Below are 69077 nucleotides of genomic sequence, written 5' to 3' on the forward strand. Positions count from 1 at the left end.
TTACTCCATCCACCATACAGTCGACGTGCACCAATCACTTCATCTACTTCTTCTGCGTAAACTTCATGCGCAACCCCAAAAATAGCCCCCTTGAGAGGGGCTTTGCTTCGGAAATCCATACACAAAATATTCCAATCGCAAAGCATGCTCTTCTGTTCCGCGGACACGCAAAAAAATCTGAATAAGATCACCTCTTGTGACTCTCACCCAAGCCACCTTACCCAACGCCTCCATGATACTCTTTGAGACTTCAAACATTTACCAATATCTGAACAAGAGAGCCTCATCGAAATTGCAACGTGGTTCTGTGAAAATGTAATTTAATCAAAAGCCACTGACAGATTTCTAGATAGGGCTGCACTCAGAGTTTCTTGCCTTGGCAAATCACGCTGTTAAGACACTGATGCCCTTTGCAACCTCGTACCTATGTGAACTCGGCCCTCACTAGCATGCAAACTAAATGCAGGCACAGACTGTGTGTGGAACATGATTTAAGACTGAGACTCTCTCCAATACAATCCAACATTGCAGAGTTATGAGCATCCTTTCAAGCACACCCTTCTCATTAACATGTGGTGAGTAATTCACAATTTTTGATGAACAATACGGTTTTATATGTAAGATGGCTAAATAAAGAGAAAAAATATTGATTATTATTATATTATTTGTGCCCTGGTCCTATAAGAGCTCTTTGTCACTTCCCACCAGCCGGGATGTGACAAAAACTCACACTCATTCTTATTTTTAATAAATGTATCATATAGTGTGTGTGTTGCAGGCTTACAATGATGGCTAAAAACAACATTTGAGAGTGCACTGACCCTGGTGCAGCTGGAGGTTGAATGATTGAAGGGGTACGGGACTATAAAAAGTTTAGGAACCACTGTATTAAGGTATCTATACTTTTACTGATGTATGACAATTGGGTACTTTTGACCCATTGATTCGACTACGTAGTGTACCACCCCCGACCATACTGGACCAAACACGTGGGACAGTACAAAGGATTTCTCATTGGGCACACCTCCTCCCAGTCAGTTCCAGTTATGGCTCTTTCTGCCCTCCTCCTGAAATCGTCGCGCAATCCGATTGGTCCTCCGCTGCAGCGTGAGGCCAAAAGTAACCCATCTTCGCATCACACCATTCGTTGCTGTCAAAAACGTTAGGTCATCATAGTGTGATTTTTGTTTGGAAATGCATGTTTGAACCAGAGTGAATAAATAATCACCCATCCTTTGGGATAAAATATCCAGGATTGCTTGTCGGTTTATTTCACACGGTGAGTATCTTAAGCTCATTACGAGTACACTGACTGTCTGTACAGTATAACGCTAAGTAGCTAGCTGCCTGTATATAACTACACCTTGCCTGCCATTGTGCTAGCTAGTAAGATGCCGGTCTGACTAGATAGCTAGCTGCAAATGTCAGTAACCAACACGTTCTTATATGATACGCAATTCACATCCACCAGATTTGTATTGCGACGGAGTTTTGATTGATTTGATTATCGTAGTTAAACCATAACGCGACACAATTAGTAGTTACTAGCATGATTTGATGTAGCTACTCTAGCTAGCTAGCTAACGTTTGTTACTTTGCTCGACATAGGATTCCCATCCATAAGATTCACCAGTTTTGGGCCGGTGCGGGGGAGACATTTATTTCCCCATCATTAGAATCAACATGGACTCGAGGGTAGACGTAACATAGTAAACGTAAATCCGGAATACTCTATTTAGTTTTCTATGTTTCGTTTAGTTCGTATGGTATGTATTAATATGTGGGTAATCATCCAATTCGTATGCTATGCTGCAAATGTCAGTTTGTGTCTAGAGTTCACCTCTTGAATGAATGATGGGAAACTCGGCTACTTTTCGATTCGCAAGTCAGAAAGTTGTCAGCTGAGCCATCTCTCTTTAGGATGAACGATATGAATCTTCTAGCGATCTATTGATGCATATCACGAAGTGAGCGATGACATAGAAACACTACTGGTTTGACAGTGCTGTCTGTCACGCTTCACTATACCTGGGTGTGTGTTGTGTACGCTGTGGATGCAGTCAAATTTCTTTACATGGATGGAGAGGGCATGATGTTCTTTCAATGTCTGTGAGTCCTGTATAATGTATTAACAATGAGTCCAATTCCACTTAGCCTATTGTTTTTTTGGCACATTCATTTATTTTCTTTTGCGTGTTTCATATGCAGCCACGAAATGCTGGTGCGTAGGCTTACTGTGATTTGATTTACGAACTGCAAACTTGACTAGTTTATAAATGGGCTCGAACTGACTAAATACAATCTCATATCCTTGCCATTCATACATAATACAATGTAGTTATGTCTATGGTATCGTAACAGGACAAGTAAATGAAAGATCTTGTTAGTGTTTTTGATATGAAGTCCATCAGGACTTTCCAGACAGACGTTAAAGTGAGTGACTCGTCAGTAGCCTACCAAATCGCATTGGTAAGAGCCATTAATTAGACTCTCTAATTTGTAGCCTTTTTGGTGATTATCTCCAGATAAATTATGAAAACATTAGATGAAGATGAGTCCTCCTCACTGCAGGAACAAAAGGTAGGTTAGTGGAGCAATAGCCTCACTCTGGTCCAAAATATGATAAAATAAAATGGATTGAATTGTTTTTAAAGCTAATGACACTTGCGGTATTTTCAGAGATTGGTATAGGTCTACTGATTTAGTCAGTGTTGACAATGGACTGCTGTTTTCAGTGTAGGAAGGCCCATGATTAACACCTGCTTCATTCTTCAGTCATACCTGTATTGCAGATAGCTGAGAATTCCTCTTAAAAGGAAGTTTAAAGCCTGTGGAAGTCAGCAGAATCGTAAAATTATTTAATAAGAAATCTGTGGGTCAGTTGTTAAACAAGTACTTTTCTTGAATAATTGACATACAGCAGTTCACTTTTTGAAATTCTTTCAATAATTTAACTGATGTTCAATCTTTTCTCAACATTTATGGACCCAGAACTTAATTGAGCATCTCTTGTTTATTTTAGAGACCAATTTTTCTGTTGGTGAAAAATCAGGTCCTATTAAAAACATACTTTATGTAAAGTTGTTGGTGCTATAGCTTGCAAAATAAACACATGTGACTTTTGGTGACAAAATACTGTTTGTTTCTAACATTATAACTGTTTTCCTCAAGAAATTAATCTGCTTCATGTTTTATTTCCTTGCCACGATACTTCAGAGTATTGTGATACTGATATTGTGACAACACTGCAAGAGTGTTCAATAATTTCACTGTGTATTTAGGATGGAATCAAGCTAAAACACTGAAGTTGTCCGTGATGAGATTTGAACACGCAACTTCCTATCCACCCCGAACAATCGCCCTACTTTAGGTTTTGTCTTAAGTAAACTTCTTTCTTATGTAACCATATCAAACGTAAGATATCATACTAATTTGAGTGTCCCGGATTTACATTTACTATGTTATGTCTTGTCTATGATACCAGGCTGTTAGAGCCCTGTTGTAAAACATAATGTATTATCATGCTGGGTAGCTATGTCTTTGATCAGTGCTGTTCACTCACCTTCACTTAAATTATGTCTGCGGTGCTGGGCTTGCTTTTCAGGTCCAGCAGCTTAAACTGCTGCTGATAAGGTGTGTCTGCCTTCTGGTTGCTCTGCTCATGTGCAGTTGCAGTTTCGAGAAATTATACCCCCTCAAAGACTAATATCAAGGCAGACCATGCCTCTCAAACCAGTCAACTAGCAGTAGTTGACTACGTGGTTTTGGATTGGAGTTTGTTGTAGCTATGAGATATATTACAGTAAACACTTTATTTATGAAGGATTGGGAGGTATTGCAATCTACCATTCTTTTTGCAATATGAATGCAGTGTCAGCATAATTGTTGTGCAACTCAACTCACTGAAGTCTGACTAACAGCAGCCCTTGACAGGATGACCCTGTCATCATGCTGTGGCCTGACTTGAGTACTCCGTCTTTCTCCTGCTTTATATATATACATGTGGTTTTGATTCCCCTCCTCTCCCTCCAGTGTTCACAGCCTGCCAGGGTGGTGACAGTCCAGCCATGGCACAGCAGGATGCGCCTGCCAATAAGGCTGCTGCCCCGAACCTGGCCGTGCTGCACTCCAATTTTATCATCGGCTCTGTGTCAGAGGAGAACTCTGAGGATGAGTTTTTGGGGAAGCCAGACCTGACGCTGGGCCTGGAGGAGAAGGAGCGCTCCATATCCCCCACCTCTAGCCTCAGTTCAGAGAACAGCAGCTACGAGATGGGCTTTGACAACATTGACGGACCCCACATGAGGTCAGAACCCGGGCTTTTCTTTCTTGTTTGTTTTACCTGAGTCTCTCTGTTTGGTTTGTATTGTGTATCCAGGCATGGCATCCACACAAGTATTTAATCATAGCATGGTCTTTACGGTGGTTACCGTTATCTCAATAGATTATACAAGATGGTACTGCACTAGCTTTGATTGCAGCAACAATCTTCCCCCAGTCATATGGGAGGAAGAAACCTCCAATACAGACCTGTCTCTATCAGATGAGTCTGGAGGGGAGTATTCTGAAATGGCAGCAGGAGGAGAACACTGGGTTCAGTTCAGTGCTAACCCCCTGGCTGGCTCCCTCTTCTCTGCTGTGTGTGTGTTTAAAAACGTGGCCAGGCCAGCTTCACACCCTGCCTGCCTGCTATAGAGGAGCTGTGTGTTCTGGGAGGACTGGCCTCCCTGCTGCTGCTGTCCTTCTGCCAGCAGCCTCAGCCCATAGCTCTCCCTGGAGCCTGGTTTCACCAGCTCTCCTTTGTATTCAGCGGCTCTTTTTACAGCTACTGGGACTAGGCTGTAGAGAATGGAAGTTGTGAATGAGTGTGGTATACATCAGACTTGATTTGTATGGTTAAGTGGCAAATATGGTGCTGGCAGGAAGAATATGGCTACATTTGTACATATAGTAAGTTTTGGCTGTTTTGTTTCTCACTGTTTTTCTTGTTGCAAACTCTGTTTTTTTGTGTAGGTTATTTGGTCTAGTGAGGTTAAGCTAGAGTATATGCCTGTCTCAGCCCTGGCTTGTTGGAATTGAAGCATTGTAATGGAGACTAAGGCTGTGACAGTCATGGAATTTTGGATGATGGTTATTGGTCAGCCAAATGATCGCTGTCACCGTTATAACCCTTTGAATAAAAACAATGATATATACACTTCTATATTACACATTTTCTTATCATCTGCGCCTGACTGCATGTGCTCCTGCTGCAGGGAGGGGCGCGTTGCCTAGGCAACCGAAAACTTGTCAACCACAACACCTTGCTTGTTTCAATAAGGAGCAACAAAGTTTCATCACGTTGTAGAGCAGAGATCATCAACTAGATTCAGCTGTGGGTGGACTTTTTTCTTCTCTTGAGTGGATTGTCAGGGGGGCAGGAACATCGTTGCAAATAATTTGTATACTGCAAATTGACCGCAAGAAGCCCAAATATATTAATGTATTTATTTAGGCTTCTTGCGGTCAATTTGCAGTATACAAATTATTTGCAACGATGTTCCGGCCCCCCTGACAATCCACTAAAGAAAACAAATCGGCCTGTGGCAAAATCTAGTTGATCCCTGCTCTACAATGTGATGAAATATTATATTTGACTCGAACATATTCATTTCAAACCTTGCTTATGTTTGTGTACGGTCACATACACTGTACAAAACATTAGAACATGCTCTTTCTGTGACAGCTTTCACCTGGTCAGTCTATGATCCCTTATTGATGTCACTTGTTAAATCCACTTCGATCAGTGTAGATGAAGGGGAGGAGACAGGTTAAAGAATGATTTTTAAGCCTTGAGACAATCAAGGCATGGATTGTGTGTGTGTGCCATTCAGAGGGTGAATGGGCAAGACAAAGATTTAAGTGCCTTTGAACAGGGTATGGTAGTAGGTGCCAGACACACTGGTTTGTGTCAATAACTGTAATGCTGCTGGTTTCTTTTTACGCTAAAGTTTCCTGTGTAAAATCACTGAATTTGGCCAGCAGGCCACCAGTTGGGGGACCCTTTTTTAGATTCCATGTTAAAGCAGAAACTGACTCAACCGCACAAATGCCCGGCTGTCCAGTCTTCAGTCAGCTTTTTTAGAATATGTAAATGGTGTCATGGTTATTTTATTTTAATGCTGGTTTTCATCCATAATCATCGGTTACAGTTATACGGTGATTGTGCCAGCCCTAATAGAGACTGGTTAGAGTCAGGCCTACAGTCACTCTAGCAGTAAGGTTTTAGTGTTCTAGTGGTCCAATACCCTGAAGAAGTAAATATTCACACTGCTGTTCACCTGTCAGCTAGGCCTAACTCTTTCATACACCTCTGGCTACATGCCATAGCCATGGTTGGACAATAGCAGTGTACACACTCCTATATTAGCCTATTGGCAGTCATTTGGTGGGAGGATGGAAAGAAAACAATTAAAATGTACAGTGGGGGGAAAAAGTATTTAGTCAGCAACCAATTGTGTAAGTTCTCCCACTTAACTATGACAGACAAAATGAGAAATCCAGAAAATCACACTGTAGGATTTAATTAATGTATTTGCAAATGATGGTGGAAAATAAGTATTTGGTCAATAACAAAAGTTTATCTCAATACTTTGTTATATACCCTTTGTTGGCAATGACAAATGTTTTCTGTAAGTCTTCACAAGGTTTTCACACACTGTTGCTGGTATTTTGGCCCATTCCTCCATGCAGATCTCCTCTAGAGCAGTGATGTTTTGGGGCTGTTGCTGGGCAACACAGACTTTCAACTCCCTCCAAAGATTTTCTATGGGGTTGAGATCTGGAGAATGGCTAGGCCACTCCAGGACCTTGAAATGCTTCTTACGAAGCTAATCCTTCGTTTCCCGGGCGGTGTGTTTGGGATCATTGTCATGCTGAAAGACCCAGCCACATTTCATCTTCAATGCCCTTGCTGATGGAAGGAGGTTTTCACTCAAAATCTCACGATACATGGCCCCATTCATTCTTTCCTTTACACGGATCAGTCGTCCTGGTCCCTTTGCAGAAAAACAGCCCCAAAGCATGATGTTTCCACCCCCATGCTTCACAGTAGGTATGGTGTTCTTTGGATGCAACTCAGCATTCTTTGTCCTCCAAACACGACGAGTTGAGTTTTTACCAAAAAGTTGTTATATTTTGGTTTCATCTGACCATATGACATTCTCCCAATCTTCTTCTGGATCATCCAAATGCTCTCTAGCAAACTTCAGACGGGCCTGGACATGTACTGGCTTAAGCAGGGGGACACGTCTGGCCCTGCAGGATTTGAGTCCCTGGCGGCGTAGTGTGTTACTGATGGTAGGCTTTGTTACTTTGGTCCCAGCTCTCTGCAGGTCATTCACTAGGTCCCCCCGTGTGGTTCAGGGGTTTTTGCTCACCGTTCTTGTGATCATTTTGACCCCACGGGGGTGAGATCTTGCGTGGAGCTCCAAATCGAGGGAGATTCAGTGGTCTTGTATGTCTTCCATTTCCTAATAATTGCTCCCACAGTTCATTTCTTCAAACCAAGCTGCTTACCTATTGCAGATTCAGTCTTCCCAGCCTGGTGCAGGACTACAATTTTGTTTCTGGTGTCCTTTGACAGCTCTTTGGTCTTGGCCATAGTGGAGTTTGGAGTGTGACTGTGTGAGGTTGTGGACAGGTGTCTTTTATACTGATAACAGGTGCCATTAATACAGGTAATGAGTGGAGGAGAGGAGCCTCTTAAAGAAGAAGTTACAGGTCTGTGAGAGTCAGAAATCTTGCTTGTTTGTAGGTGACCAAATACTTATTTTCCACCATAATTTGCAAATTCAAAAAAAATCCTACAATGTGATTTTCTGGATTTTTTTTTCTTCTAATTTTGTCTGTCATAGTTGAAGTGTACCTATGATGAAAATTACAGGCCTCATCTTAAGTGGGAGAATTTACACAATTGGTGGCTGACTAAATACTTTTTTGCCCCACTGTATATCAGATATCAAGTTAGGTTTAACTAAACATGCCAAAGTATTTACCTACAGTCTATTTGGTGTTGACTGAGCTTTCAGACTGTTATGATGTGCCAGTTTGACAAAGGAGGCATGTTATTTTTGTTCCTTTTTTAGTGATCAGTTGTAGTCTCACAGCTCTCCACAGCTGCCCTCAAGTCTGGTTGGGCTTCAGGGGACAGGGGAGTATGTGATGAGGGAATGTGAGCGTTGATGGTGAAACTGGAATTACTGGACAGTGGGAGGGGAGACTCTTCTCCCCCACCCCTCTCTCCTATAGGGCAAGGGGGAGCTCAGCTTAGCTCTAACGGGAAGTGCCATTCTCTGGGGGGCTTCATTCAGAAGCCTCTGTCTGAATGTAGCATGCCTGCTGAGGAGAGCACAGATCTCCCCAATATCCTCATGATGCAACAGTGCAGTGTCAGGCCACAGCAGCAAGCCAAACGCAGACTGGGGGTGCTGCCACACCCTCCTGGGTGAATGGATGCCTGCTCCTCCTCCCCATCCTCCCACTGGCTCTCTCTGTGGGTGGAGCCTAGTTTATTTTTCCCTCAGTGGAAACGCAAGTGTGTGCAAAGCTGTCATCAAGGCAAAGGGTGGCTGCTTTGAAGAATCTCAAATATAAAATATAGATTTTTGATGTGTTTAACACTTTGGTTACTACATGATTCCATGTGTAATTTCATAATTTTGATGTCTTCACTGTTATTCTACAATGTAGAGAAACTTTGTACTGAGTAGGTGTGTCCAAACTTTTGATTGGTACTGTGCATTTTTATGATAGATTGTGTTATGTTTATGCTGGGAAATGGTGAACCTCATCAACTGTACACTCTTAATGCGGAAATAATGTTAGTTGTTCACACAGACCAAGCATGTCTGGGCTGCACCTGGTCAAGCAGGGGCGAGACCGCCGTCGCATCGACCTGCAGAGAGATTTCACTGTGGCCTCCCCCGCCGAGTTCGTCACCCGCTTCGGAGGCAATAAGGTCATCGAGAAGGTAAGACCAGGGCTTCTTTAGCTTCTGTTGCCTAGTTTTACCACATTGACAGAGTATTTCAGAGACTAGTCCCCCACTCACATCTCTTCCTGTCTCAGGTCCTCATTGCCAACAATGGCATCGCGGCGGTTAAGTGCATGCGCTCCATCCGCCGCTGGGCTTACGAGATGTTCCGCAACGAGCGCGCCATCCGTTTTGTCGTCATGGTAACCCCCGAGGACCTGAAGGCCAATGCAGGTGTGCTTTACATTACGGAAGCATCACCACTAGTAACAGCAGAGTGACTAATCTCTACCCATCCTCTCCTAACTCTGCTTAATAAACAAGCAGACCCTCAAGGCTCCCAGGGATGGACCAGAGCAGGCTGTCTGTTGGTTTTGTCCTGCAATGCACTGAACAGCCAAGCATGACCTAGTTCAGAAGAAAATGCTCTGTCTGGTGTAGAAAGGCAGTGCATTCTGAAAGTGCTGTCATGTGTAAATAGTTTGACACTGATGGTTTAGATGAGATGATATTGAGAGACAAAAGGTCAGATTAAATGTTGGACTGTTATACATGCTATCTTATGTGCAGAGCGAAATGGTTTTCACTCCACTATCTTCTACAGAGTACATAAAGATGGCCGACCACTATGTGCCGGTGCCAGGAGGGACCAATAACAACAACTATGCCAACGTGGAGCTCATTCTGGACATTGCCAAGCGAATACCTGTGCAGGTACTGCTAGACATTCATTTATTTAGGCCTTGAGTAGACCTTCTTTTAAATAATGATTGAACTTTCTTGAAATCTGTATTTGAACTTGTTGTGTTTATAATTCTTGTCTTGTGTCTCCAGGCTGTATGGGCTGGGTGGGGCCACGCCTCAGAGAATCCCAAACTCCCAGAGCTGCTCATGAAGAATGGCATTGCCTTCATGGGTAAGACTGTTTTCTACTGAGTCTAGATCTTTCTTCACACAGAGCCATGGATACTGCTTTTAGCCCCCCTGTCCTGTGCATGAGTTGGCCTGTAAGATGTGTTCTGCTCCCACTTCCAGGTCCTCCTAGCCAGGCCATGTGGGCACTAGGGGACAAGATCGCCTCATCCATTGTGGCTCAGACAGCTGGCATCCCTACCCTGCCATGGAGTGGAGCAGGTATGTCCGTGCACTGTTTAAAAAATATATTTTTTCATTAACCTTTTATTTAACCAGTTAAGTCAGTTAAGAATTAAGAACAAATTCTTATTTACTTATTTGTCCTATAAATATAGGACAAAACACACATCACAACAAGAGACAACACAACACTACATAAAGAGAGACCTAAGACAACATAGCAAGGCAGCAACACATGACAACACAGCATGGTATCAACATAACAACAACATGGTAGCAGCATAAAACATGTTACAAACATTATTGGGCATAGACAACAGCACAAAGGGCAAGAAGGTAGAGACAACATTACACAAAGCAGCCACAACTGTCAGATTGTCCATGATTGAGTCTTTGAATGAAGAGATTGAGATAAAACTGTAGAGTTTGAGTGTTTGTTATAGCTCCTCCCAGTCGCTAGCTGCAGCGAACTGAAAAGAGGAGCGACCCAGGGATGTGTGTGCTTTGGGGACCTTTAACACAATGTGACTGGCAGAACGGATGTTGGGTGTGAAGGATGAGGGCTGCAGTAGATATCTCAGATAGGGGGGAGCGAGGCCTAAGAGGGTTTTATAAATAAGCATGAATATTTCTGATGTCTTAAGTAAGTCGGTTGTCAGACGGCTCCCATAGTGTGTGTGTGTTAGACTTGGGCGGTATACCGGGGTATTTTGAAATGCACACAGTGCATATATTTTTGTTGAATAATTATTTTCACAAAAATCTAATTGAGCCAGTCACATGGTGATTGTCTCAAAGAGCACACATAGCAAACAGAAGTTTTGTGATGTGATGAACCAGTGTGAGAAAGGTGATCAAGTTATACTTGAAATTCACTAGCTACTAATTTTTGGCAGCTGAGTATCTTAAGTTAACTATCTAAGATGTGCCAAATAAATGTTTTCCAGCTCAGGGCTTCAGCTATGCATTTGGTTTGCTAACTTGCTAGCTATATGTGGCTAACTTGCTAGCTATATGTGGCTAACTTGCAAGATCAACCTTCTTGTTTACAGCAGAGACGGTCAATCCCCTCCTGGATGAAGTGCAAGTAGCCCCTTGAGTTAGTTGTATAACTTCATGAGCTGGGTTTTCTGTGCTTGCAATTAGTTTATGTTCGCTTGCATTTGTTAGCATTTAGCTAGCGTCCACTATGGGAATTCGCTAGTACTTTGTTTGCATTTCTTTGCATTTGTGAGGGGTGAAAGAAATAGAGCCCCTTGTGTACGCTGCCGGTAATACCAAACACACAGGTATGGTACAGGAATGGTATGGAACTCTGGATACCGCCCAACCCATGTGTGTGTCTCAGGACTCACAGTGGATTGGACAGAGAGTGACCAGAAGAAGAGGATCATCAACGTTCCCCCTGATCTGTATGAGCTGGGCTGCATCCATGATGTGGAGGCAGGACTGAAGGCTGCGGAGGTGGTGGGCTACCCCGTGATGGTGAAGGCCTCCGAGGGAGGTGGAGGAAAGGGCATCCGCAAAGTCAACTGTGCTGATGACTTCCCCAACCTCTTCAGACAGGTGAGAAGTACAGTCTAATTCCAGTATCACTAGAAGGTTAAGAGCTGAAATACATGATCAGTATGTGTATAATTATCTATACTACGTGATCAGTATGATTATGATGCCTTCTCTCCTTGGCTCCTCAGGTCCAGACTGAGGTTCCAGGCTCACCCATCTTTGTGATGCAGCTGGCCAAACACGCTCGTCACCTGGAGGTCCAGCTCCTGGCTGACCAGTACGGCAACGCCATCTCCCTGTTCGGCAGGGACTGCTCCGTACAGCGGCGACACCAGAAGATCATAGAAGAGGCTCCCGCCACCATCTCCACCTCAGCCGTTTTTGAGGACATGGAGAGGGTATGGCACAATTTGTGCTATTGGATGGGAAGAGCTATTCCAATATGTTTCATTTGAGAGAGACTATGACCAGAGGGACTTGTTGACCTGTGGTTAAGTTGCCGGGTTGTGACTGAGTGTCTATTCCTCACTCCTCAGTGTGCAGTGAAGCTGGCTAAGATGGTGGGCTACGTCAGTGCTGGCACAGTGGAGTATCTCTACAGCCAAGATGGCAGCTTCTACTTCCTAGAACTCAACCCTCGTCTGCAGGTGGAACACCCCTGTACTGAGATGGTGGCCGACGTCAACCTGCCTGCTGCACAGCTACAGGTCTGTGTCTTTTTGGTTTTACTATCCTTATCGGTACCAGAAGTCTTCACAAAGATAGTAATACAAGGACAGTTTGGGTATTTTAGGCTTAGGTGTTAGGTTTAGAGTTAGGGAAGCTAGGATTGTGAATGGGAATCAATTGTTTGGTCCCTACAAGGATAGTAAAAGAAATGCGTGTGTGATGTCCTGCCCTGCTCATGTTCAGTCTGTTGTACGTCTCTGTTGATGACACACTTCACTGTTCTCAAAGGTGTTTTATCCCAGGCCTCTGTCTCCATGGTAACTGGCTAGATTAGAGCGAGCTAAACTAAGCTACTCCGCAGCATCTAGACAGTGCTGTGGTGGAGGGATCTGCTCTCTGTCAACCTCTCTGCAGCATAGACACAAACTAATCTCACTAGGCAGGAAGGTACAGACCACAATGGGATACAACAGCGCTTTGACTCCTGAGTTACACGAAAGTCCAGGCAGGAAGAGTCCATAGGAGAAAGTTCATAACCGTGTTCTAAGTGAGAGAAAAATATCTGTTTCATTCAAGATACAATGTTCCTCTTGTCAGCCAAATAAAACCCTAGCTACCATTTAGGAAATAAAAGGGACATTTTCTTTTGATAAAATTGTTAATAATGATCATGCCATTTCTAAACATTGGACTTTTCAATTAGTTTGACAGAATATTCTTAGTTCTATAGACTATAATGGTCTTCCTCCTCAGATTGCCATGGGGATCCCCCTGCACCGTATTAAGGACATCAGAATGATGTATGGGGTCCAGCCCTGGGGAGACTCTATGATTGACTTTGAGGGTCTGTCCACGGCCCCCTCCCCACGTGGACATGTCATCGCTGCCCGCATCACCAGTGAGAACCCGGATGAGGGTTTCAAGCCGAGCTCGGGCACAGTGCAGGAGCTGAACTTCCGCAGTAACAAGAATGTGTGGGGATACTTCAGTGTGGCCGCGGCCGGAGGCCTGCATGAGTTTGCAGACTCCCAGTTTGGCCACTGCTTCTCCTGGGGTGAGAACCGAGAGGAGGCCATCTCGTGAGTACACACGCGTGCGCACACACACACACACACACACACACACACACACACACACACACATATTAGAAATACTAATGTAAAGTTTGTTGTGTTGTCAGTAACACCCAATGATGTATGGTAACACCTCTCCTGTGTGTGTAGTAACATGGTGGTGGCCCTGAAGGAGCTGTCTATCAGAGGAGACTTTAGGACCACAGTGGAGTACCTCATCAAGCTTCTGGAGACTGAGAGCTTCCAGCACAACACCATTGACACAGGCTGGCTGGACAGGCTCATCTCAGAGAAGATGCAGGCAGAGCGTCCTGACACCATGCTGGGCATAGTGAGCGGGGCTCTCCATGTGGCTGACGTCAACCTGAGGAACAGTGTCTCCAACTTCCTGCACTCTCTAGAAAGGTCAACACTATTTTAAGCATACAAGAATGTTACAACTTTAGTCCAGAGAGAAGCTGCAGTGCTCTGGTCATTTTGGGATTGCTATTGATTGTGACCCTACACATACACACACACACACACACACACACACACCATATCTCTCCCTCCTCTCTCCCCCTCTGCAGAGGCCAGGTACTGCCCGCACACACCCTTCTCAACACCGTGGATGTGGAGTTGATCTATGAGGGTACTAAGTATTGTCTGAAGGTGACGCGTCAGTCCCCCAACTCCTATGTGGTCATCATGAACAGCACCGCTGCCGAGGTGGACGTCCATCGCCTCAGCGACGGGGGCCTGTTGCTCTCCTACGACGGCAGCAGCTACACCACCTACATGAAGGAGGAGGTGGACCGGTAGGCTGGATGGAAAGAATGAATAAATGCGTTCTTTTATTAAAAGGAATATTGAGGCGTTTGCTTGGGGTTGATTTTAGAATTGGGCAATAGACTGAAAGAGAATTTCTCCCAGGTACCGCATCACCATTGGGAACAAGACGTGTGTGTTTGAGAAGGAGAACGACCCGTCCCTGCTTCGCTCGCCCTCAGCAGGGAAACTCATCCAGTACACCGTGGAGGACGGGGGGCACGTGTTCTCTGGCCAGTGTTACGCTGAGATAGAGGTGTGTGTGACATATGGTTGAGGTTTGGTTATATAGGCGAGATGTGGTTTGGCCATGGTCACACACTCCATTAGCAGAGTGAACAGGCATGTAAACCGTGTGTTTGTGTCTCTGTCTCAGGTGATGAAGATGGTGATGACTCTGACGGCGCTGGTGTCCGGCTGTATCCACTATGTGAAGAGACCCGGTGCCGTGCTGGAGCCTGGCTGCGTCATCGCCAAGCTGCAGTTGGATGATCCTGGCAGGGTACAACAGGTCAGTGTGGCAGGGCATGTCTGACACTGGGGGGATTTAGAAATATTTGACTAAATATGCTCTTTTTGTATTTTGTACCTGAAATATGGAGAAGGTGTACAGAACGTTCCATGTGAGACTTTAGAAGCATTTTGTAACGTGCGTGTCTCTCAGGCGGAGCTGCACCACGGGGCCCTGCCCGTCATCCAGGCGGCGGCGTTGAGAGGAGAGAAGCTCCACAGGGTCTTCCACAGCACCCTGGACCACCTGGTGCACATCATGAGTGGCTTCTGCCTGCCTGAACCATTTTTCAGTGGAAAGGCAAGTTGTGCACTACTACTGTACACACACAGACACACACTAGTATACGCCCAAAGATGTAAAAACAAAAGACGCCAATATTCTGTGTTCATACATGAATCTGTTTTAAATTGGTAATATTGTGTGTTTCCCCAGCTAAAGGAATGGGTGGAAAGGCTGATGAAGACTTTTCGGGACCCCTCCCTGCCACTGTTGGAGCTGCAGGACATTATGACCAGTGTGTCAGGCCGGATCCCCCTCGCTGTAGAGAAATGCATCAAGAAGGAGATGGCCCAGTACGCCAGCAACATTACCTCTGTGCTCTGCCAGTTCCCCAGTCAGCAGGTACAGACATACACACGTTATATTATTCAGGCTGGTTATTACATTATTTATGATTATATGGAGAGTGCATTGGGAATACACCAGACTGATTGTACATGTTCTTTGGTCCAGATTGCCAACATCCTGGACAGTCATGCTGCCACTCTGAACAGGAAGTCGGAGAGAGAGGTGTTCTTCATGAACACTCAGAGCATTGTACAGCTGGTGCAGAAGTGAGTCCTGCTCTCAGCTTCAGGGATTTAAATTGTTGATGATAAATACACATACTGTGTTCACACTGATTGTCTCTGTGCCAGACCATGTCCATATTGTCTCTGTGTCCAGGTACCGCAGTGGCATCCGTGGTCACATGAAGGCTGTGGTGATGGACCTGCTCAGACAGTACCTCAAAGTAGAGGTCCAGTTCCAGCATGGTGAGGAACATTACACTCTACTGCAAGAATCTGCAGGCTGTTAAGCAATGGGTATCCTGGGTTGGTATAGGGGGGAAAGGAAAGGATGAGCCTTTTTTTTTTAGTCCTGTTGGTCTTTGATTTTTAAATACGATTCAAAGGTCTTCTCTCAGGACTGCAGTTGCTCTATTTGTCCATGTGAGGGCACTGTTAGACAACACACATTTCAGTTGCGCCTTACTTTGAGCTCCGGTTGATTTTAATTTTCCTCTGAATCCTGTGTGTGTGTGATTCCAGGACACTACGACAAGTGTGTGTTCACACTGCGTGAGGAGAACAAGAGCGACATGGCCAACGTGTTAAACTACATCTTCTCGCACGCCCAGGTCACCAAGAAGAACCTCCTGGTCACCATGCTTATTGTAAGTTCTTCCCTCCTTTAGAAATACATTGGTCATGATTAATTCCTAAGTGTTTGTGTGACACAGTTGACTGTGTGTGTTTTCCTCTTTGTCTAAGACCAGAGTTTGTGTGTGTGTTGTAGGACCAGCTGTGTGGTCGTGACCCCACCCTGACTGACGAGCTGATGGCCATTTTGACAGAGCTCACCCAGCTCAGCAAGACAACCAACGCCAAGGTGGCACTGCGCGCCCGCCAGGTCAGCACTCGTCACTTCCTGTCTCTCTGAAGCGTCTCTTCCTGTTATTGTGATTGACCAGGGTATGAGTTGTCATATTCTCACTCCCCTCTGTCTCCTCCTCAGGTGCTGATCGCCTCCCACCTCCCGTCCTACGAGCTCCGCCACAACCAGGTGGAGTCCATCTTCCTCTCTGCCATCGACATGTATGGACACCAGTTCTGCATCGAGAACCTGCAGGTAGGGACCATGGCCGTTGACTTTTTATTGGCATTGCTGAAGGCAGTATATTGAGGATCTTTGTTACTTTTTCACAGCCTTTTCAAGATTCTGAATTCTCTCTCGTTCTTTGTAGAAACTGATCTTGTCTGAGACGTCCATCTTTGATGTGCTGCCCAACTTCTTCTACCACAGTAACCAGGTGGTCCGGATGGCTGCCCTGGAGGTGAGAGGAAGCAGATCGTGGTTTTTGGATTCAAAGCCACCGTAGCTGGTTGCCCAGAGAATTTAACCGTATTTGCCGATGAACTAAGAGGGCCATTTCAGGGGATTAAAGGAGACAATCCTCCACTGTAGCCAGATCTCTACTGTGTTAACTCTCGTGTCTGTGTTTCCCACCCCAGGTGTACGTACGTAGAGCCTACATTGCCTATGAGCTCAACAGCGTCCAGCACAGACAGCTGAAGGACAACACCTGCATTGTAGAGTTCCAGTTCATGCTGCCTACTTCCCACCCCAACCGGTACGTACACACACACACACACACACAGGAGATGGTTCTATATGGGAGGTGGTTCTACGGTGCTTTCGGAAAGTATTCAGATCCCTTCACTTTTTTACATTAGACTTTTTCTAAAATTGATTAAGTGAACTGTTTACCTCATCAATCTACTACACACAATACCCCATAATGACAAAGCGAAAACAGGTTTTTAGACTTTTGCAGATTTATTAAAAACAGAAACCTTATTTACATAAGTATTCCTACACTTTGCTAAGATATTTGAAATTAAGCTCAGGTATATCCTGTTTCCATTGACCATCCTTGATGTTTCTACAACTTGATTGGAGTTCACCTGTGGTAAATTCAATTGATTGGATTTGGAAAGGCACAGGCCTGAATGCCAAGCGTCAAGTCTGGAGGAAACCTATGGTGAAGAATGGTGGCAGCATCGTGCTGTGGGGATGTTTTTTGGCAGGGACTGGGAGGCATGATCGAGGGAAAGATAAACAGAACAAAGTACTTGGTGAAAACCTGCTCCAGAGCTCTCCGGACCTCAGGCTGCGGTGAAGGTTCACCTTCCAAAAGGACCCTAAGCACACAGCCAAGAAAACACAGGAGTGGCTTCGCGACAAGTCTCTGAATGTCCTAATTAAGTGGCCCAGCCAGAGCCTGGACTTGAATCCAATCGAACATCCCTGGAGAGACCTGAAAATATCTGTGCTGCAACGCTCCCAATTCAACCTGAGACGATCTGCAGAGAAGAATGGGAGAAACTCTTCAAATACAGGTGTGCCAAGCTTGTAGCACAATACCCAAGAAGACTTGAGGCTGTAATTACTGCCGAAGGTGCTTCAACAAAGTACTGAATAAATGGTCTGAATACTTATGTAAATGTGATATTTCAGTTTTTGTAGTTTTTATAAATCTGCAAAAAATGTCAACCTTTTTTTACTTTGTTATTGTGTGATTGATGTAAGAAAACCAATTTAAATCATTTAGAATAAGGGTGTAACGTAACAAAATGTGAAAATAGTGAAAGGGTCTGAATACTTTCCTAATGCCCTTTATATGGGAGGTGGTTTTACATGGGAGATGAGCACTAACAGAGACCAGAGTTTTCAGGAGAGTACTGTCTTTCACCATCTCCAGAAGGGTTCCTGTTCTCATCCGTGGTGCCACGCTTCTTTTACCCACATTCCACTGTGTTCAACCCCTGAAAAACGCTCCTCATGTGCAAAAGCAGGTGTTCTGTGAGAGCTCAAATACTTTCTCTGGTTTACAAAACAATGTGTGAGTGGAAACGAACTATTTTCCTGTCAGCATAAGAGTCCACTTTTGTCGATCTGTCCACTGGATGACTACAAGATTAACGTATTCTGAAGATCTGTCTCATCTGTTTCAGTAACACACAACCAGAGAGTGACTCAGAACTTGTACTGTACATGTTCAGCGTTTGTGTCGACTGCCCGTTACTGATCCCAGATACATAGATGTTCTGTGTGTAATGTTGTGGATGATCATGTCTTTGCTTCTTGCTGTTGTGCCCATGTACAATTTTTGATATGGCTGATAAATAACTGTGATCCAGTGTGTTGACCCCCTCAGACATGAGGGGTCGTCTCCCATTGACTGCTATGCTCAGATTGTTGCAGGCACCTGCTTTAACCTATTTTAAAATGTTTAACCCAGTTGCATTAACCAACCATGATTGGCTTCCTCATTGGAACTAAGCTAGCTGCGTGCATGTCTCCCACCTCAGGAATGAACCAAAACCCTGACCAAAGAATAGGCTTCTAGGGAGGTTTAGGACTATTGTTGCATTTCTGGAGGATCAATCCTAGAGTGCAATGTGTATGTTTATGAGACAATACATTTGTTGTAATGATCCTTAGTCTGACACCACTGAGCATCCAGCCCATGTGCTGCCTGCCATTTGTAATACATTGTTAGTTCATGAAGCCCTTGAAGTCAACCATAAGGCCTATGTCATGTGTTACTCCTGACAACCTAACAAATTCTAACAATGTTCAAAATGTACCATATGAGACGCCAACCATATCCATAATACATAGTCTCACACTTGTATGATTCACACACACACTTCTCTGAGCCCTGACTGCTTCCTTAAACTGATGCCTGCCTAACTAATCAATCAGTGTTGTTTGATTGCAGAGGGAACATCCCAACTCTAAACAGGTATAGTACACATTCTTCTTATTGCAACCAATATGTAGACTTCAGTGGAGGCTGGTGGGAGGAGCTCTAGGAGGACGGGCTCGTTGGAATGGGTGGAACGGTGTCAAACATATGGAAACCACGTTTGACTCCGTTCCATTTATTATATTCCAGCCATTACAATGAGCCTGTCCTCCTATAGCGCCTCCCACCAGCCTCATCTGGTAGACCTGAGACGCTCTAGACTAGAAAGCAGCATGGTCAACAATCTGCAGAGAAACGTTACTGAAAGCCTTAATGCCTGCAACATTTAGAATGTAATCGAATTGTAATTCTACCATTTACACTTAACAAAAATGTAAACGCAACATGTAAAGTGTTCTTTTTTTTTTTTTTCATGAGCTGTAATTAAAGAACACAGAAATGTTCCACATAAAAGCTTATTTTTCTCATTGTGTGCACAAATTAGTTTACATCCCTGTATGAACTAACTCAGTAAAATATTTTAAATTGTTGCGTATATATTTCTGTTCAGTGTGGGTGTAGATTATATATAGATGGATTGCATCTTGTGGCAAGACAAGATAACGTTGGGCGTTATTGAAATGCTTGGCTATACTGCTTGTTCTGTAAAGTGTTACAAGTTATTCCAAAAATGAATCCGATTTTTACAATTGGAGCTGAATATGTTTGATCACGGATCATTTACTAAATCAATGGTAACAGCATGGCATGATGCAGCATACTGAGATTCTGTCTTTCTGTGGGTGTATTGTCGGTGTATGTACGCTACATTGTGTGTATGCAAATCATGGATCTTGTGCTGTTTTCCGGTGAGAAATGGGGAGTCAAAAGATGTTGACTACATGTACATTAACTTTGTAATATTCTGGGGCAAAATGTTATCAAATAGTGCTCTGTGAGATCGGATGTCCTGTTTTGCTTTGTTAGCTGTGTTCTGAATGAGCTGCCTGCTACTGTCCTCTCAGGAGACTGTCTGCCCTGCCTCTTCTACTTAAGCCTGTGTCTGTGGACAGTAAAATACAGGACACAAAAGCACAGGATGATAAAACAAAGGATGACTCTAAAACGGAGGACAATAAACCTCCAGATACGGATGACTCTGTGGACAGGTTGGGCCCTATAGCAGCCTCTAGGCTATATATCATTCTGTGGGCTAATATACTTCTGGGCTTAACCTCTCTAAAAGGGGACTTGGCCTCTGTGTGGAGGGGAGAGGAGGACCTCTGAATACTGAAAACACCTGGGGGAACTTTTGGGTCTTCTATGTTTGGCTGAGGGGAAAATCTACAATGCTTCCATGTCCACTAACATTATACAGATGTGCTCCTCCACATAATCTACAGTACCACTTAGCGTTTGAACACTGCTGCTGGGCTGCTCCATGAGTATTACATCCAGATCTATGAGGCACATTTAGTTATATTCTGATCGTCATTCACTGATCTCTGTGAGAACATGGTGCTATATTACTGTAGGTTTGGAAGTGAATGAGGAGTCAATGTTCCTTCTGTCCCAGCAGCTTATCACAGAGATGGTAAATACTGGTGTGTGATAGAAGTGGCTGGTGGGGGGCTCTTAAAGGTGACTCTCCTTTGGGCCAGAAATGGGCTCTGTCCTACTCTGGGTGGGTGAGTGAATGTGTTTGCTGCAGGACCCCTGTCTAATGGCTGTCTGTATTGTGATCCCAGGATGTCGTTCTCGTCCAACCTGAACCACTACGGCATGGTGCACATGGGCAGCGTGAGTGACGTCCTCCTGGACACATCTTTCACCCCACCTTGCCAGCGCATGGGAGCCATGGTCTCCTTCCGCTCCTTCCAGGAGTTCACCAGGTGAGGGCTCTTTTGACCTTTTCAAAATCATTACATTATAACTTTATTATTATCCCACATTGGGAAATGGCATTATTGAATTAGAGCTGTAATACTTATATTTTACCTTAAGTGTCTGTTTGTGTGGTGTCTAACCGTGGTCCTTTCCACTCCCTCAGGGACATTAAAGACGTGATGAGCTGTTTCTCTGACTCTCCTCCTCACAGCCCCACCTTCCCAGAGGGAGGGAACCCTGTGCTCTATGGAGAGGAGGACACCAAGGTCAGAACGTTCTGCTAGTACTGATTCTGAGGTGTATTGCAACACTAGAGTATTGTGACTGAGAGCCCTTTGTTCACTGCTACAAAGTAGAATGACCTTGCTTTTCTTCACATAGTTGCAATATTCACGACTGAAATGATTGGCACCCTTGATAAAGATGCGCAACAAGGACTGTGTTAAATAAATAGAAATACTGAGCTATGTTGGATGCAATATATTTTAAAGAGATTAATACAATTGCTCAGAGAAAGAGTTTGTAGAACAAGTAATATTTTATCTTCTCAAAGGTAGTGGTCAAAATGATTGGCACCTCCTGTTTTCAGTACCTGTGGTTTGAATTAAAGGGGGGGAAAGAGGGATGCATAATGAGTTGTCCAACTGAATGTATTCAACTGAAATGTGTCTTCCGCATTTAACCCAACCATTGATTGCGTGCCACGTCAGCGACAGTGTCATCAGCTGACGGATTGCTGTAACGTATATGTGGTTAGCTGATACATAAAATACCTATCCAGGCTTTGTAAATCTGGCAGGTGTCCGCAACACCCAGGCAGAGGAACGCGCCCAATATCAAGGGTGCCAATAATTTTGGTTGTGACTACTTTCTCTTTGAATTGTATGACTGAGGTTTGCCTGCATGTGTTTGTGTCCCAGAGTATCCAAGATGAGCCCGTTCACATCCTCAACGTGGCCATTAAGACTGACAGTGACATCGACGATGACGGCCTGGCCGCCATGTTCCGGGAGTTCACCCAGTCAGAGGTCAGATGAGCCTTTCAGGAAATACAACTGGACACATTGGCATTTTAGTCATTTAGCAGACACACTTATCCGGGGTGACTTACAGGAGCAATTGGGGTTAAGTGCCTTGCTCAACGGCACATCAACAAAAAATAATTGCCTGGTCTGCTCGGTGACTCAAACCAGCAACTTTTTGGTTACTGGCCCAACGCTCTTAACCGCTATGCTACCTCCCTCCCAGTTGCTCATACTTTCTCTTCCTCTGTCTTCGTTCCCCAGAAATCCCTGCTGTTTGAACATGGCATCCGCAGGCTGACCTTCCTGGTAGCTCAGAAGGTGAGGACTAAGATTCCCACTCCCCTACTCTACCCTCGGTTTTCTAAGCAACTCTCTGCCAATCACCATCAACTATCTTATCTTAATCTCAGTGATACTGGTTGAATCTCCAGACATCCAGACAGCATGAGAGTCACTTTTCATTTGGAATGGCCTATCATTTGACTAATTTGTATCTCAAATTTGGCTGTTTTGATTGCTTGCCATATTGTCCCTCTGTATCCATGTCTTGCCTTTGCTGTGGTGTTTGTGCTGACAGGATTTCAGGAAGGCAGTCAACTGTGAGGTGGACCAGAGGTTTCATGTGAGTAGCCTGGGAGGATGTGGATGATGACTGTGAAACAGTACACTTTGTCTTCCTGTATTGTCAACTCTTTCCTTTAAGCACTCAAAGTAGCTTTTAGATTCTGGGATAAAATGAAAGCGTTTGAGAATAAAGACATTTGGGTAAATGCCAGGTTCCCTTCTCTCTCTCCCCGCATCGTGACTTCAGCCCTTTGACTCTGTCGTCACTAGTTAAAACAACCACAAAGTCATCATAATGGCTAAACCATGCTCATTTATACATTTTATTTTCTTAAAATCTGATTTTTAAACCTAACCTTAACCTTATTTTTTTTGTCCTTAAATTAAGACCAAAAAGCCAATTTGGACTGTCGCTGTGGAATCCGACTTTGTGGCTGTGTTATCTACTGGGTCGGCGTGGCCGCCCTCGTTATCTACTGGGTCGGCGTGGCCGCCCTCGTTATCTACTGGGTCGGCGTGGCCGCCCTCGTTATCTACTGGGTCGGCGTGGCCGCCCTCGTTATCTACTGGGTCGGCGTGGCCGCCCTCGTTATCTACTGGGTCGGCGTGGCCGCCCTCGTTATCTACTGGGTCGGCGTGGCCGCCCTCGTTATCTACTGGGTCGGCGTGGCCGCCCTCGTTATCTACTGGGTCGGCGTGGCCGCCCTCGTTATCTACTGGGTCGGCGTGGCCGCCCTCGTTATCTACTGGGTCGGCGTGGCCGCCCTCGTTATCTACTGGGTCGGCGTGGCCGCCCTCGTTATCTACTGGGTCGGCGTGGCCGCCCTCGTTATCTACTGGGTCGGCGTGGCCGCCCTCGTTATCTACTGGGTCGGCGTGGCCGCCCTCGTTATCTACTGGGTCGGCGTGGCCGCCCTCGTTATCTACTGGGTCGGCGTGGCCGCCCTCGTTATCTACTGGGTCGGCGTGGCCGCCCTCGTTATGTGGGTCGGCGTCTCGTATCCTCCGAATATTTTTATTTATTTAACTAGGCAAGTCAGTTAAGAACAAATTCTTATTTACGACAACCTACACCAGCAAAACCCGGACGACGCTGGGCCAATTGTGCGCCGCCCTATGGGACTCCCAATGACAACTAGTTGTGATACAGCTTGGATTCGAACCAGGGTGTCTGTAGTGAAGCCTCTAGCACTGAGATGAAGTGCCTGCCAACACACTGACACTGACTCAACTCCAGCCACTTTAATAATGGGAATTGATGGGAAATGATGTAAATATATCACTAGCCACTTTAAACAATGCTACCTTATATAATGTTACTTACCCTACATTATTCATCTCATAGGCATACGTATATACTGTACTCTATATCATCGACTGTATCCTTATGTAATACATGTATCACTAGCCACTTTAACTATGCCACTTTGTTTACATACTCATCTCATATGTATATACTGTACTCGATACAATCTACTGTATCTGCCTATGCTGCTCTGTACCATCACTCATTCATATATCCTTATGTACATATTCTTTATCCCCTCACACTGTGTACAAGACAGTAGTTTTGGAATTGTTAGTTAGATTACTTGTTGGTTATTACTGCATTGTCGGAACTAGAAGCACAAGCATTTCGCTACACTCGCATTAACATCTGCTAACCATGTGTATGTGACAAATAAAATTTGATTTGATTTAGACCACTGCGCCACTCGGGAGCCCGAGTAGCCAACCCTCTTCACAGACTACACTGACCAGTGTATTCACGCATATTAAATAGTGTATTCTTTGTTATTGAGAGAATAGGGGATGTGATGTACTAACACCATTGTGTTGACAGCTCTCTTGTGATCATGTACACATCCAGTTGATGAGTGTTTGCAATTAGGCCAGTATTCTTTGTCCAAGTGGGGTACGATCATCAAAGACAAACCTGCCAACCAGGCTTCTAGCTTGAGCATTCAGAAATACAAAGCACTCCCTGTTGGAAAGATAATGTTTTATTCATTGGTTCAGATGTGACTGCTGCCTGTTGCAGTCTGTCATTATGTAAAAAGGCAGTTTTGGGAAAATACACTGTAATTTCACCCTCGGACACCAGGCCAAATAGGAGGAGATCAGGGCTGTTGAATGTTAAACAGGCTGTTGCTGATCAGACTGATGCCATAGTGTTCCTCTTCAAGCTCACAGCAATTCACATGATAGCGCTCATCACAGCTTATTGAGGGAGAAATGTAGACCCTTAGAAGGAAATGTAGCCGCTTAGTCTTGTTAGAATGTCGCTGTCATTTTCACCTGCAGTCATTGGGTTCTCTAGATGTCATGTCTATTTTTAGTCTAGATGGTTCTGTAACTTTAGGTTATTTTCACACTTGGTCCCTTTCAGACAAAACATTTTTTAACCCAGTGCGGTAGGCTTAATTTTTTGGTGGAGTGTACAATCCAAAGGAACTCCAACGCCTCAAGAGCCCCCATAGCGAACCGAACTGAGAGTGAAGGTTTTTTTCACATAGTCCTCTTTTTGAAGTGATATCAGGGGGAAAAAACAGCAAAATAACTCTTATCTTTGTATTCACACTGCCCTTGCCTTTTTTGTGGTCCGAGTCCTCTTTACATTCTCATTGCTGTCTAGAAAGATCTTTTCCCAACATTGACTCAATGCACTCTGGGTTTTTACAATGTGCAGGAAAAACCATTCCATCAGAACGTGTTATCAGACAGCTAGATATACCTACTTACATTTTGGAAGCTTTTAACTGCGTTTAGTTCGAATATGAGACTAAATACTTTTAATCAGAAGATGCTATTAACAGGTTTGAATAGTGTGAACATATTTTCTAAAATAAATTCTAGCTCTTAAAGGGACAGTAGCCTACATTGGGTGTGCAATTGTCAATTAGAGCATTATGAAGCTCTCTTAGCCTATAGATCACATATTGCAAACAAATCATCTGAACCTGCAAGTTATCATCTCTTTTGTGGCACCAATGTGAGGGGTTATGGCAGGGGAAGTGGTGTCGCAGTAGCCTAGTGTGAGGGGGTTATGGCAGGGGAAGTGGTGTTGCAGTAGTCTAGTGTGAGGGGTTATGGCAGGGGTCTAGTGTGAGGGGTTATGGCAGGAGAAGCGGTGTCGCAGTAGTCTAGTGTGAGGGGGTTATGGCAGGGGAAGTGGTGTCCCAGTAGTCTAGTGTGAGGGGTTATGGCAGGGGAAGCGGTGTCGCAGTAGTCTAGTGTGAGGGGTTATGGCAGGGGAAGCGGTGTCGCAGTAGTCTAGTGTGAGGGTTTATGGCAGGGGAAGCGGTGTCGCAGTAGTCTAGTGTGAGGGTTTATGGCAGGGGCAGTGGTGTCGCAGTAGTCTAGTGTGAGGGGTTATGGCAGGGGAGACAGTGTTGCAGTAGTCTAGTGTGAGGGGTTATGGCAGGGGTCTAGTGTGAGGGGTTATGGCAGGGGTCTAGTGTGAGGGGTTATGGCAGGGGTCTAGTGTGAGGGGTTATGGCAGGGGAAGTGGTGTCGCAGTAGTCTAGTGTGAGGGGTTATGGCAGGGGTCTAGTGTGAGGGGTTATGGCAGGGGTCTAGTGTGAGGGGTTATGGCAGGGGTCTAGTGTGAGGGGTTATGGCAGGGGAAGCGGTGTCGCAGTAGTCTAGTGTGAGGGGTTATGACAGGGGAAGCGGTGTCGCAATAGTCTAGTGTGAGGGGTTATGGCAGGGGTCTAGTGTGAGGGGTTATGGTAGTAGTCTAGTGTGAGGGGGTTATGGCAGTAGAAGTGGTGTCGCAGTAGTCTAGTGTGAGGGGTTATGGCAGGGGTCTATTGTGAGGGGTTATGGCAGGGGAAGTGGTGTCGCAGTAGTCTAGTGTGAAGGGTTATGGCAGGGGTCTAGTGTGAGGGGTTATGGCAGGGGTCTAGTGTGAGGGGTTATGGCAGGGGAAGCGGTGTCGCAGTAGTCTAGTGTGAGGGGTTATGGCAGGGGTCTAGTGTGAGGGGTTATGGCAGGGGTCTAGTGTGAGGGGTTATGGCAGGGGAAGTGGTGTCGCAGTAGTCTAGTGTGAGGGGTTATGGCAGGGGTCTAGTGTGAGGGGTTATGGCAGGGGTCTAGTGTGAGGGGTTATGGCAGGGGTCTAGTGTGAGGGGTTATGGCAGGGGAAGCGGTGTCGCAGTAGTCTAGTGTGAGGGGTTATGGCAGGGGTCTAGTGTGAGGGGTTATGGCAGGGGTCTAGTGTGAGGGGTTATGGCAGGGGTCTAGTGTGAGGGGTTATGGCAGGGGAAGCGGTGTCGCAGTAGTCTAGTGTGAGGGGTTATGGCAGGGGTCTAGTGTGAGGGGTTATGGCAGGGGTCTAGTGTGAGGGGTTATGGCAGGGGTCTAGTGTGAGGGGTTATGGCAGGGGTCTAGTGTGAGGGGTTATGGCAGTAGAAGTGGTGTCGCAGTAGTCTAGTGTGAGGGGTTATGGCAGGGGTCTATTGTGAGGGGTTATGGCAGGGGAAGTGGTGTCGCAGTAGTCTAGTGTGAAGGGTTATGGCAGGGGTCTAGTGTGAGGGGTTATGGCAGGGGTCTAGTGTGAGGGGTTATGGCAGGGGAAGCGGTGTCGCAGTAGTCTAGTGTGAGGGGTTATGGCAGGGGTCTAGTGTGAGGGGTTATGGCAGGGGTCTAGTGTGAGGGGTTATGGCAGGGGAAGTGGTGTCGCAGTAGTCTAGTGTGAGGGGTTATGGCAGGGGTCTAGTGTGAGGGGTTATGGCAGGGGTCTAGTGTGAGGGGTTATGGCAGGGGTCTAGTGTGAGGGGTTATGGCAGGGGAAGCGGTGTCGCAGTAGTCTAGTGTGAGGGGTTATGGCAGGGGTCTAGTGTGAGGGGTTATGGCAGGGGTCTAGTGTGAGGGGTTATGGCAGGGGTCTAGTGTGAGGGGTTATGGCAGGGGTCTAGTGTGAGGGGTTATGGCAGGGGTCTAGTGTGAGGGGTTATGGCAGGGGTCTAGTGTGAGGGGGTTATGGCAGGGGAAGTGGTGTCCCAGTAGTCTAGTGTGAGGGGGTTATGGCAGGGGAAGTGGTGTCGCAGTAGTCTAGTGTGAGGGGTTATGGCAGGGGAAGTGGTGTCGCAGTAGTCTAGTGTGAGGGGTTATGGCAGTGGTCTAGTGTGAGGGGTTATGGCAGTGGTCTAGTGTGAGGGGTTATGGCAGGGGTCTAGTGTGAGGGGTTATGGCAGGGGAAGTGGTGTCGCAGTAGTCTAGTGTGGGGGGTTATGGCAGGGGTCTAGTGTGAGGGGTTATGGCAGGGGTCTAGTGTGAGGGGTTATGGCAGGGGTCTAGTGTGAGGGGTTATGGCAGGGGAAGCGGTGTCGCAGTAGTCTAGTGTGAGGGGTTATGGCAGGGGTCTAGTGTGAGGGGTTATGGCAGGGGTCTAGTGTGAGGGGTTATGGCAGGGGAAGTGGTGTCGCAGTAGTCTAGTGTGAGGGGTTATGGCAGGGGTCTAGTGTGAGGGGTTATGGCAGGGGTCTAGTGTGAGGGGTTATGGCAGGGGTCTAGTGTGAGGGGTTATGGCATGGGTCTAGTGTGAGGGGTTATGGCAGGGGTCTAGTGTGAGGGGTTATGGCAGGGGTCTAGTGTGAGGGGTTATGGCAGGGGTCTAGTGTGAGGGGTTATGGCAGGGGTCTAGTGTGAGGGGTTATGGCAGGGGTCTAGTGTGAGGGGGTTATGGCAGGGGAAGCGGTGTCCCAGTAGTCCTGTGTGAGGGGTTATGGCAGGGGTCTAGTGTGAGGGGGTTATGGCAGGGGAAGCGGTTTCCCAGTAGTCTAGTGTGAGGGGGTTATGGCAGGGGAAGTGGTGTCGCAGTAGTCTAGTGTGAGGGGTTATGGCAGGGGAAGTGGTGTCGCAGTAGTCTAGTGTGAGGGGTTATGGCAGGGGAAGTGGTGTCTCAGTAGTCTAGTGTGAGGGGTTATGGCAGGGGAAGTGGTGTCGCAGTAGTCTAGTGTGAGGGGGTTATGGCAGGGGAAGTCGTGTCCCAGTAGTCTAGTGTGAGGGGGTTATGGCAGGGGAAGCGGTGTCCCAGTAGTCTAGTGTGAGGGGGAAATGGCAGGGGTCTAGTGTGAGGGGTTATGGCAGGGGAAGCGGTTTCGCAGTAGTCTACTGTGAGGGGTTATGGCAAGGGAAGTGGTGTCGCAGTAGTCTAGTGTGAGGGGTTATGGCAGGGGAAGTGGTGTTGCAGTAGTCTAGTGTGAGGGGTTATGGCAGGGGAAGTGGTGTCTCAGTAGTCTAGTGTGAGGGGTTATGGCAGGGGTCTAGTGTGAGGGGTTATGGCAGGGGAAGTGGTGTCGCAGTCTAGTGTGAGGGGTTATGGCAGGGGAAGTGGTGTCGCAGTAGTCTAGTGTGAGGGGTTATGGCAGGGGAAGTGGTGTCGCAGTAGTCTAGTGTGAGGGGTTATGGCAGGGGTCTAGTGTGAGGGGTTATGGCAGGGGAAGTGGTGTCGCAGTAGTCTTTTGTGGGGGGTTATGGCAGGGGAAGTGGTGTCGCAGTAGTCTTGTGTGGGGGGTTATGGCAGGGGAAGTGGTGTCGCAGTAGTCTAGTGTGAGGGGTTATGACAGGGGAAGTGGTGTCGCAGTAGTCTCGTGTCGGGGGTTATGGCAGGGGAAGCGGTGTCGCAGTAGTCTAGTGTGAGGGGTTATGGCAGGGGTCTAGTGTGGGGTTATGGCAGTGGTCTAGTGTGAGGGGTTATGGCAGTGGTCTAGTGTGAGGGGTTATGGCAGTGGTCTAGTGTGAGGGGTTATGGCAGGGGTCTAGTGTGAGGGGTTATGGCAGGGGTCTAGTGTGAGGGTTTATGGCAGGGGTCTAGTGTGAGGGGTTATGGCAGTGGTCTAGTGTGAGGGGTTATGGCAGGGGTCTAGTGTGAGGGGTTATGGCAGGGGAAGTGGTGTCGCAGTAGTCTAGTGTGAGGGGTTATGGCAGGGGTCTAGTGTGAGGGGTTATGGCAGGGGAAGTGGTGTCGCAGTAGTCTAGTGTGAGGGGTTATGGCAGGGGAAGTGGTGTTGCAGTAGTCTAGTGTGAGGGGTTATGGCAGGGGTCTAGTGTGAGGGGTTATAGCAGGAGAAGCGGTGTCGCAGTAGTCTAGTGTGAGGGTGTTATGGCAGGGGAAGTGGTGTCGCAGTAGTCTAGTGTGAGGGGTTATGGCAGGGGAAGCGGTGTCGCAGTAGTCTAGTGTGAGGGGTTATGGCAGTAGTCTAGTGTGAGGGGTTATGGCAGGGGTCTAGTGTGAGGGGTTATGGCAGGGGTCTAGTGTGAGGGGTTATGGCAGGGGTCTAGTGTGAGGGGTTATGGCAGGGGAAGTGGTGTCGCAGTAGTCTAGTGAGAGGGGTTATGGCAGTGGTCTAGTGTGAGGGGTTATGGCAGGGGTCTAGTGTGAGGGGTTATGGCAGGGGAAGCGGTGTCGCAGTAGTCTAGTGTGAGGGGTAATGCCAGGGGTCTAGTGCGTGGCGCAGGAATGACAAGCGAACCTGGGGAGCTTTGTGTTCACATTGCCCTAAAAAAGGGAGCTGGACAGAGGATTTCAAGCAAACCAAACTCAGACCACCTCTCAATGGGTTTGCTTTGGGGGCTCTTTCGAGGGGTCTGAGTTCCATTGGAGTGTTCATACTGGATAAAAAATTAAGCGAACCACACAAGTTCACAAAAATTGTCTGACAGAGACCAAGTGTGATGAGTTTCACAATATGTGAAAACACACTTAGTTGCAGCATAGCAGGGATCCTTGAATTCCTGCACTCAAAGCCCTAACTGTCATTCTTGGCCGGTCTTAACCAGTAGAACTGGTAGGTTGGCAACGTGTGTTCTTTGTACCATGAGAATCTGTTTAACTCTACTCTCTCTCCTCACCTGTCTGTCTCCCACACAGAGAGAGTTCCCCAAGTTCTTCACCTTTCGGTCCAGAGACAAGGTTAGTGTCTTCACATTGTCTTTGTGTCAATATGAACACTGGCTTTATGGGCTACCATCAAATAATAGGGAATGGTCTGCTCAGTGGTAGTGGTCAATAAACGGTTTGAATCCATCCCAGAAAGATAAGGGAATTCATATTTGAAGTGCAAACACCGACTGAATATATTACTGAGATGAAAGATGAGCCCAAATGACCATGTTTCTCAATGTGTAGACTAGAGTTACAGTGGAAGAGGTAAGCCAGTTTCAACTAGACAAGTGTCAATTTCACATAATGACTACAATTGAGGTGAGGCAATTTGAATAAGATGGTTGCAGAAGTACCTTTCTGCTGTCCTTGCTCACCCCTTCGTTGGCACTGAAAGTCTCTCTAACATGATCAATGACGGCTCATCCCCTGCCTAGGCCCCTGATAGTCTCACTACAATGGCACCACAAACTCATTACCGTAATTATCTATTTAATGACGTCTCCATTTAAGAGAAATTACACCCATTAGCAGGCTGAGATTGCCTTTGATTTAATTTACTTAATGCAGTGTATGGCTGGCGGGTACCCTCTACTCTTATACAAACCAAATGCTCCTGAAACAGCCAAGTTCCCTGAGTTCTGCAGCTATTAATATTGCTGATGATGGTCGAACAGCCTTAACTGGTTGTCATTTCTAAGCCTTGAGGAAAGATCATTCCCATGTCTTGAACCCTCATTGGTTGGTGTGACTGTATCTTGCTGTGGGTGGCTGTGTCCTGCTGTCTGTGGCGGTGTCTTCTTGTGCGACTGCCTTGCTATGTAACGGACTGTCACCATGCGTCTCCAGTTTGAGGAGGACAGGATCTACCGTCACTTGGAGCCGGCGCTGGCCTTCCAGCTGGAGCTGAACCGCATGCGTAACTTTGCCCTGACCGCCATTCCCTGTGCCAACCACAAGATGCACCTTTACCTGGGCGCTGCCCGTGTGGAGGTGGGCACAGAGGTCACAGACTACCGGTTCTTTGTCCGGGCCATCATCCGTCACTCAGACCTGGTCACCAAGGTGAGAGCAATATTGACACACTGCTTTGTGAGTGTGTTTTGATTGTTACACCTGTTCAGTTTGTATATGAAAACGTGCCCCTCTGACCTCTGCTTCCGTCCTGTGTCTTATCTCCAGGAGGCGTCTTTTGAGTACCTCCACAACGAGGCAGAGCGTCTGCTGCTGGAGGCCATGGACGAGCTGGAGGTGGCCTTCAACAACACCACCGTACGCACCGACTGCAACCACATCTTCCTCAACTTTGTCCCCACCGTCATCATGGACCCCTCCAAGGTCAGTGGTAGCACACCCAAGACCTGTACCTGCACTGTGTACATTGGTTTTGTACATGTAGTGATGTGTTTTGGTATTGTATATGTTTATAACGAACTTCTCTCTGTGTAACCATGCTCAGATTGAGGAGTCGGTGCGCTCTATGGTGATGCGTTACGGCAGTAGGCTGTGGAAGCTCCGGGTCCTGCAGGCTGAGCTGAAGATCAACATCCGGCTGACACCCACAGGCAAACAGATCCCCATTCGCCTTTTCCTCACCAACGAGTCAGGCTACTACCTGGACATCAGCCTGTACAAGGAGGTCACCGATTCCCGTACGGGACAGTTGGGGCCTAAAGACCGACAGGTGGGGCACTCGCATGTCCCTCATGCCCCACACTCCCATCCAATCACAGGCCGGGGAAGCAGCTTCATACATAATCCTCAGCTCCCAGAATGCACCTTTAATGGGACACTCTTGGTTCTTGACATGCCAACTGTGGATCAGTCAGCCCACTGTGTAATGTGGAGCTGAGTGTTCTATAAGTTGGACAAGACTAGCAGTGATCATGATATTTTCCTTTTATATAGAACAGCCATCAATATGTCATCCCATTCCAGGGTAAATGATCCAAAAATCAAATGGTCATTGGCAGAGAGCATATGCAGAAGCTAAGAGTGTAGTAGTGGGGGTATTATTTTTCTTAACCTGTCTGTGGACCATAGTTGAGAGAGAAATGCTGAAATGTAACTCTTCCCATTTGTATTCTGGGCAGGTACCTTTATTAATTTAATGACTCTGGGTTCTATTTTGGAGGTGGTGTATGGTGCTAAGTGAGGATCCGGTGCATTGAGCTTAGCCTTATTAGTTAACACTTAAGCACCGGTGACGCCAGACCTATTCTTACCTTATGCTACTGTAGGTCCATGAGAACGTCTCAATAGCCAGATGTGTTAGATTAACGCTTCTTTTCTTAAAAAATGACTTCTATTGTGTTCTCATTCTGAGGAGTCGATATGCTCCTGTCTCTAATGTGAAATGACCGCTCAGGTTACCAGGTCTAGTCAAAGAGCCTAATCAGACGATGTGCTCAGCTGATTGGGATTTGAAAGAACATGTGGAATCAGTTATATCTACACAGAACAACTCTAAACACCTTTCTCACCATTTCATGTTTATCTTGGAATACAGTCCATGCCTGACGTCTGTCTGTCATTACATTACAATTTGGGTTCTGTGTTGTTTTTGTAGATGTGTGTGTGTGTGTGCTGCAATGGGCAGCTAGTGTCTGTGTGTGGGGAGTGACTCTGTCCCCTCTCCTCCAGATCATGTTCCAGGCATATGGGGACACGCAGGGTCCTCTACATGGCATGCTCATCAACACCCCATATGTGACTAAGGACCTGCTGCAGTCCAAACGCTTCCAGGCCCAGTCCCTGGGAACCACCTACGTCTATGACTTCCCTGAGATGGTCAGACAGGTACGGGCTGTGACACAACGGCCCACAGTGGTCTCCGTTGATGGTGTACATAAAAACATACAATCATGTGTTTTTGTTTCATTTAACTAGGTAAGACAGTTAAGAACACATTCTTATTTACAATGATGGCCTACCCCGGCTAAACCTTAACCCAGACAACGCTGGGCCAATTGTGCACTGCCCTATGGGACTCTCAATCACGGCCGGTTGTGATGCAGCCTGGAATCAAACTAGGGTCTGTAGTGGCGCCTCTAGCACTGAGATGCAGTGCCTTAGACCGCTGCACCACTCGGGAGCACTGTTTGGGGTCAACTGCATTTCAACTCGGTCAATTCAGGAAGTTAGTTGAAATCCAATGCATGAAATTAAGATTTCACATTGTAAAATAATGGGAAATGTCCAATTCATTAATTAAAATGTCTAACCTGAATTGAAATGTAATTGACCTCAACCCTGCATGTTATCACTTTCCAGTAAGTTTGATATATTAAGAGTGAGCAGCAGTCCCTTGTGTCTCTGGCTCCTCTTTCCTCCAGGCTCTAAAGAAGCTGTGGCAGTCCACCAAAGCCTTCGCCCACCTGCCCAAATGCCCTCTGCCCTCTGAGCTGCTCACTTTCACTGAGCTGGTCCTGGATCCACAGGGACAGCTGGTGCAGATGAACCGTCTACCAGGAGGGAACGAGGTAAGAAGTAACTCCTTTTTAAAGTTGCAGTTCCATTTCGGATCTGTAGGTGTCTCTGAGTTTCTTTGGCAGGATTGTTCAGTAGTTGTTTGCCAGGTTATTGTATTGCATGGGTATTGTCTTTGTGAAAATGCATACAACAGTAATGTCTCGACTACATAAATTAATGTGTACGTGTGTGTCCCTCTAGATTGGCATGGTGGCCTGGCGGATGACCATCAGGACCCCGGAGTACCCGGCAGGGCGTGAGATCATTGTGATCAGTAATGACATCACACACAAGATTGGTTCGTTTGGGCCGCAGGAGGACCTGCTGTTCCTGCAGGCCTCAGAGATGTCCAGGGAGAGTGGCATCCCTCGTATCTACATCTCTGCCAACAGCGGTGCCCGCATCGGCCTGGCAGAGGAGATCAGACACATGTTCCATGTAGCCTGGCAGGACACGGCAGACCCCTACAAGGTCAGCTGGCAGAAGGGGGCATGTGTAGACCTTCTATTGAAGAATTGAAACTATTTTAATTTGGAGATTAGTGTTGTAGGTGTCTGTTAGCAGATGGTACTGTTGTTTTGTCTGTATTGGTGTATTCCATTGGGGACCACGTTGGAAACAAGTGATGTTGGCTTTAATGTGGAATCCCCTGGGTTGTACTCTGCATCTTTTTTTTCCCAATAAATTAATGAATCAAATCAATCTACGTCTGTACGTCTGTACGTATGTCTGTATGTCTATTTATGTTCCTCGCAGTCTGCTGATTCAAAGTCTTTCTCTCCCCAGGGCTTCAAGTACTTGTACCTGACCCCTCAGGACTACAAGAAGGTGTCAGCCCTGAATTCTGTTCACTGTGAACACATAGAGGATGAGGGCGAGTCCAGGTGAGTCCAGACGTTACCCCTCAGCCATATTACTACTCACTGTCACCCTATTCAATACAGATAATACATCCAGCTCACTGGATTAGGCCAATGGAGAAACTGTAAATCTACAAATTAAGAGAATCAATGGACTGTGCATGAATACACATGAAAAGCACCTTGTACAATGGGAGAAGTGGAATAAGGATGAAGTGATTATTTCCACCGAGAAAGGCGGGATGTCTGACTGAGCCTTTCCTTGTTCAGGTACAAGATCACTGACATCATCGGGAAGGAGGAGGGTCTAGGGGTGGAGAACCTGAAGGGCTCTGGGATGATTGCTGGAGAGTCCTCTTTGGCCTATGATCAGGTCATCACCATGAACCTGGTATGCACCGACACACTGGAATGTACCGACACACACAGGCCTACGCACAGCACTTATAGGAATGGTGGACTTGACACCTCTTTAATTCGAAACTGTCTTTCATGTCTAAGTTAATACTTAAAGACCAGCTCTGGAACTATGGCGACTACTAAGTATATTTTTAGACATTGATTCAGACGTGATGGATGTGTCAATGTGTAGTTCGTACATGTAGAATATATGAGCAGATTTACTGTCTTGCATCAATTAGCAAAGAAATCCCTATATTGAAAGCGGATGTTTTTCTGGAAGCTGTGACGTGCCATTTTCCGCCACGCGGGCCAGCCCCTTAACAATTCGAGTTCTAGCCAATGGGCTTCAGTCCCTCGCCGTTTGAGTAACAGCTAGCAAGATGCACACACAGCAGAGAGAGCGCGCAATGACATGGTGCACGTATATCTGCAGATATGCACTTTGGCTATTTTTAGATCTACTGGCTGAGAAGTATACAGAAGTACTGGGGATTCTCAGAGGCAGAGAGGATGGCAAATCTAAGGATTGGTTTACCCTGATCACTGACATGCACTTGACCAGTGGTTTCCTAACCAGGCTGTGTGTACTTCTCTCTGCAGGTGACTTGTCGAGCAATCGGGATCGGAGCCTACCTGGTTAGGCTGGGTCAGAGGACCATCCAGGTGGAAAACTCCCACATCATCCTCACTGGGGCTGGAGCACTCAACAAGGTAAGGACCAGAATCACTCCCCCTGTCTTAGCTGTACCTCATGGCACACAAAACCGAAATACTGAGAGAGATTCTGCTTGGATGCAGTGTTCAAATCAAACTTTATTTGTCACATGCGCCAAATATAAAAAGTGTAGACCTTACCGTGAAATGCTTACTTACAAGCTCTTAACCAACAGTGCATTTCAGGAAGAGTTAAAATATTTACCAAATAAACTAAAGTAACACAATAACATAACAACCAGGCTATATTCAGGGGGTACCGGTAATGAGTTAATGTGCAGGTTAGTTGAGGTAAAATTGTACATGTAGGTAGGGGTGAAGTGACTATGCATAGATAATAAACAGTGAGTAACAGCAGTGTACAAGACAATTGTGGGGGGGGTGTCAATGTAATTGGCCATTTGATTAATTGTTCAGCAGTCTTATGGTTTGGGGGTAAAAGCTGTTAAGGAGCCTTTTGGTCCGAGACTTGGCGTCCTGGTACTGCTTGCCGTTCAGTAGCAGAGAAAACAGAATATGACTTTGGTGACTGGAGTCTGACAATTTTATGGGCTTTCCTGTGACACTGCCTAGTATATAGGTCCTGGATGGCAGGAAGCTTGGCCCCAGTGATGTACTGGGCCGTTCACACTACCCTCTTGCTGACCAGTTGCCATACTAGGCGGTGATGCAATTGGTCAGGATGCTCTCAATGGTGCAGCTGTAGAACTTTTTGAATATCTGGGAACCCATGCCAAATCTTTTCAGTCTCCTGAGGGGGAAAGGTGTTGTGCTCTCTTCACGACTTCTTGGTGTGTTTGGACCATGATAGTTCGTTGGTGATGTGGACACCAAGGAACTGGAAACTCTCGACCCCGCTCCACTACAGCCCGTTGATGTTAATGGAGGCCTATTCGGCCTGCTCCACTACAGCCCCGCCGATGTTAATGGGGGCCTGTTCGGCCGCCTTTTCCAGTTGTCCACGATCAGCTCCTTTGTATTGCTCACATTGAGGGAGAGGTTGTTGTCCATGCACAACACTGCCAGTTCTCTGACCTCCCTATAAGCCGTCTCATCATTGTTAGGCATCAGGCCTACCACTTGTGTCGTCAGCAAACTTAATGACAGTGTTGGAGTCGTGTTTGGCCACGCAGTCGTGGGTGAACAGGGAGTACAGGAGGGGACTAAGTACACACCCCTGAGTTTTGAGGATCAGTGTGGCAGATGTGTTGCATACCCTTACCACCTGGGGATGGCCTGTCAAAGTCCAGGATCCAGTTGCAGAGGGAGGTGTTTAGTCCCAGGGTCCTTAGCTTAGTGGTGAGTTTTGTGGGCACTATGGTATTGAAAGGTGAGCTGTCGTCAATGAACAGCATTCTCACATAGGTGTTCCTTTTGTCCAGGTGGGAAAGGGCAGTGTGGAGCGTGATTGCGGCATCTGTGGATCTGTTGAGGTGGTATGCAATTTGGAGTGGGTCTAGGGAGGATGCTGTTGATGTGAGCCATAACCAGCCTTTCAAAGCACTTCATGGCTACTGACATGAGTGCTACGGGGCGGTAATCATTTAGGCAGATTACCTTCGCTTCCTTTGGCACAGGGACTATGATGGTTTGCTTGAAACATGTAGGTATTACAGACTCTGTCAGGGAGAGGTTGACAATGTCAGTGAAGACACTTGCCATTTGGTCCACGCATGCTTTGAGTACACGTCCTGGTAATCCATCTGGCCCCGCTGCTTTGTGAATGTTGACCTGTTTAAAGGTCTTGCTCACATCGGCTAACGCGAGCGTTATATCACAGTCATCCAGAACAGCTGGTGCTCTTGTGCATGCTTCGGTGTTGCTTGCCTCAAAGCGAGCATAAAAGGCATTTAGCTCGTCTGGTAGACTCGTGTCACTGGGCAGCTCACTTTTGGGTTTCCCTTTGTTGTCCGTAATAGTTTTCAAGCCCTGCCACATCCGATGAGCGCCAGAGCCGGTGTAGTAGGATCCAATCTTAATCCTGTATTGACGCTTTGCTTGTTTGTTGGTTCGTCTGAGGGCATAGTGGGATTTCTTATAAGCGTCCGGATTAGTGTACCGCTCCTTGAAAGTGGCAGCTCTAGCCTTTAGCTCGGTGTGGATGTTGCCTGTAATCCATGGCTTCTGGTTGGGATATGTACGTACGGTCACTGTGGGGACAACGTCGTCGATGCACTTATTGATGAAGGCATGACTATTCAATGCCATTGGATGAATCCCGGAATATATTCAAGTCTGTGCTAGCAAAACAGTCCTGTGGTGTAGCATCCACATCTGACCCTTTCTGTATTGAGCGAGTCACAGGTACTTTGTGCTTTTAGTTTTTGTTTGGAATCAGGAGGATAGAATTATGGTCAGATTTGCCAAATGAAGGGCAGGGAGATCTTTGTGGTCTAGAGTTATTTATTATAATTTTTTCTTCCTCTGGTTGCAGTGCAGCGTCTGCAAAGGGACATTGGTTCTTTGTCTGACGAATAAAAGGTATATTCAGCTGTAGCACTCTCCACCATGCATCACTAACAACAAGACCACACATAATTAAATGAACCATTTTTAAAACGGATACCGTGAAGGGCATTTTATACTCTTTTAATTGTCCTGTTTTTTTTAAAGAATAGGCGACGTTCATGTGTGCTTTATGCACTGTGCTCCGTCAGCTGTGACGCACATAGATTGTTCCTTAGTTGATGCAATTAACGCATCTTCGTTTTAATTTGGAATTTCACTGATATGTATTACTCGGTCATGCCATTTATTTTGCAGTTAATTTGAGGAAGAGGACAGTGTAGTTTTGTTACTGTATACTGTAAGGACAGAGCGTTGGCCATTGGATAGATATCCTGTAAGAGGCCTCCCTCTGAAATAGTATGGAGGCAGAAAGACTGCATCATGTCTGAATCCAACAATACAAATTATAATGGTGTTTTGTGATCCCATATTATTCTCTCACTCAGTGTGCAGTTTTCCACCTCAGTGATCAGGCCTTTTTCGCCCTTGTTCTGTGGTTGAACCCCCCCCCCCCCTCGTCTCCCCAGTCATACTGCTGCAGCTCCTGGTGGAATAATAGAAAGAGAAGTGTCAAGTTGTTGTTTGCATAGAAATAGCAGTGTGATGCCTGAGGCTGCTGCTGGGACGAAGGACACCCATATCATTTGTCTCCAACCAGAATGAAAAGTTTTGCTGAAGCAGATTGTTTTCTCTCTCTCAGGGCTCCACTAGCACTGACTACCCACTGCTTTCCCCATCTCTCTGCCTCCGTCTCTCTTCCCTTTATCCCTCCTCAGTCTCAGCATTAACTTGACTTTATAATAAATTACATGACAAAACACAACATGAGCGTTTCCATTTGCAGGTTTTGCTGTGTGTGTGTGTGTGTGTGTTCGGATGCTAGAGAAACATCAGAAGATTATGTAATATCACAATTTTACAAATGTATTGTGTTACAGTAAATGTTTAAATGGGGAAACTATAGATTTACTGAAATGTATACATCTACCAGTGCAGCAGTAAATCTATAGTTTTTCCCAAATGGACGTCACAATGATGGACCGTCCATTCAACAATAATATGGCATAAAAATGTACCTAGACATTCACTATAACCTTGCCTTCATATTATATCCCCATAGACTCCCTGGTTCACCAAAGCCGTAGATACAGTCTGTCATCTAAAGACACTCATTTCATTCACTGATGGACATCTTTCTCCTGTTTGTATGGTGACTGGATAGTAACTACTGGTACAAATATCCCAGTGGGCCACTAAAAGAGCCTACGTCCCTCTCTCGTGCCTCCGCCATACCTCTTTTCTCCCTCTGCTGTGGAATGTTAATGAACCAAGGCCCAGCCCGGTGGCACAGTGGCCCTGTGTCTGCCTGTCAAGGTGACTGCAATGCTTCCCGGGGCCACGGGCTGGCCTGACAGCTTTAGGAGAGCACCCAGGATTTGTAGCCAGGGACATATCCATTTAATGGGAACAGAGAAAGTAAATGATGGTGAAGAGGTGAGAGCTGAGTGATCAACGAGCACCTCTGTGTTTTACGGGACTGTGTCCCCTGCACAGCCGTGTGTGTGTGGGGAGGTTAATGGGTCCATGCCATCCTTCATTAGCCTCTCACACCAAGAGACGCACAATAAACCAATATACACACACACATACAGGCAGTCTCATACACATGCTAGTCACTGTGTGTGTGTGAGCATGTGTGTTTTTGTATGTATGTGTGTGTGTGTGCTCATAAACCGGCTGTGAGGCAGTGTGCGGTGCGGGCGGGCAGCTCTTTGTCACAGCTCCTGTCGATTGTGTCGGGGAGGAGAAACCTCGGTATTAATTCACTCTGGAGGTTACAAATAACCCCTGGGAGGGAGAGCGCTGGATGCTAGCGGCCCCCCGTGACCGCCGTGATGCAGTGATCCCTAGCCACCGATCGACAGTATTGACGAGGCGGTGCCACGGTGGGGAGCAGGGGGGGGTCCCCTTTCAGATGTGTGTGTCATCCTATTGATCCAGAGCCCTGGTGACACCACCCTTTATCCTCGGCCGTAAGCCTCAAAGGGCTTGGTTCACTATGCACTGTAGGGAGAAGAATGTCTCAACATAAAAATACCCATTAGTTTGTAGGGAAATTGGATTACATGGTTTGACACTACCAAGGAAGAATTAGTGATTGTTATACAGAATGACATCACCCCCATCTTCTTTCCCGTAGGTGCTGGGTAGAGAGGTATACACCTCCAACAACCAGCTGGGTGGGATTCAGATCATGCACAACAACGGTGTGACACACAGCACTGTGTGTGATGACTTTGAGGGAGTCCACATGCTGCTGCACTGGCTCTCCTACATGCCCAAGGTAACCATCAGCTCTTACTGTCAACATGTATTCCACTGTCCATTCATTTAGGCTTAACCAATGCAAATGTACCTTTTATGCTACTCACAGTGAAGTTAGCTACTCACAGTGAAGCTGTGTTAAATTCAGAGGCAATGTTTACATTTTTTCTACGAGTTCTTGAATGTTTGTCCTCCATAGGACCGCTCTAGTCCTGTGCCCATCATCAATGCCAAGGACCCCATAGACCGGCTGGTGGAGTTTATGCCCACCAAGGCTCCCTATGACCCCCGCTGGATGCTGGCAGGACGCCCCGGCCAAAGTTAGTAACCCCCATTTTTATTAATTTTTTTCCCTCGGATTAATATTTCTTCAAAACATTTTACAGTACCCCACAAATGAGAAATAACTACTTTTCATTTACAACATATTGTAAACTTTGTACCCCACTCATCACCAACTCTATCTAAAGGATCTTATTATTCTCTCTTATTGTAATAATAATAATAATAATAATAATAATAATAATAATAACTCACGTGTACAGTAGTCATTCATCCTCTCATCCAGTCTCACTCGTGCTGCCTCAGCAGGTGTGGAACAACAGCTGATTGTCATTTAAAGGTTGACATGCGATATGCGCTGCTAATCTTTTGGGCAGATATCCCTGAGGTCAGGGGTTAAACTAATTCCTGACTGTTAGAGAGGGTTATAGGCTTGATGTAGGGGGATATTCCTCATTCAGACACTGAGAGACGCTGTGAATCCTGGGCTCGCTGGGTGGATGAAGAGGTGGAGATGGATGGCCTAGGTTTTACATGCATGGTCAGGCCCGAGCAGATTCCATATCAGTGTAATTACAACTTTGGGCAGAGGAAGCGACTGAGTTGCGGTGCGCGAGGCCATGTCTTCAGCAGTCCATGTCTTTAGCTATGATGAGCGGGGAGGCTTAATTGAATGGTAACCTCTTGGACTAGCCCTGTCCTCTGTCTGCCAGGAACAGCAGAGCTGAGCAAGGCTCTTTGCAGCCTCATCCGTCTGAAGATTAGAGATCTCTGTTCAAAATATAAAACAAACCCTGCTTTTGGCCGTATGGATATGACATGAGTGTATGGTCAGCATCTGGAGGGAAAATGTATTATTCTGCCAAATAAGGGCAAATGGTATTTCTCATTTACAGATGTTTACTTTGTAATAATCAATTATTAAAACTCTTTCTCGCTCTCCTCTCTCTCTCTCTCTTTCTGCAGCTCCAAAGGGCCCGTGGCAAAGTGGGTTCTTTGACCATGGCTCATTCATGGAGATCATGCAGCCTTGGGCTCAGAGTGTGGTGGTGGGCAGAGCCAGGTAAGGAACCACACCACATCACTACACTATTTCTAAGCAATATAGACACTATTAGTCCTTTTGTTAAACATACCAGAGCATTAAGACCAAGTCATTCTTGAGTGTCCGCAGAGCTTCAATGGTCATCTTGGTCACAACATAATTTGTTGAGAATGTATGTAATTATAGAACATAATCTTGTTTGAGCCATGCAGGAAATATATTAAGTGGCCTGAGATCTTTCCTCTGTTGAAGGTCATGCAAGTCGATCTACATTCTCCAGTACTGAATCCCTTCTAGCCTTTGTTCACATGAACCCGTGGATCCCATTTGTATGCATCTGTGTCCCGCATGAGGGAAGTTGAAGTTAGTTTTGTGAGCCATTGCTAATTAGCTCAGCACAAAGGCTAGAAGGTTTTGGGTACAGCTAGCATGTGCTAGTTAACATTGGCTCGCAAAACTACCTCTAACTTCACACTGGATGCAGATGCATACAAATAGGATTCCTTGCTAAAATCCCGAACTATCTGTTTAAAAGGCACTTACTATAGTGGTATTTTTTATTTAAGCTCTTGAGATGGGGAAACATACTTTTTAATAAGTTGAACATGTGCTCTTTATGACAATGTTCAAATGAGGGGACTTTGGAAGTTACACTACCAAAAGGTACTCGTTTGGTGGAGCGACCCTCCCATCAGCCCTCAGTTTCATAGTTGTGTGTCCTGTCCTGATATGACCCTCTTCTCTCTCACAGGCTAGGTGGCATACCTACTGGAGTGGTTGCTGTGGAAACTAGATCTGTGGAGCTGTCAATCCCAGCCGATCCAGCAAACCTGGACTCTGAAGCCAAGGTAACATCCTTTCAATACCTACAATATGTTGTGTCCTTATTCAGGTTGTTTTACATGAACACAGAGAAATACACACACACTCACACTCTGTTGTCCTATCCTCAGATCATCCAGCAGGCAGGCCAGGTGTGGTTCCCTGACTCTGCGTTTAAGACGTCACAGGCCATCAAGGATCTGAACCGCGAGGGCCTCCCTCTCATGGTGTTCGCCAACTGGAGGGGCTTCTCTGGGGGCATGAAAGGTACCAGATAACAGATGTTTTGTAAATATCTTAGTTATACCTGTGTCTGTGGGTTTTCAGTCTGATGTATAAAATCCCACTCCTGTGCCTCCCTCAGACATGTATGACCAGGTGCTGAAGTTTGGAGCCTACATCGTGGATGGGCTGAGAGAGTACCGCCAGCCTGTTCTGGTGTACATCCCTCCCCAGGCAGAGCTCAGAGGAGGGTCCTGGGTGGTCATAGACCCCACCATCAACCCCCGCCACATGGAGATGTATGCTGACAAGGACAGTCGGTGAGTTTCTCTGAACACAACCCAGGTGGTAAGGGAAAGCAACAACAACACATCTGCCAAGCTGATCCTCAACACTGGGGCCCATTCGCTCTACTATTATTCTGACATTTCACAATCTTAAAATAAAGTGGTGATCCTAACTGACCTAAAACAGGGAATATTTACTAGGATTAAATGTCAGGAATTGTGAAAAACGGAGTTTAAATATATTTGGCTAAGGTGTATGTAAACTTCCGACTTCAACTGTATATACTAGGCGGTGTCAGAGGAAGGCTTGGGTGACTCCAGTCACCCAAGCCATATAATGTTCTCTCTGCTACCGCAAGGCAAGCAGTACCTGGAGCGCCAAGTCTAGGACCAAAAGGCTCCTTAACAGCTTCTACCCCCAAGCCATAAGACTCCTGAACAATTAATCAAATGGTCATCCAGACTATTTACATTATCTATGCATAGTCACTTTACAAATTACCTTGACTAACCTGTTCCCCCTGTATATAGCCTCATTATTTTTTTGTCATTTTCATTTGTTACTTTTTGTTTTTAATTTTTAATTGTATTTTTATATATTTTATTAACTCTATTTCTTGAACTGCATTGTTGCTTAACGGCTTGATGTTGTATTCGACGCGTGTGACAAATAAAATGTGATTTAGCAAAGCACTTTCCAGACCCATTTCTGCTTCTACTGTAATAGTGTTTAGTCAGTGATGTTTGGGTGCTGTGTTGAAGATGTCCTCTGTTTGTTCTACAGTGGTGGGGTGTTGGAGCCAGAGGGAACGGTAGAGATCAAGTTCAGGAAGAAGGACCTGGTGAAGACTATGAGGAGGGTGGACCCGGTCTACATGGGCCTGGCAGAGAGACTGGGTGAGTAAGATACTCTCGCTTTATTCCTATTTTCTCTAAATCACACAATGCCATTCTCTTTTGCCAATAATCAACTCTTTCACAACTGCGCGTCTCCCTTTCTCATTCACTCTCTTTTTCGGTTTCTCCTTTGCGTTTTCTCATTCTCTCTCTCTGTGAGGGAGGGATGGTAATATCTAGCGGAGTATGTGTGCTGTAATTCCCTGTCACTCTTGTTCTTTATCTGAGGGTGATCGTATCGTCCCTGCTCTGTTCCCTGGGGAGATGTGTCAATCACGGCAGGGCCAGATCAATCAGCAGGGCCTGCTCTCCCCCCACCCAACCCGGGCTTATTGATTTTCTTCTGGGCTCACAGGAGCACCATGGAGCAATGGGCCAGCGCCGGGCCTCTAGGGGCTGTGGTGGGGATGCTGACCGATTGGCTCTGACAGAAATCAATCTCTACTGACAGGTAGCACAGCAGCCAGAGGTTCTGGAGAACAGTGTAGCAAAACATACAGTGAAACAGAGAGCTGAGCCTGCACTCAGTCATAAAGAACCAACCAACTCTGGGATAATGAGTGGCGCTTACACACTATAGCATAAAACCAACACCATGCTAATGGAGTGTAGCTTCTTACCTAAACACTCCTGTTGTCATACACTCCTGTTGTCATGCGGTCATCACTGTTAACTCGAAAAATCAGCCAGCCTCAGCCCAGTCAATTCCTGCCAGTCTGCACAGCGCGATATCAACCCAGAGCATATCGGACTGCTTTTTCTCTACCACATCTCCGGATTCCTACCGCAAGCTCTGAACCTTTACTCCGGATCATCGCAGCTAGCTAGCTACTATCCAAGTAGCTACTCCTGGCTAACGTCTCTGTCCCGACGTAAGCACCAGTTAGCCTGGAGCTAGCCTCGAACTAGGCGCATCTCCCGGCTAGCTGAAGAGGTCCATCAGCCAATTCTTGGGCTACAATACCTATTTTGCCAATTGGCCTGGATCCTTTTACTGCTGACACGGAGCCCCGCCCTCCCATCACGACTGCTCTGCCGAAATAACCGTCCAAGGGGGTTTCAACAGGCTCTTCCGCAGAGACGTCCCCCTTAGGCCCATCTTCTAGCCCCAGCCCGCTAGCTGTCTGAATCGCCTTGACTCTAGCTCGCCTAGCTACTCACTGGACCCTATGATCACTTGGCTACACATGCCTCTCCCTAACGTCAATATGCCTTGTATATTGCTGTTTTGGTTAGTGTTATTGTCTTATTTCACTGTAGAGCCTCCAGCCCTGCTCAATATGCCTTAGCCGAGTGTACCCCTTTTGTTCCACCCCCCACACATGCGGTGACCTCACCTGGCTTAAATGGTGCCTCTAGAGAGACAACCTCTCATCACTCAATGCCTAGGTTTACCTCCACTGTATTCACATCCTACCATACCCTTGTCTGTACATTATGCCTTGAATCTATTCTTCCGCGCCCAGAAACCTGCTCCTTTTATTCTCTGTTCCAAACGCACTAGATGACCAGTTCTTATAGCCTTTAGCCGTACCCTTATCCTACTCCTCTTCTGTTCCTCTGGTGATGTAAAGGTTAACGCAAGCCCTGCAGCCCCTAGTTCCACTCCCATTCCCCAGGCGCTCTCATTTATTTACTTCTGTAACCGTAAAAGCCTTGGTTTCATGCATGTTAACATTAGAAGCCTCCTCTCTAAGTTTGTTTATTTCTCTGCTTTAGCACACTCCACCAACTGGCTTAGGAAGGCCACCAAAAATCCTGAAATTTCCATCCCTAACTATAACATTTTCCGACAAGAGAACTGCCAAAGGGGGTGGAGTTGTGATCTACTGCTGAGCGAGCCTGTAGAGTTCTGTCTTACTATCCAGGTCTGTGCCCAAATAATAATTTGAGTTTGTTCTTTTAAAAATCCACCTTTCCAGAAACAAATCTCTCACCATTGCCGCTTGTTATAGACCCCCTTCAGCCCCCAGCTGTGCCCTGGACATCATATATTAATTGTTTTCCCCCCCATCCATCTTCAGAGTTCGTACTGTTAGGTGACCTAAACTGGGATATGCTTAACACCCCGGCCGACCTACAATCTAAGCTAGATGCCCTCAATCTCACACAAATTATCAAGGAACCTACCAGGTACAAACCTACACCCGTAACCATGGGCACCCTCTTAGATATCATCCTGACCAACTTGCACTCTAAATACACCTCTGCTATCTTCAACCAGGATCTCAACGATCATTGCCTCATTGCCTGCATCTGTAATGGGTACGCGGTTAAATGACCACCCCTCATCACTGTCAAACGCTCCCTAAAACACTTCTGCGAGCAGGCAAATAAATAAATAACAAAATACCAATTCAGTGAATAAGGAAGTGTAGCTCACCCCAAACGTCCAGCATCACATTGACACAATGTCCTTGGCATGTTAGTTTCTAATGTTGCATTAGTGTTCTCAGCATGCAGCTGGCTTGAATCATACCTCTGTGAATCATCCCTGTCTCACCATAACCTGCTCAGTATGGTTTGTGTTGTAACCCTCCTGCTCATTTTGGTCCCCCTCCCCAGGTACCCCAGAACTGGGCCTGCCAGAGAGGAAGGAACTGGAGACCAAACTGAAGGAGCGGGAGGAGTTCCTGTTACCCATCTACCACCAGGTAGCCGTGCAGTTCGCTGACCTCCACGACACCCCGGGACGCATGCAGGAGAAGGGAGTCATCACGGTGAGACGACACTGTCACAAAGTCACGCTGAAGCAAAAGTGATCACAACAGAGATTGTCAGAACACTATGAAAATGAAGGGTGTAATAGTGTCCCCCATAGCTATATGAGAATAAATTTTAGTTTTTCTTTGATTAAAATCTAACTCATACACACAACTGTGTCTATGCAGTGTGTGAGTAACCAAGCCTGTATTACCCAGGATGCAGTAGCCTGGTACAGTTGATGAGATGCCTAGGGAATGGTGTGTTCCAATCTCTCTCTCTCTCTCAGGCTGTGAGATGTGTCTTTATAATTATCTGCTGATGACCCGGCCCATCACCTCAGCAAGCACAGAACAGCCCCAGGCAGGATTCCAGGCGCTCTATCACACACACGCTCACACACTTGAAACACACACAATGGGTTACTTCATGAGAGAAGACTGCTGGGGCATTTCTGTATAAGAGATGACAATCTCTGACGCTCTCAAGATGCCTGCAAATGCAACCGCACAATAATCTGTGATTGACAGACACACAGATTCTCATTAGAATACGAAGGACCAATGGATGTCTCTCTTGCACTCAGTGGCGATTTTGGCATGTAAATCTTGGTGAGCCAATCACGATGCAATGCTCCTAATTTCTGCTGGCCCGCCCCACCACCACAAAGCACTGAGTTACACTGAAACGCCTGCATTTTGTAGCTGCCTTACTCAAGAAAACAAGAGACCATGTGTGTATGCGGCTTTATTAACTCGAATTATATCTATTTTTTTTTCACATTGCTTTCAAACTGATATGTGACACGTATTAATGCCAAAAGAACAAAATATGTACCTCAAAGCAGGTGTTGCTCAGCCCAAATAAATGACAGGATGCCACTGCTTGCACTCAAGTTCTCATGATGAACAAATATTTTATTCAGTTCAAAATAATAAAACCTGTATGGAAACTAAGTATTGTCAGATATTAGACAATGTTTTGGTGATAACTACACATATGACTCTATTTAAATGTTAAAAGTACAGTGTCAGCCAGTATGGCTTGTCTGTGAGATATATCCTCTCTGAAGGTGTGTTTGTGTGGTTTGATGGTTTCCCAGGACATCCTGGAGTGGCGGACGTCACGCCACTTCTTCTACTGGCGTCTGAGGCGTCTGCTGCTGGAGGACACGGTCAAGAGGAAGATCCAGGTGGCCAACAGCGAGCTGACTGATGGACAGATTCAGGCCATGCTGAGACGCTGGTTCGTAGAGGCTGAGGGGACTGTCAAGGTGACTGGCCACTACCTGCTCCTCTACTTTCCTTAAACCAGCCCACCACAGCACCGAGACACTGACGGTCACTGTCGGCTAGAGGCTGCAGAGTATATCTATACCTTCCTTTACGGTCTCATTAAAGTTTGGTTTTAGTCATTTTCAAAAACCAATACATTCTGATCAGTTAAATTTCAAACCTGGAGTTGTTGTGGTCTTGGATATGGCTAGGTAGAAATAACCTGATGTGATGGTGATAGAGATGTCCCTCAGCCCAGACTTCTGCCTTCAGGGGTGACTAGAAAAAGCCCAGCTCCTGAGGTACACTGAGAGTATATCTTTAGAAGCGGCCGTCTTGTTAGCTTAATACATTACTCCAATCAGGACCGGCTATCTTAAGCTACAATTAATCCGAGCCCTGCCACGTGCAGATAGGAGTGCGACACGCTGTTTCTTAATTAAAATCAAACGGATAAAAAATGATTAATAAGGGCATTAAATGTTCTTGTGGGCTACAAGCAGGAGCGCTCTTAAAACGGCGTGAGGTCACACCCCCTCAATCTGCCTAAGCCCCCGTCTGCCTTTGTTTGGGATCAGAGACTGGCTGTGCTCATGAATAGGGATCTCTCTATCAGGTCCAGTCAAAAAGGCATCGGTGGTCTGCTTTGTAGCTCTTTCACTTCTGATAGGATATTATAAAAAAGTAAAAATAATATTTATTTTCACTTTCTTGGTTTGCTAGTTCAAACAAGCAAGGTTATGAAATAATTATTGTAGTACTCTCCTGCTCGAAAATGGGTAAATTTAAGGCCAAAAAAAGTAATCTTCCCCTCTTCTCTCTGTGTATGTGTGAAGGCGTATCTATGGGACAGCAATGAGGAGGTAGTGGAGTGGCTGGAGAAGCAGCTGAAGGAGGAGGAGGGAGCCAGGTCTATCGTCGACGAGAACATTAAGTACATCCGCAGGGACCACATCCTCAAGCAGATCCGCAGGTGAGACAGACGGCTGATCACTGGGAACTTACCGGCCTTTAGATGTCCGGTAGCAGTCAACTCAAAGCCTTGTATAGTACCATCTGTTTATACAGGGGGATATTTCCTGGTGTCAGGAAAGTGCATTGTCACTGATTCCCACAGAATCCATTTATTCCATGTAATCCTTTGTTTTGCTGTGCATTGCCTTAATTTTACACAATCTCTCATCTCTTTTCTTAGCCTGGTCCAAGCCAATCCTGAGGTTGCCATGGATTCCATCGTGCATATGACCCAACACATCTCCCCAACACAGCGTGCTGAGGTGGTGCGCATCCTGTCTACCATGGATGCTGCACCGGCTGCCACCTAAGCCTCATTTATATCTGGTTCTAACCTTTGTCTTGATCTTGTCCACATTCTGATCTTGTTCACATTTTTAGAAAGGTATAGATTTTTGTGATCATATCTTCCTGACCACCTCCGGAGTTAGTCAGTGACCCATTGTAAACAGATCAGGATGGTCAATCCATTTAAATCATTATACCGGTCTCTAAAACCATTGATGGGTAGCTTCATTGACTAATGGCATCAATAATTGTCTTACAAAAAATATATATATATTTTGAAAGAATATCTGTCACATGATTTGCATACAGGGAGGCACCAGGAAATCTGGTCACAATGGTTGGTGGATAAGAGACATTTTACTACCATGTGTAGATCAAATTATATATGTCACATGCTCTGAATACAACAGATGTAGACTTTACTGTGAAATGCTTACTTACGAGCGTTTTCCCAGCAATGCAGAATTAAAAAGTAAGAAATTAGATAAATAAAATAAGATATTAATAACACAATCAATTAAAAAATATTGAGGCTAAATACAAGTAGTACCGAGTCGATGTGCAGGGATACGAGGTAGTTGAAGCAATCAGGAAAGATAAGCGTATCACCAGTGTGTGAGTATGCAAGAGAGTCAGTGGTTTTTAAAAAAATAAAAGGGTATTAATCAGAGGCAATCAGAATGTGAATATGATCTGGACAAAGGACTCACGTTAGCACCAGTTCTAAACCTAGAGGGCCTCTCTTCCTGGCCCCACTGTCTCCGGTGCACTGCACCCTGGCACTGCCCCTGTGGAGGAACTGTGCTGGAAACTGGGGTTGGAGGAGCCAATGAGTTTGCTGTTACTGATGAAACTGTTGGCAATGATTCTGGAGGGAGGGGGGACTGATGTCCAGGGTAATGAATTTACACAAGTCTTACAGAATGTGTGTTCGTGTTGATAAACTCCTTCCTAATATTGAGTTACAACCCCTTTTGCCCTGAGAATAGCCTCAATTTGTTGGGGCATGGACTCTACAAGGTGTTGAAAGCATTCCACAGGGATGCTGGGCCATGTTGATTCCAATGCTTGCAACAGTTGTCAAGTTGGCTGGATGTCCTTTGGGTGGTGGACCATTCTTGATACACACGGGAAACTGTTGAGCATGAAAAACCCAGCAGCGTTGCAGTTCTTGATACACTCAAACCGGTGCACTTGACACCTACGATAGCCCATTCACCTTCTGAATGGCACTCATACACAGTCCATGTCTCAATTGTCTCAAGGCTTAAAAATCATTCTTTATCCTGTCTCCTCCCCTTTTATCTACACTGATTGAAGTGGATTTAACAAGTGACATCAATAACTCATCATACTGTAGCTTTCACCTGGTCAGTCTGTCATGGATAGAGCAGGTGTTCATGTTTTGTACACTCAGTGTATCTAGTATATGTAAGTGCAATTTGAAAAATGATCAACAAAGCAGAGACCAGAAACGATATACTTGTATAGCTAACATGAATGAGGCCAAGCTTGGGGACTACACAATTGACCAAAGTGGAAGCAGCTCTTCATCCATTTGCAATCATAAAGAGCCTCTGTCCTATAGGACAGGAAAACATGCATTGGGTTTGGGGGTGTTTTGTTGGTTATCTTGAAAATAAAATGCCAGCAGATTGGAACTTTGAGGGAGCACTTATTTACTGATAAAACCCAGGGTAGTGCGTGTTGCATGGCGCTACCGGGGAATTGGGATTGGGTAAAGTGAGCCGATTTGCCCTGGGCCTGGAGAGAAGAGTCCAGCAGGAGGAGAGGCAAATTCAGACCAACCACACTGGCCCTGGGGTGAGACAAGGACAGGCAGCCACACGCTGAAGCAGATAGACGAGCGGCTGTCACCTTACACACATTGCTTTGAATACACCTTACTGTTCTATTACTTACATCAGGCTTTAGTGCAGCACAGCTTGCTCTGTAGTATACAAAGTCTGACACAGAAGCAAACACTATCAATGGTAATTGTTGCCATAATGGTTAAGAATGAATAGTTTTCTACCGTGGGGTATATTTTTGGCAATTATTGTAGCTTATTCCAACCAAAAAAAAAAACGTTCAAAATGTGTTTTTCTGTATTTGTTTTTGTTGAAAATGTGAAACATTTAGGTGACTAATTTATTAAATGGCAATCATGTTAAAAAGAACTAGGTACTGTACATTGGAGTTATACAGTCAGTATTACAAGTGTTTTAAAATGTTCACTGTAATTTTGAGTTAATTATTGATCCGCAGTTCTTTCTCTTCATGGAGTCATTGGGATCGGTGTTTGCTAATAAAAAAATGTTTGCTTGCTCACTCAACCTCTAGGCCTAGGTCTTATTACTACAACATTCAAATGTACAAAGTATCTGAAATGGAGCATACACAACAACTGTCATTTTATATAGTTTAATAACCAGTGGTGTAAAAATACTTTAAAGTACTACTTAATTAAGTAGTGTTTTGGGGTATCTGTACTTTACTATTTATATTTTTGACAACTAATGTACTTTCTACTCCATACATGTTCCCTGACACCCAAAAGTACTTGTTATATTTTGGATGCTTAGCAGGACAGGAAAATGGTCCAGTTCACATACTTCAAGAGAACATCCCTTGCCATCTACTGCCTCTGATCTCTGGCAGACTCACGAAACACACATGCTTTGTTTGTATATTATGTCTGAGTGTTGTAGTGTGCCCCTGGCTATCCGTAAATACAAAATAAACTATTTATATTTTTACTTTTGATACTTTAAGTATAAACCAGACTTTTATTCAAGTAATATTTTACTGGGCGACTCACTTTTCCTTGAGTAATTTTCAATTATGGTATCTTTACTTTTACTCAAGTATAACAATTGGGTACTTTTTCCACCACTGTTAATAAAAGATAGATATTGATCTCCACTAGGCTGATGACACAAGTGTATACTAAGGTCAAACTTTAGTCCAATTGTGGCCTGGGGTGGTCAAGCTGCTAGGGCCACTGGCTTCAGCACGCACATATAGGCCTACCATGTTGGCGTGGGTTCGATTCTGGCACAAATGCCGTGTATTCAGACCCTTGACTTTTTCCACATTTTTGTTACGTTACACCCATTTAGAAAAAGGCTGTAATACATTCTTTTTCCTCATCAATCTACACACAATACCTCATCATGACAAAGCAAAAACAGGTTTTTAGAATTTTTTGGTGTATAAAAAAACAAAACATTTGAACTACATATTCACATACTGTACCAGTAAAAAGTTTGGACACACCTACTCATTCAAAGATTTATATTTATTTTTACTTATTTATACATTGTAGAATAATAGTGAAGACATGAACTTTGAAATAACACACATGGAATCAAGTAGTAACCAAAAAACTGTTAAATCAAAATGTATTTTATATTTGAGATTCTTCAAAGTAGGCACTCTTTGCCTTGATGACAGCTTTGCACACGCTTGGCATTCTCTCAACCAGCTTCATGAGGTAGTCACCTGGAATGAATTTCAATTAACAGGTGTGCCTTAAGTTAATTTGTGGAATTTCTTTCCTTCTTAACCTCTGGGAAATGTGGGACGGTAGCGTCCCACCCCGCCAACTACCAGTGAAAGTGCAGGGCGCCAAATACAAAACAACAAAAATCTCATATTTAAAATTCCTCAAGCATACATGTATTTTACAGAATTTTAAAGATACAATTCTCATTAATCCAGCCACAGTGTCTGATTTCAAAATGCTTTACAGCAAAAGCACCACAAACGATTATGTTAGGTCACCATCAAGTCACAGAAAAACAGCCATTTTTCCAGCCAGAGAGGAGTCACAAAAAGCAGAAATAGAATAGATCAAATTAATCACTAACCTTTGATGATCTTCATCAGATGACACTCATAGGACTTAATGTTACACAATACATGTATGTTTTGTTCGATAAAGTGCATATTTATATCCAAAAATCCAATTTTACATTGGCGTGTTTTGTTCAGTAGTTCCAAAACATGCAGTGAATTTGCAGAGAGCCACATCAATTCACAGAAATACTCATAATAAACATTGATAAGAGATGCAACTATTATACATGGAACTTTAGATAAACTTCTCCTTAATGCAACCACTGTGTAAGAATTTTTTTTTTTTTTTACGGAAAAAGCATACCATGCAATAGTCTGAGTACAACGCTCAGAGCCCAAACAAGCCAAAAAGATATCCGCCATATTGTGCAGTCAACATTAGTCAGAAATAGCATTATAAATATTCACTTACCTTTGATGATCTTCATCAGAATGCACTCCCAGGAATTCCAGTTCCACCATAAATGTTTGATTTGTTCGATAAAGTTCATCATTTATGTCCAAACACCTCCTTTTGTTAGCACGTTTAGTAAACAAATCTAAATTCAAGAGGCGCGGGCAAGTCCAGCGGAAAGGTCGGACGAAATGTCCAAAAAGTTCCGCTACAGTCCGTAGAAACATGTCAAACGATTTATAGAATTAATCTTTAGGATGTTTTTATCATAAATCTTCGATAATGTTCCAACCGGAGAATTCCTTTGTCTGTACAAAAGCAATGGAACGCGAGGTCGCTCTCACATGACCGCGCGTCACGAGCCCGTGGCACTCTGCCAGACACCTGACTCATTCCCCTCTCAATCAGCCCCCTTCACAGTAGAAGCCTGAAACAACGTTCTAAAGACTGTTGACATCTAGTGGAAGCCGTAGGAAGTGCAACATGACCAATATTTCACTGTATCTTCAATAGGGGCTGAGTTGAAAAACGACCAACCTCAGATTTCCCACTTCCTGGTTGGATTTTTTCTCAGGTTTTTGCCTGCCATAGGAGTTCTGTTATACTCACAGACATCATTCAAACAGTTTTAGAAACTTCAGAGTGTTTTCTATCCAAATCTATCATCTGGGACTTAGTAGCAGGCAGTTTACTCTGGGCACCTTATTCATCCAAGCTACTCAATACTGCCCCCCAGTCACCAAGAAGTTAATGCATTTAAGCAAATCAGCTGTTTTGTGACAAGGTAGGGGTGGTACACAGAAGATAGCCCTATTTTGTAAAAGACAAAGTCCATAATATGGCAAGAACAGCTCAAATAAGCAAAGAGAAACGACAGTCCATCATTACTTTGAGACAGGAAGGTCAGTCAAACTGGAACATTATAAGAACTTTGAAAGTTTCTTCAAATGCTGTCGCAAAAACCATCAAGCGCTATGATGGATGAAACTGGCTCTTATGAGGACCGCCACAGGAAAGGAAGACCCAGAGTTACCTCTGCTGGAGAGTTCATTACAGTTACCAGCCTCAGATATTGCAGCCCAAATAAATGCTTCACACAGTTCAAGTAACAAACACATCTCAACATCAACTGTTCAGAGGAGACTGTGTGAATCAGGCCTTCATGGTCAAATTTCTGCAAAGAAACCACTATTAAAGGACACTAATAAGAAGAGACGTGCTTGGGCCAAGAAACACGAGCGATGGACTTTAGACCAGTGGAAATCTGTCCTTTGGTCTTAGTCCAAATATGAGATTTTTGGTTCCAACTGCCGTGTCTTTGTGAGATGCAGAGTAGGTGAATGGATGATCTCCGCATGTGTGGTTCCCACCATGAAGCATGGAGGTGATGTGATGGTGCTTTGCTGGTGATACTGTCTGTGATTCATTTAGAATTCAAGGCACACTTAACCAGTATGGCTACCACAGCATTCTGCAGCGATACGGCATCTCATCTAGTTTGCGCTATCATTTGTTTACCATTTGTTTTTCAACAGGATAATGACCCAACACACCTCCAGGCTGTGTAAGGGCTATTTGACCAAGAAGGAGAGTGATGGAGTGCTGCATCAGATGACCTGACCTCCACAATCACCTGACCTCAACCCAATTGAGATGGTTTGGGATGAGTTAGACAGCAGATTGAAGGAAAAGCAGCCAACAAGTGCTCAGCATGTTGGAAGTCCTTCAAGACTGTTGGAACAGCATTCCAGGTCAAGCTGGTTGAGAGAATGCCAAGAGCATCAAGGCAAAATGTGGCTACTTTGAAGAATCTCAAAATATTTTGATTTGTTTAATACTTTTTTGGTTACTACATGATTCAATGTGTTATTTCATAGTTTTGATGTCTTCACTATTATTCTACAATGTAGAAAATAGTACAAATAAAGAAAAACCCTTGAATGACTAGGTGTGTTCAAACTTTTGACTGGTACTGTAAGTATCCAGGCCCTTTACTATGAGTCTTGAAATTGAGGTCAGGTGCATTTTTTTTCCATTGTTCATCCTTAAAATGTTTCTACAACTTGATCTGGGTCCACCTGTGGTAAAATCCATTGATTAGACATGATTTGGAAAGACACACACCTGTATATATAAGGTCCCACAGTTGACATTGCATGTCAGAGCAAAAACCAAGCCATTAAGTCGAAGGAATTGTACATAGAGCTCCGAGACAGGATTGTGTCGAGACACAGATCTGGGGAAGGGTACCAAAACATTTCCATCACAACCCATATTTTTTTTTAGGTATATTAGTATATTATGTAAAATGTACATTGATTTGTTTTAGATATGGAAATCATATGGTTGTTATCATAATTTCACAAAAAAGTTGGGGTGGAAATATCTTATTTTTCATTATGTTTTCAGCTGTGACCAAGGCAAGTTTATACATTCAGGGATAGGGTTGAAATATTAATAGTAGGAAATCCTTAAAAATGACTTAAAACAATATTCAATACAAGGGTATGTACAAATGAGTTAAATAAATTGTATGATATTTCATTTTCAACTAAAATGGATGTTTAATGACGATGGAAATTACCTTTGTCTCTGGTTGTCTGGGGAAAATGACAAATATATAAATTCCTAAATAGTAAGATCGCAGACATTATCAGATATTGTTTCTGGACAAATCAAAGATAATTAGAATACTGGTAAAATGGTGTTTCAATAAGTTTTTATTTCTGAAAGCTTGCAGGGCCAAAGTGCCCGAAGTTACAGAATCACCCAAATAGGACATGAATCAAATAATAATAGGTTACACAAACATTCTTTTCCATTTATACAAAGCATCGGGTGAATTGCCACAGTAGATTTGACATGGTAAATAAGGAAATACTGTACTTTTTTATATTGTACGGAATGCTTGTAAAATGAATAAATCCCCCTTAGGGCTCTATTCAATCTATTCAAACTAAAGCGTTACAGATTCCGTGATAAAAATGTAAAGGTAATTTCCGTTTGAGGCGACATATGCGGCGTTTACCATGAATACAGTCTCTGTTAAAGCGGGAACACTACCCTTTAAATTTGTGAAATGCTGAACTTCTGCGATGCGGATTGAATAGATGTTCAAAAAGGACACTACATTGTTCCGATTACAATACCAACCAGAGGGCGAACATTTCTTGAAAGACGTTGGTTGCAAGCAGGACTAACTTTAAGGTAACACGCACATTTTAGGGAGCGGTAATGAGGTGACCAATAATGGTTGCAACTGGAGATCAGCTGTGCGGGTGAATTTAGCATGTAGGCCTATTCATGTTTGAATGACATCAACTGGCGATAATCTAGTGTTATTTGATTATATTCCAATAGGCTACCCGTTAGCCTATCCATTGTCACATCATGGAAAACCGATAATAGGTTAGTCCAGGGCTTCCCAAACTCGGTCCTTTGCTGAACTAACGCCACTGGACTGGTCACTAGATCGCCCAGCACTCATGAGTCTTGGAGCCGGAGCGCGCTGATTAGATCACTGCGCTATGGCAATTCACAATGCTCTCTAGCAAGTACTAAAATAATACTGATACGTAGGCACGTCGTTTTTTATCATTTTGTTTTAAACTTCCCGAACCATAGCACTAACCTTAAGGACTCACTAACCTTAACTGTAAGTCCACCAAGGCACTGAGGTAACCGAAAACATTTATTCTACCTATTGCTTGCCTTCAACATATAAAACCATTGATTAAAAATAAATCCCTAACGAAAAATACATCTACCCCTTAAAAATGTAAATTTATAGTTAACAAAAATATAAACACAGGATGCAAATTTCTAAGGTTTTACTGAGTAACACTTAATTCAAGGCAATCAGTCAAATTAAATACATTAATTAGGCCCTAATCTATAGATTTCACATGACTGGTAATACAGTAGGGGCAGCACAACACATCTTCTCATAGAGTTGATCAGGCTGTTGATTGTGGACTGTGGAATGTTGTCCCACTTTTCTTCAATGGCTGTGCGAAGTTGCTGGTTATTGGTGGAAACTGGAACATGCTGTCGTACATGCGATCCAGAGCATCCCAAACATGCTCATTGTGTAACATGGCTGGTGAGTATGCAGGCCATGGAAGTACTGGAACATTTCCAGCTTCCAGGAATTGTGTACAGATCCTTGTGATATGGGGTGGTGCATTATCATGCTGAAACATGAGGTGATGGCAGCAGATGAATGGCACGACAATGGGCCTCAGGATCTCGTCACGGTATCTCTGTGCATTCAAATTGCCATCGATAAAATGCAATTGTGTTCATTGTCTGTAGTTTATGCCTGCCCATATGCCACCATGGGGTACTTTGTTCACAATGTTGACACAGCAAACCGCTCACCCACACCACACACGTGGTCTGCGGTTGTGAGGCTGGTTGGACGTACTGCCAAATACTCTAAAACGATGTTGGAGGCTTATGGTAGAAAAATGAACATTCAATTCTCTAGCAATAGCTCTGGTGGACAGTCCTGCAGTCAGTGGGCCAACTGCATGCTCCCTCACAACTTGAAACACCTGTGGTATTGTGTTGTGTGACAAAACTGCACATTTTAGAGTGGCCTTTTATTGTCCCCAGCACAAGGTGCACCTATGTAATGACCATCGTGTTTAATCCGCTTCTTGATATGCCACAACTGTCAGGTGGATGAATTATCTTGGCTAAGGACAAATGCTTACTAACAGGGATATAAATTAATTTGTTAAGAACATTTTGGAGAAATAAGCTTTTTGTGCATATGGAACATTCCTGGAATCTTTTATTTCAGCTCATGAAACATTTAACCAACACTTTACATGTTGTGTTTACTGTATATTTTTGTTCAGTGTACTATAATCCACATAAAAATCTCTTCATGGCAAAGTGACGGTGGCCTAGCCCCTGGAGAAATAGATGATCCATGATAGATTATCACACCACCATCATACTTCAGCAATTCTGCCAAATGCAGTGAGAGAAGTATAATACTTGGGGAGAGACATTCTGATTACTCTGAAATTATATTCTCTTCTCATGCCTCAACCCACTTTTCAACCCATTTTTTTAAACATTTATGGGCTTTTAAACTTCAACCGTCTTAAGAGGGATGAGACGAATCAAACAAATAGTGAGGAATCCATCTCATCCGTTTAGTTGTTTTTCGTGTCTCACTTTCATATCGTCCCCTTGGTTCTGTCAACTCTATTAACATCCTACCAACAAATATGTAAGACAAATTGAGTTGCATACACCCAATACCCATCACAATTATGGGAGACCCAATAAGAAAATGAGTAATTTGGTGGTATAATTGGAAATGCGCCTTGCCTGGCCTCTCCGGTCTCCCAGAGGGCTTTGCTCATTTCTAGAGGCACGCTAGGCTGGCTAATTCCAGCGCTAATCACTGACAAACTGCAGCATCAGACCCTTCCTCCACTACTTCTACTGGAGCGGAGAGAACGGGATTGTTTGGAGAAAGTTACGAGGAATTGCTTTGTTAGGTTTGGCATGGCTGCTTGTTAGGTTTTTAAGTGTTTTTTTCCCTCATAATAAGTTTAAAAACAACAATACATTTAATCACCAACCAACTCTGGGGTGGGTTAAGTTCCCTCCATTGGTCAGCAGACAAATCACCTGACAGACATAAAATGGGGATAATAGAAACAACTTTTTATTGATTTATTTTTATTTAACCTTTATTTAACCAGGCAAGTCAGTTAAAAACAAATTCTTATTGACAATGATGGCCTACCAAAAGACAAAAGGCCTCCTGCGGGGATGGGGGCCTGGGATTAAAAATAAATACAATATAAATATAGGACAAAACACACATCACAACAAGAGAGAGAGTTTGGGTGTTTGTTGCAACTTGGCAACAAAAAAAAATTCTGATAGTATCAAAATCACATATTTAAACCTAATGAAGAAAAACGTATCTTCAAGTCAATGAGGCAGATTCCAAATCAGTCAGGTCCATTCTGAACTAACATCTAGACTGGTGCTGTTCATAAGCCTTTAGAGGAGAGGGCCAGACCACAGGAAGAGGCATGTGTTTATCTCCTGGCTTCTGCCTTCTGTTCTGCTGTGCATCTCTCCTACTAGCTCAGAGCATGTCACTCCCGCACTGCACCTTCAGCAAAAAAAAAATGTGTATTTAACTTGGCAAGTCAGTTAAGAACACATTCTTATTTACAATGGCAGCTTACCCCGGCCTAACCCGGACGACGCTGGGCCAATTGTGCGACCTCTCTATGGGGCTCCCAATCACGGCCGGATGTGATACAGCCTGGATTCGAACTAGGGACTGTAGTGAGACCTCTTGCACTAAGATACAGTGCCTTAGACCGCTGTGCCACTTGTGAGTACAATGCGTTCTTCCCGAATAGTGAGCGATACAACTCAGTCCTACACCATCAAGGAGAAAACAAATTTAAACATCACATTTTTCAATAACAAGAAGCATGGCAAAATTATGATCAAACCTGGCTTCGCCACAGACTTAACATTTTAATGTGACAGAAGAGGAAATCAACCGATGACAGAGGGATGAGACAGAAAAGAAGGAGAGGTCTCAATCATGCATCGGGAGCAGGAATAATTCCACATTCATGCGTCTCAATGACTTGACGGTACTTGAGAGATAATGCCAGTGACCCAGTTGCAGGATTCCAATTAGGGAGGTATATGCAATAGGCCAGATGAGACAGAGAAGGGTCTTTACGGAGCCCAGTGCTGTCTGATTACGGCCTGAACACAAGTGTCTGTCACTGTCTTTGACAGGCCTGTCCATGACAAAAAGCAGACCAACACAGGCAGGCAGGGAGGGAATCAGGGAAAGGCCCCAGCTGCTCTCAATCTACATCTTGCTGGGCTGCCTCCTCCTTCCCTGACCAGCTCAGTCATTTCAATCAGTCAAATGTTCCAGCCAAAGTGGCTCTACTCAGATAGATAGGCCAATAGAGCCTAATTTTGAGACGGGGCTAGTTTTGTTTGTGTACGACGACTGTCTGCACATAGATCACAACTGTTTTCTACATCCATAAAACAATGTTCAGCGTTTACATACAAATGTACATCCTGTGAAGCCTGTGTGTGCGTCTGTCTGCATATGGAATAGACACTAGATGGCAGTATGTGATTCCACCAGAAGTGACATGTCTCTGTTAATTGTGTTGAGATTATTAGAGAATCAAGGGAGCCAGTTGACCTGTGCTGCTCCGGTGCAGCCAGTTGACCTGTGCTGCTCCGGTGCAGATGGTTGACCTGTGCTCTCCATTCTGAACTAACATCTACATCTCCTGGGTTCTGCCTTCTGTTCTGCTGTGCATCTCTCCTACTAGCTCAGAGCATGTCACTCCCGCACTGCACCTTCAGCAAAAACTGCAGTGGTGTCAAACAACCTATAGTTTGTGTTGGCCAGGGTAGAGAAGTAACCACTCCTACAATAGCATGCTATACAGATTATAACCTATTACAAATCTGTGTGTCCACTACAGCATAACAGTCAGTGCAGGGTCCCAGTCCCTGTATCTGTGTAATGTGTTGTGTTAAAGAGGAGCCTTGTGTTGTTCTCAGGGGGCAGGGAGCCAATGTGTCTGTCAGCCAACCACAGGGGCTTAATCCCCAATCCTCATTTGAAATGCGCCACCAGGGTCAAGGATTACAATACATTCTGATCATCACCACATAATGCATAAATTCTCATTCCGCCTGAGCTCTGTAAATATCGTCTGGGGAATACTGAGGAGCGCCGGGAAGACAGGGGAGGAGGAGGCTCAGAACCCAGCCTAAAATAGTGTCTGTGTGTGTCTGTCTGTCTGTCTGTCTGTGTGTGTGTGTGTGTGTGTGTGTGTGTGTGTGTGTGTGTGTGTGTGTACGAGGGAGAGAAGACGGGAGACGAAGAACAGGGGAGCTGAAGTGTGGTTGGAGGTGCAGCCTGCCTCAAATTGCATCTCCTATATATTACATGCAGAAATGTGCCATGATGAATGTCTAAATACCTTCTAGAGGACTTAAATGTGCACAGGTGTGCAATGTGCATGAAATGTATGCATGACACTTGCATGTGTGTGTCAAGAGTGATCAAATGCATATCCTTTAGTGGGTGCAGGGCTGGAAAAAGTCAGTATAAAATAAAAAGAGCCCATTCACTCAACTCCACCACGTACCTTTATTAATAAACAAACCGCGTTTAGATCCTGCACTGTATGTGGGACCTGTCTGTGACAGCCCCCCTCCCCCCTCACATTAACATTCATGGAGCTAGTGGAGCATTGCGGACTGCGTCCGTGAAGCCAGCGCAGCATTGAGATACGGTGGTGGGGGAGAGAGATAAGAGGGCCGGGAGTGAGGGTGATATAGAGGGTGAGGAGGGCTGTGCCGGGGCATTCATTCCAAAAGGTCACCCAGTGTGTCTCTCTGGGAAAGGTCAGTGACCAGCCTGATGCAACGGTCATACATCACCATTATTACTGTAGGCCATTGATTGCTATGGAAAAGAGGTGGGCTGTAAACACGGCAGGGCAAGGTCACGCCATTGGTCAGTTATTACCGTGTTTAGAATACCTGTCATCTCACAGTAAACACAACCTCTGCCTGCACTACCCTACCTACCTACAGTACGTACTGGAGGACAGATAAGGAGGACAGTCAGGGGACTAGCCATCTACTGTCCTCTCCGTCTCCAGTGTGTGCTTGGAATCAATATGGGCCCACTAGCAAATGGAAGACTACAACAGTCCTGCTATGGCATTTATAAACTCACATAATAGGACTATCAGCAGTCAATACATTACAGCTGAAGAACCTGTTCATCTCATTTAGAAATCACACTGACCAACTACAGAGGACAGCAACAAAAAGGCTAAAAGGGGAACAAAGTATGTGTGTGAGTGCAGGAGAGCAGCCGAGCAAAGCAGCATTCAGAGATTTATGGGAGGGTAGCCGTTATAGGGACAGTCATTTCAGGTTTGTGAGTGAGGCTGTAGTGAGTGTGTCAGATGGCTGTGACAAGAGGACGGGACAGAGGAACACTGAGCTCTGTGATTTCCAGCCCCAAGATAGAGGAGGTGATAGGTTGAAGAACAGGTCAATATTGGCATGTCAGTGAAGAGTGCTGCCTTTACTCATGTAATGCGTGAACAATAAGAGACTTGCCGTGCATCAACATTCATGGAGCTGTGGTCGATGGGGGCCATGATGTTCACCAGCTTACTGTGGATGTGGAACCTAGACAGATACGCACGCAAGAACAAACATCAAAAATAGGGAATACACACCTTTTCAACTATGTTGTAATTCACTCTGGATAATAGTGTCTGCTAAATGACTAAAATGTTAATGCAATGTACATGTGTGTAACTGTGGTTTGTCCGTTAATAAATGTGAGTATTTGAGTCCATGTGTTAGTTCAGTGTGCCTGTGTGTATAAGATAAACACAGAGAAATACAATGGGCACAAAAGGCCCCAAATAAAAGGCTGACCTTTCCACTTGCAATAAATGGAGAAAACAAATAGCGTAGTTGATATTTTTTTTTTTATATATAAATGGAATTTATGGAATAAAAGATCATTGAAATAACTGAAAGGACTATAGACAAACCAGCATTAGAGGAAGTGAAATATATTTGTTTCTTCATAAACGAACCAAGGGTAATACATGCGGTCATTGGGGCCTCCACGGACAGAGAAACACAGATTGTTCTGCAGTGGATGCTAAAAACAGACCTACTACACCTAATACTGCTAACGGACATAAATGGAACAAGACGTACATGGAAACAAGGGCACTCAATTATTGTCAGAGTTTTAATGTGGAGAAAAGGAAATATTCTAGTGAATCAATATTTCCTCACTGTATACCTTCACTGTTCACTCAACTCAACGGACTTTGCAGCTCTTGTTCGCCTTGGTGGCCACTTTCTTTTCGATCTTACTGAATGGCTAGCCTTTGTCTGGAAGAGTAGGAGAGGAGAGGACGAGAGGACCCCTATCAGACAAAGCCTAGAGGGGTAACCCCAGATCTCAGCACCACACACACTGTCAGTCAGTCAGTCAGTCAGTCAGTCAGTCAGTCTGTCTAGATATATTCACCAGAGTACAGAGCTCCCTCTCTCCCCCTCCACTCTGCCCTAGCAGCAAATCCATTCACTTAACCTGGACCTCTTCAACAGCGTCAGCCCAGCAGCCAACCACAGAACCTAGGCCCAGACCAGCCAGGCTCTGCCAGAATGAAGCACCACTGGGCATCAGCCTCAGTTAGAAGAGTAACACAGTGCCAGGACCCCAGAGGATCATCAGCACTGGACCTCACAGTACAACATCTTAATGAGGACAGTTCTCATTGATTCACACTCCATTCACACAACTGACTCTGACTACACATCACCCCACACAGCCCCACATTACAGGGAGTAGTTTCATTACTCAGCCCTGTTCCTTTGTGTTCCCCCCAGAGATAATAACGTCTCGTCTTGACTGACTGGACCATTTCGTTTTAAAATCGGCCACCATGCAGCCCTCTCCCTGACCCCTATCAGGAGAGAGAGAATCTTCATTAATGTCCCCAATTAACCCCTCTGGCTCTCCCTCTATGGGGATCTCTCTCTGTATGGCCAGCCTCCAGGCTCTGAGACAGGGAAAGATAGCGAGAATGGGCACTAGCAAGTCACCAGCAACACAACATGCACACTACAGTGTGCATGTCCCCATAGCTTTCCTCATCCTTGATCAGGACGTAGGTTAGGAATGTGCATATCTTGCAGTTCCTTGGTGAATGTAACTTAAAGCTCCATTGGTGCTACATAATGACTCTAATCCAGTGTGGGAGTGATCGCTCTGTTCACAGACATGGTTAATGACTACGCCTCAGCTGTACTGAGCGGTGTAGAGAGAGCCATTACAGTACTATAGGAGTCAGCATCACACACACAAATGCACAACAGTGATTTATGGCATGCACAGAGTTGCTGACTAAAAATGTTTCGGTGGATGCAAAGATCAGTCCAGCTCTGGCCTGCTGTGAGAGGTTAACCACATTAAAACCATGTATTACTGGAGTATTACTAGAGCAGGCTTAGTCCCACAGGGAATGGCTCTGAGCTGCACTTCCGGAGCCCTCAGACTGGGGGAGACTGGAATGACAGGATGTTGCCCTCTGAAGGACCAACTATAATAACAAGGGCAGTCTTGGTACTTCACACGACACAATGTAGATCCAGGCACCATTCCCAAGAGCACAGCATCGCTTACTCCTGATATGCTGCCTGTAATACACGTCCACTTTTGTAACAAAACGGAAGTGTGGTATCAAACAATAGATATTTTTAGGAATGCTTCAGGCCTTGTGTGATGATTGTTTCATGCAGAAGGGTTGATATTTACCTGGTGATAGAAATCATCATCATCGATGATCTCCTCGTCCAGGTCATTCAGACATGTGTTAGCATTGAGCAGCTGCTTTGTCCCCTGAGAGAGAAGAGAGAGGAAGAGGAGGGGAGAGGGAGGGGTGAGAATGAGGTAGAGAGGGAGAAAGAAAGCTCTCTGTCATGTAGCGATGCAGGAGGTGAAGCCATAAACTCCAGATGTGGCACCCCAGATAAACAGGCTGCTCTCCAGATAAAGTGGCGCCTCTGGAGGAGGAAGAGGGATGGCTGAGCTGCGCGGGTCCTAATCTAAAACTGCTGAAACAACCCCTCTATCTCCCGTAATGTATTTAACAACCTACAAATGCTCCTTGCTTGAAATCATTTTGGGCCGTGACATTGCCTACATTTCAGGTTAATGAAGTTCAGATGCTGCATTTGCTGACTAGATTAACTTAAGATACAGAACTTAATGTATCTCACTCAGTTAAGGCTGTAACAGATGAATGCTTAACAAACTAGAAGGAATCTGACTGAAGAGGGGTTTCATGGTGAAAGCTCCCACCAGAGATAGATTCTTTAAAGGGCCAATGCAGCTGTTTTTACCTCAAAATCAAATCATTTCTGGGTAACTTTGAAGTACCTTATGGCCTAAACTCACCAAAGGCGAATGTATGAGGCATGTGTGTGATTTATTTTAGAATGCATTGTTTTGAATTATTATGACCCAACCGAAGTAGGGCGGGCGGGTTGTCCGCTTTGACATCGCGCTCAATTAGAACGGGTCTCTATTTTTGCGTTTCATCGCTGGCGCTGCAGTCAAACATTTTTATTTTAATGTAGTCATTATTACATTTTTTTTTTAGCTCATTTGAATTGGAACAGACAGCTAAGGGTTGAGGCTTTAGCATACATGCTAAATTAGGCCAATTCATCCACTTTTGGAAACACAACATTGCTCTCAGCAAAGATTATTGGCGATATGGACTATCCTGCTAGCATACAGTCACTGCTCTGCCTGTCCCATTCTTTCCACCGCCTCGCTCTGCTTGCTCCACCGGGTCACTTCTGGTGAGTTTTTAGCAAATAGCAATTTCTCAAGCAAGATTTATGCTAGGACTGTCTGGGAATGTTCTGAGTGGGGAAGGGAAAACTGAAAACTAGCTGTTATTGGCAGAGTGGTCTGGAACGCTCTTTCTTATTGATCTATGAAATCATTTTACAGCCAGGTGATGTCACCAGGCAGGCCAAAACTCCATCCCACCAAAACAGGCTGAAATGTCAGGTGCTCTTTTCAAACAGCTCTTACACTAAAATGAAATTATCATAATTTACTAAATGTCACAGTATTATTCTAATCTCATAGTGTGGAAATATATATAAAACACAGGAAACTCCCGTATTTGACTGCACTGGGCCTTTAACTAAAGTGCTTCTTGTACAGTTAACTTTAGGGGGGTGAGTAAAAATTGTGTTGTATGATCCAAGGAACCACTTTTCAAACTACAATGAGTTATTAGGCCAATTACCATGAGACAAAAATGTAGGCTATCCTCTGTCTATTGGCTTCTTTGTATATTCAAGCCTGTCTCAAAATACAACATTGCCCCTTTAAGGCTCTTCTGGAGGATGGTTGGCCACCCTTCATAGCCTATAAAATATTGCAAATTAGATTACAAGTACAACTAAATACTTTTCATCTATATAAAAATAAATGTACTAATTGAATCAGGGATCCAATGGATAAAGTAGGCTATTTCAAAGCAAGGTAACTAAGGCATGTTTATATATAAACTTGTAGGGCTAGAATATTCCGGTTTCAGGGTAGATAGATCTATTGACAGCATGGGACCGTACAAACCCTGTTTGCTGACCAAAAAGTTGCTATAACTGTGGAAATAACTCACTAATTAGCAAGGAATATACATTCCTTGCTAATTAGTACATATGGTTACGTGCTTTGATCTCAAACGCTCACAACCAGGGAAGATTGACAGGCTGCTCCTGCCTGTCAATGCAATAGTCCTACTTGATGCGCTCTGCAGAAATTGGGAGAACAGCAATACATCGCATCCAGAGGACAAATGATCCAATTATGATCAGAGTAATTGTTTGATATTGTGATTTTACTTGCCGCGGACAAGCGTTAATGTCGAGCCCTGTTTACAGTCAAAAGGTGGACACGTCAATACACACACTCTCAGGCTGCTTTCGCAACAAGTTCCCTATCCTATATCCCTCTGCAGTGGTGGTCTCACGTAGGGGGGCTGTCGCCTCTAGCTTGCCCAGGACTCTGTACTCTGAGCGTCTGGTCTGGGTGTGTCTAAGCAGGCTCTTCTTGTCCATCAGCACCTGTTCCACCTGGGTGAGGATGTTTCTGTCAAACGCCCCAAAACCATGAGAGAAGAGATAAAGAACAGTCAGAAACAATACCTTAACTCAGTTTGTATTATTTTTATTTCACCTTTATTAACCAGGTAGTCCAGTTGAGAACAAGTTCTCATTTACAACTGCGACCTGGCCAAGAAAGCAAAGCAGTGCGACAAAAACAACACAGAGTTACACATAAACAATCGTACAGTCAGTAACACAATAGAAATATTTATGTACAGCGTGTGCAAATGTAGAAGACAAGGGAGGTAAAGGCAATAAATAGGCCATAGAGGTGAAATAATTACAATTTAGCATTAACACTGGAGTGATAGATGTGCAGATGATGATGTGCAAGTAGAGATACTGGGGTGCAAAAAATCTAAAAGATAGATAACAATATGTGGATGAGGTAGTTGTGTGTGCTATTTACAGATTGGCTGTGTACAGGTAAAGTGATCGGTAAGCGGCTCTGACAGCTGATGCTTAAAGTTAGAGAGGGAGATATAAGACTCCAGCTTCAGTGATTTTTGCAATTCGTTCCAGTCATTGGTAGCAGAGAACTGGAAGGAAAGGTGGCCAAATGAGGTGTTGGCTTTGGGGATGACCATTGAAATATACCTGCTGGAGCGTGCGCTATGGGTGGGTGTTGCTATGGTGACCAGTGAGCTGAGATAAGGCGGGGCTTTACCTAGCAAAGACTTATAGATGACCTGGAGCCAGTGGGTTTGGCGACGGATATGTAGTGAGGGCCAGCCAATGAGAGCATACAGGTCGCAGTGGTGGGTAGTATATGGGGCTTTGGTGACAAAACAGATGGCACTGTGATAGACCACATCCAGTTTGCTGAGTAGAGTGTTGGAGGCTATTTTGTAAATGACATCGCCAAAGTCAAGGATCGGTAGGATAGTCAGTTTTACGAGGGTATGTTTGGCAGCATGAGTGAAGGAGGCTGTGTTGCGAAATACGAAGACGATTCTAGATTTAATTTGGATTGGAGATGCTTAATATGAGTCTGGAAGGTGAGTTTACAGTCTAACCAGACACCTAGGTATTTGTAGTTGTCCACATATTCTAAGTCAGAACCGTCCAGAGTAGTGATGCTGGACGGGCGGGCGGGTGCGGGCAGTGATCGGTTGAAGAGCATGCATTTAGTTTTACTTGCATTTAAAAGCAATTGGAGGCCACGGTAGGGGTGTTGTATGGCATTGAAGATTGTTTGGAGGTTTGTTAACACAGTGTCCAAAGAAGGGCCAGATGTATACAGAATGGTGTCATCTGTATAGAGGTGGATCAGAGAATCACCAGCAGCAAAAGCGACATCATTGATACAGTTGAAGTCGGAAGTTAACATACACCTTAGCCAAATACATTTCAAGTCAGTTTTTCAGAATTCCTGACA

At 45.0% G+C, this 69077-nt stretch overlaps 1 protein-coding gene across 2 annotated transcripts; it reads left to right on the forward strand.

The window, feature by feature from the left end:
- The first annotated feature begins 1134 nt into the window (after positions 1-1134).
- Positions 1135-52004, forward strand: LOC139422947 (acetyl-CoA carboxylase alpha). Of its 2 annotated transcripts, XM_071174442.1 has the most exons (51): positions 1147-1279; positions 4033-4306; positions 8878-9010; positions 9109-9247; positions 9618-9727; positions 9848-9929; positions 10049-10147; positions 11457-11674; positions 11803-12012; positions 12151-12321; positions 13037-13362; positions 13507-13761; positions 13926-14153; positions 14269-14419; positions 14540-14674; positions 14828-14974; positions 15110-15298; positions 15410-15510; positions 15623-15711; positions 15988-16112; positions 16235-16348; positions 16454-16567; positions 16683-16772; positions 16951-17069; positions 19224-19247; positions 20939-21082; positions 21241-21343; positions 21998-22105; positions 22364-22420; positions 22680-22724; positions 30543-30584; positions 31404-31619; positions 31737-31892; positions 32014-32238; positions 33198-33353; positions 33890-34036; positions 34227-34496; positions 34812-34909; positions 35156-35276; positions 35888-35998; positions 40710-40853; positions 41034-41154; positions 42083-42179; positions 42913-43009; positions 43115-43250; positions 43348-43525; positions 44277-44389; positions 46955-47109; positions 48195-48365; positions 49203-49339; positions 49562-52004. In XM_071174442.1, the coding sequence occupies exons 2-51, from the start codon at positions 4068-4070 to the stop codon at positions 49689-49691; spliced, it is 7086 nt and encodes a 2361-aa protein (XP_071030543.1). In that variant the 5' UTR covers positions 1147-1279; positions 4033-4067; the 3' UTR covers positions 49692-52004. The 2 variants fall into 2 exon arrangements, with proteins under 2 accessions (XP_071030544.1, XP_071030543.1); XM_071174443.1 differs by lacking the exon at positions 22680-22724 and having other exon boundaries at positions 1135-1279; positions 8866-9010.
- Positions 52005-69077: the final 17073 nt, after the last annotated feature.

This window comes from Oncorhynchus clarkii, chromosome 12 (genome assembly GCF_045791955.1).
Source record: "Oncorhynchus clarkii lewisi isolate Uvic-CL-2024 chromosome 12, UVic_Ocla_1.0, whole genome shotgun sequence".
Lineage (NCBI taxonomy): Eukaryota > Metazoa > Chordata > Actinopteri > Salmoniformes > Salmonidae > Oncorhynchus > Oncorhynchus clarkii.

Bases quoted from the DNA above. Each gene is read 5' to 3' on its own strand.
- LOC139422947 (XM_071174442.1), top strand. From the start codon at position 4,068: ATGGCACAGCAGGATGCGCCTGCCAATAAGGCTGCTGCCCCGAACCTG. The intron at 16,349-16,453 runs GTCAGCACTCGT...TCTCCTCCTCAG, and splicing joins TGGCACTGCGCGCCCGCCAG to GTGCTGATCGCCTCCCACCT. The intron at 34,910-35,155 runs GTGAGTCCAGAC...TTCCTTGTTCAG, and splicing joins GAGGATGAGGGCGAGTCCAG to GTACAAGATCACTGACATCA.